General features: G+C 39.1%; 2 protein-coding genes across 2 annotated transcripts in view; both read right to left on the minus strand.

The window, feature by feature from the left end:
* Positions 1-19,233: 19,233 nt before the first annotated feature.
* Positions 19,234-48,222, minus strand: LOC145980787 (uncharacterized). The gene is made up of 3 exons (XM_083113869.1): positions 47,827-48,222; positions 22,353-24,525; positions 19,234-19,363 (listed from the first exon to the last, which is right to left on the minus strand). The coding sequence occupies exons 1-2, from the start codon at positions 47,836-47,838 to the stop codon at positions 22,360-22,362; spliced, it is 2,178 nt and encodes a 725-aa protein (XP_082969995.1). The 5' UTR covers positions 47,839-48,222; the 3' UTR covers positions 19,234-19,363; positions 22,353-22,359.
* A 22,942-nt stretch (positions 48,223-71,164) lies between these two features.
* The window catches only part of LOC145980649 (uncharacterized), a 19,851-nt gene continuing 18,926 nt past the window's right edge, over positions 71,165-72,089 (minus strand). The window contains exon 3 of the mRNA XM_083113697.1: positions 71,165-71,366. Within this exon, the coding sequence (XP_082969823.1) occupies positions 71,357-71,366 (10 nt within the window). The 3' untranslated portion in view covers positions 71,165-71,356. The remainder of the gene's footprint in view (positions 71,367-72,089) is intronic.

Consider the following 72,089-nt stretch of genomic DNA (forward strand, 5'->3'; position numbering starts at 1 on the left):
TTTCTTAGGGAACAACACTATTTTGGGGGAAAATGTGCCTTGTTTGCCCCCTGGAAAAAAATACCTTGCTTGCCCCTCCCTGGAAAAAATCCAGCGGACGTCCATGCGTATCAGTGAATATCTAACACAAGTGTTGTCCATTATTTTTCTTATATTTTGTACAGTTAGTCTACTGAAAGAAATAGTTATTGCATTTTGTATTAACTTTTACACAATCGTTCAAAAAAGGCTTTAATAGTTAGTGATAAATATTACTCAAAATTTATATTCAAAGACCTTTCACAAAGAAAACTATAAGTTTTGAAAACTGTGGATCCACTTATTCCTTGGATTAAATGGGAGAATATAAAAATGTAATCTGGTTCCTCTATTATACACTAAACTTTTTTCGATGTAATACAGTTTTACTGTGGTTATAACTTTATTTCTATTATTAATAATAAAAATAAAATTTAAATTATATATTTGTAGGATTTCTGGGGGGCTTCAGCCCCCTTAGCCCTCCCCCTGGCTACGTGCTTGGAAGCAATACAGACAAATAGAAAGAGAGAAACGAAGAGAGGTACGATATAGAAGAAAGAGACAGTCGGTAGGGAAACATTGAAATAGAAATTATGAAGAAGAGAGGAAGTAATCAAGAACGAAGGGATACTAAAATTGACAAAGAAATTCGAAATCTAGAAAAAATATTCAAGGAAAGTAACAAAGAAAGAGTTACATATGAAAAGGAGAAAGAGTCGGGAGAAGTAGGCTAATTGTTCTTACGATGTGTTTGCGAATATAATTCAGTGCACGTAATTCCCACTTTTGCTGTAGATGTCTCTGTCCGCTGTTGCCTGCTGGCGTCATCTTAAGCGATTATTTCGAACTACTTGGAGCCTGTTGCTGTTACTATAGTAGAGGAACTGAAAGAGTTGATGAAATTATGTGTTAATTTCTTCAGAAACTTAATAATTGCAACACTTGATTACAGGAGCGGATCCAGATAAAATTTCCACTCGGGCGATATGGATTATTGGCGTCCCTCTATTATTTTTGTCTGGGGGCAAGTGCCAGGATAAACGTTCCAATAATTATAGTAATAATAATGAAGTCATTATTATTATTATTATTATTGGTGGTGGTCATGGACGTCCGGAGGGGGCACGGCCCCCCATGGAAATTGAAGTAAACCAAAAAGTACATATTTCCCACATATAATTTCATTTCAGTCACAGTAGTATGTGTTAACTATTGCAATTACGGTGCAAGAACATGAAAACTTGAAATCAAATGAATGTTTTTTGATGGGACCAAACTATTATGGGGGAAAATGTGTCTTGTTCCCCCTCGCTGGAAAAATCCTGCGGACGTCAATGGTGGTAGTAGTAGTACAGTGGTAATAGTAATAATAGTATTAAATACGTCATTATCCTCGTAAGTCACGCAAAGAGTGGGTAGAAGTCGGTACTACACATTGTGTCGGATCAAAGTTTTTGAAATATTTTTTCAAAACGTTCAGTTTCACAATAGCTAATAATGGAAAACAAGCACACAAATTGTATTTTTAAAAGACAGAAAATGCATGGCGAATATAATTATTTTGTACATATGACGTATAACTTTTATGTACAACAAATGTTTTACACACATGCAACATGAGCGACGGAAAATAAAAAAATACATATGTAACATTTTAACACTAAATTGTGTACTTATTCAAAGTTTCTTTAATACATATATACAACATATTATTTAAATATATTACCTAATGAATTCATCCGTCTCATAACAAATAAACAACAAAAATGATATAAATTGTTTCTCACATATTTTGTCATACTTGTCTCTCTGGTAATTCAAAATCCATTACGCTATAGAAAACATATTGCAAGCGAAGCGAGGGAGGAAATTTTTTAGATCCAAATTTTAGTAAACTGAAAACAATATTGATTTAATAGGGCGCAAATAATATCACGAGGCGCCATGGCATTCTTTTTTACATTTTTTTTTTTTCATTTGGATTGTTCGGCTCCCAGGGCCAACTCTTGCAGCCCCCAGCTACGGCTCTGAACTTGATGAGGCTGTAAGAAATAGCAGGTATTGCGAGCGAGAAAATTTTACGAAATATAGTATTATTTGCATAACATTTGAAATCGAAGGGGGAAATTGCTCCTCTGTGTCCCCCTGTAGGTGCCGTTGGCCGTCTGGAAGGAAAAATGCAATAAATGCGTACATTAAAACCAGTGGCGTGCGGTGACATTTTCCGTTGGGGAAGCAGCAGGGTGCGAAATCATTTAAGACTGGTGGGGGGGGAAGATCTTAATCTACAAATCCCCCTCCCCCACAAACATACATATAAATTATACGGTATTTATAATGTTATTAAAAGTAAAAATAAATTACTAAATTAAATATTATTATTATTATTAATTACAAAAAAGAAATACATGTGTTATATATCAGATATTATAAAGTTTAAAAAAAAGGTAAAATGCTCCCTGTGCTTAGCACCACGACATGAAGGCGCATAGGGGGTGTGGGTGTAACGCCCCAAACTTTCTTGATCGGGTCGTGAGTGGGGTGATGTGATCAGCATCACGCCCCTGACCGACTTTACCCCCCAGGTTCCCATGTCATTTGACGCTGGGTGGGCACCCGGTCCGCTTCCAACGTTAGAAAAGTTCCCGGATTTCAACCTGCCGGGGATCGAACCCGGGACATTTAGCATGGTAGTCAGACGCGTTACCGACTTTTTTTCTATTTTAAAGGAAATACCCCCTACATGGAGGTATCCCCCACCATTCACTTTTTCTCACTTTCTTACATTTTTCAATTGTTACAGTTTCTCAGTTTCTTATCATCTGGAACAACACAAATACTCATGACTTACCCTGGACTTGAACCAGTAAACCCCTGGCGTTGTAGCGCGCTCTGCTAACCACTCTTTTTTTTTTTAAAAGGAAATACTCCCTAGACGGAGGTATCCCTCACCATTCACTCTTTTCCTCTCTTTTACACTTTTCAATTCTTAAATTTTTCTTTGTTTCTTATCAACTGGACGAACACAGATACCCATGTCTTACCCGGGACTCGAACCCAGAACCCCTGGCGTTGTAGCGCGCTCTGCTGACCACTTTTTTTTTTATTGTCTCATTCTGATATACAAGTTATGGAATTACATTGTTTTTGACATAAGTGTATTATTGCTATTACAATTTGTATTTCTATCTGGTTAACCTTTACATTTTTGTTTGACCTAAATTAAGTATAAAGCACTAATAAGAAATTTGCATACCATTTCTTCCTTGCTTGGAGAGGAATTTTTTCATATTGTTCTTGCAAGAAGATACTGAATTGTTTCTGAAAACTGCTCTCGTCATTGTGAAATATATATAATAAGTATTCTGTTATCAACCATTGTACTGCTCGTTGTTTTGTTGGTGGAAAAAAATTGAAGTCAGGAAAAACTATATCTGTATCCGTAAACTTTGTTACTGAGGTGCGGCATATACGACTGAGCATTGTTCGCAATTTGTTCCACGCCGTGGAGGAGTTGCGACACTTTGTTATCCTGTGGGCTAATGAGTCAGGCACGTTGCATGATATACAGTTAGGAGAGTCACTGATTCCATATTGGTATGTCCTATCTCTTGTCACTATAACACGATGGACCACTTTGTACCATATTGATTGGCCCGCTTTTGAAAGGTGTTTGGCGGAGACATTTTCCCATATTTGTGGCCAATTATGTGTATTGAAATCCTTGACTATTCGTGGTACTGTGTGCTTGAAACTATTAATTTCACTATATAACTTTTTAACAGATGGTGTAATTGTCTCATGTCGTAATAACTGGTAGCATACCTGTAAAGCGATGTCCTTATGAAACAAAAACCTTTTGGGAATACTTTGGACATCGATGGGAGCTTCTAATCGAATGTTTTTTATTATCGTCTGTATACATGCTTGGGTCGTTGACTCGTGCAGTGAGAACGCTGTTTGAAGGCCAGTCTGTACAAACAATGCTCTTGCCTGTGTGTTCACGTGTATTAGTGCCAACCCACCTGTCTTCTCTGATAACGTGACCTCATTTATTGCCACCCGGAAAATTGTATCGTGCCACAAAAAGCAGCCAACAGCTTTGTTGACCTTGGCTAAGTGCTGTGTTTTGAAGGGCAGGATTTTTGCTACATACCAAAGTTTAGAGAGAGCAAAAACGTTGATAAATCTTACTCGTGTTTTTAAACTCAGAGAGCGCATCTTGTTCACTCTGAGGACGTAGATTGCCCTCTCGCACGTAAGCTTACTATTGGCTTCGATCGTTTCATCGATATTTGCATAGAAGTTTATACCTAAAACTTTTATTTTCTTGTCTACAGGGATCGCCGTATTGTTTGTGAAAGGATTCTCCTTGTCAAGGGCCATCAGGAATGACTTTCGATTGTTTAGTTTTGCTCCTGATGTGAGCTCAAAAGTATGTATTTGGCTTTTATTACTGTACAGATCTCTTTCATCCTTGAGAAAAATCGTGACGTCGTCCATGAAACTGCCAACTTGTATTGTGGTGGAAGCCATAGAAATGCCCTGTAAATGATGCTGGATACTAAACAAAAAGGGGGCTATTGTGAGAACGTACAATGTGCTACTCAAGGGACTACCTTGTAGTACACCCCGTCGCATTTTAAAACTTGTTGTCAAGAAACCATTTATTTTGAGTTTTAGCAGCATATGATTATATAATGTTTTTATCCAATTAAGAAAAGTGTCTCCGAAGCCATATGCTTCTAAGACATTGTACAGATATTCGTGGCTCACTCTGTCATATGCTTGAGAAAAGTCTAAAGATAGAATTGCCTCTGATGCATTCTTATTTTGTTTGGTAATAATTACGTCTCTTATCGTTTGTAGCAAGTGATGTATACTTTGAGACGTATTACAAGCGAACTGTAAATTGCCAATAAGTTTAACCATATATTTTTTTAAACGCTGATTTATGCACCTACTTATAAGTTTGATGTCACTGCTCAATATGGAAATTGGCCTAAAATCTGTGACGAACTTTGGATTTGACTTTTTGGGAACTAACACTATAACTCCCGTGCTACTTGTCTTCCCTATGGTCCCTGTTGTCAACACTTCGTTGACCCATTCCGTTAATTCGTCTCCTATTAGATCCCAGAAACATTGATAGAATTCTGATGGTAATCCATCTTCGGCTGTAGTTTTATTCCTCGGAGCTTTGAAGACTGCATCATGAACCTCCTTTTTACTAAACGGTTGTGTGAGCTCAGTTCTTTCATTTTGTGTCAGTGCCGCAGGGAAGTAGTTCAAAAAATTGCATTGCGTTTCTGTTGGATTAAAGGCTTGACCAAGAAGATTTTTATAGTATTGCAAAAACCTGTCGTGTATACTATGAGGGCTGGTGACAACTTCACCGGAATCTAAAGTTAATTTATGAATAACGTGACTCCTGGCGTGTTTATGTTCTTGAAGAATGTGACTCAGTGTGGCTTGCTCGTCTGGGTCTATAGGAAGAATCTTGCTCTTTATTATTGCTGCAGATTTTCGTTTCCTATGTATAGCAAGTAATTGCGCTTTTATTTCATTTGCATAGGGACGATCGAAATTACCTTGCAGTGCTAAACGATGGAGATCATTCAAGACTGCATACAAAAAAATATATTTGTTTCTTTGGTCTCTACTAACGTCTGCACTGAAAAATTTACTGACTTGACGAAATTTAGGCTTAACTCGAGTTTCCCACCACTCGATTAGGGTCTTTTGCACTGGCCGAGAGGCCTTGAGTTCGTTCCACGTTTCCCTGGTTAGCTGGACATAACTGCCATTGCGTAATAATGTGCTATTTAAAAGCCAGTATCCGCTACCTTGTCGGGGTTTGATCAAATCTAAATTTATTTTGAGAATTGGAACACTATGGTCACTAAAGCATACTGGAAAATTTTGAACACTAATTATATATTCCTGAAATCTGGGTGCGACATAAAACCTATCAATCCCTGACGCACTATTGGAGGTGATATGTGTGTAACCTTGACTTTCGCCATTGGTGTGTATCCAAGCGTCATGCAGTTGTAACCCCTGCGTTAATTCATAGAGCGCACGTGAGAAGTTGTATCCTGGATTTTGATCTTGTGAACGAATTACGCAGTTAAAATCTCCCACTAGTATAGTGTCTAGTGTGTGGGATGTCAACTCGGGGCCTACAACTGTTGAAAAAAAATCTTCTCTTTCCCGTCTGTTTTGGCTTCCTGACGGAGCATACACATTACAGAGCAACACTGAGCCTAATTTGGCACTTATTTGTCTGCCCGTGGGATGGGGCACTACATTACGTAAATCCAAGTGTCTCCTACATGCTATGGCAGTCCCTTGTGCAAAAGGAGTGAAATTGTTGTATACTTTAAACATGCTCAGTACAGAAAAATCGTCTATGGCTACCTCTTGTAAGAGGTAGATAGAGGTCAATAGACGATTTAATGAGAAAGTCATTGAGAGCAATTAGTTTGGTCTTACTTCGCATTTAATTCAAATTTATAGATGCCAAGGTAAATGTTTGCATGATTATAACTGTCCACAAAAGAAACCTAAGCTTACTTACTTTCTTCAACATTACTAAACTCTAATTTCTGCCTAGAATGCATTAACTATGCTTTCCACTAAATAAATCTGGGGTAAGTTTGTTACTCGTCGAAGGTTTCTCTTTAGTTACATTTGCTGAATTACTTGTTAAACTAACCTTTGAAACATCTTGGTTTGGGGTACCAGGTTCTACTCTAAATTCACTTATGAACTATTGTGGAACTTACGCATTCATTATTTTTCTTCTTCTTTCTACGTAGCACCATGGACTCTTCCGCCACTGACCGTAACCTTGATACAAATCTTGACCGTGATTTCCTAGGAGAGGTAACTACGGGGAATTCTGCCTCCTTGAACAAAGCACTTGGGGGTGGGGGCGGGGGTATGTGATGCATCTCCTCCGAAATGGTCAATGTTGGCTGCTCCATCTCTTCCCTTCCTGTTGGTGCATTCTTCACACTAACTTCCTGACTGGTACCTGTCTCCTCGTCGGTGATTCTGGGGCTATCCGTGTTCCCTCCATTGTTGTCTCCTGACGCAGGGACTTCTGCAACTGGTGGAGCTGAATCTCTTGGTTTAGTCCGTACGGGTAGCACAGTTGGTTCATATACCATTGGGACATTGTCAGCGGGTATATTAACCGGCGCCCGGCGGGGCTGGTTTCCAGAGGATCGACGCTTAGGACACTGCGACTACGTGACCCTCTTCGGAGCACGCTATGCAGGTACGAACCTGCCCAGGGTATGTTACCCAATAGGAGTCTCCATTCATGTTTACATATGAGGGTATGGGTTTACGTAGTACCATTTTGATCAAGACACGTCCAGTTCGAGTAGGGTAAATGTGATCTGCAGAGTATGTCTCGTCTTCGATTTTCAACACTTCCCCATAAGACCTCATGACACGACTTATCACTTCTGCACTTAATTCAGTTGGGACTACATGGATTCTAACAATTACATGCCGCTGGTGGGCCCATTCTACTTCAACTTTATGATCACCATCTACGTCACTATAGATTACCTCAGCACCAAAATCATTTAGTAACCGTTCTCCTACCACTTTTGTCGCAAATTTCACGTACAAACACTTACGAAAGTAATCTATTTCAAAACTGAGCACTTGGTTCGTAGGCACTTGGTAGGCATCATGAAACCATCGATGAAAATCCAATGACGTAGGTCGCGTTTTGACCTCACGGAAAACAAATTTCAAGGTGTTTTCTCTTTGTGTATTCATCGTGAACTATTTCATCGTATCTTCACTGGCTCACGGTAATTGTAGTCAAAACCTCGCTTGCACTCCAAGGGGAAAAAAAACAACAAACTAACACAACACTAGCAAACCGTTTACGGCCCTAGCTAACTCGGACAGTTCGATCACTAAGCCTTCTCACGCGAAGAGCGGAGCTCGCTACGAACTGCTTCCTGCACGATTTGCAGGCAGACTCGCCTTCGCCACGGAGGTCGACACCGACTGAGCCACCGCGGCCATTAGATATTATAAAGTAGCAACTAATTCCTTTACTAACTGATTAAAGATGTTAATAAATTATGAAATAGTTGATGTGGTTTTATTATTATTAAGTTCTGATTTAGATTTTGCTTTATGCTAATATAAATCAACTACATTTCATAGTTATTATTGTTTTGCATTCTTGTTTTACTTTTATTGTGCGTATAGATGTAATTTGTTAATGATCCCTTGAGAGAAAAAAAGCATTGAACACTCTCAACTACACTAATTCGTGTGAGTTTTCGATATTATTCTTAGTACAGTATATTTGAAATTAAAAGTAATTGCTTATCTTTCGTTTGTTGTAACAAAAATTCTCCCCCCCCCCCTCCGAAATTTTTTGGTGGGGGGATTTTTGAGGGCAAGATTGTTGATGGGAGGAAAATCCCCCATCCTCCCCAGGATTTCGCACCCTGGGAAGCAGATCCAGAAAAATTAAGGAAACCAAGAATTGAGGACTAAAAGTGGTAAACGTTGTAAGTGCCAAAAGCGAAAGTGTTGGGAAATCGCATCGTTCAGCACATCAGCCCGCAAGAACGTTCACACTAGTGACCTCTTTACACGCTCTTTGAACTACTTAGAGGGCTACCAGCCACTTTTCACGTTTACCACATTATAAAGCATGGCACATTTCACAGTTTAACGTGGATAACTGTGTTTGAATTATTGTGGCACTTACAGCGCTTACCAATTTTAGTCTACAATTCATTGCATTTACATGGTACGTTATACTGAAAAAAATTAGCACTCTACCTGATACTGTTTCCATAACGTCTCTAAGGGGAAAGATGAATGTCTTGGCGAAGTTGTTCATTCTTTCGAATTTCAGTTGGTCTGTTGTCAAACAGACGATCGCACATTGCAATATTCACAAATTCACTTTGGCACCACGTAGTTCTTTCCATAATAAATAGTAAACAATGCCAACACTAAAGTATTTGAAGCAAACGAATAGAATTTCACCCGCCTGAAAAAAACGTAACTTTTCACCTCGCAAAGCGCTTGAAAAAGTGTGACCGCGGCCAGCGAGTTTTACCAACTCTCTTTGGCGGATGTCTCCATGGACATGTTAGCTGTCTTAATAGACCTGACTCTCGGAAACGTTTATCTTCACATAGAATATGTCATCCGTATGTCAGCAAACCTATTTTTGTGTTTCTCCTGTGTCTTGAAACTTTATAGTTTATTTATGAATATAAATTTTAACTAGCTTGGTGAATATGCTACATCGCTGACGGTATACAGCGCACTTGGGCAATTATCGTGAAGTTCGCAACACTGAGGCCATCAACCGAGTGAAACGATGGCACTCTGGCTTTTGTTCAGCGCTTGCCCATTGGGAAACCAAATTTCCCCCTACATAGCTTAAAGTTCCATTGGATCCGTCAAGGTCGCTCGTTTGTTCCTAGGGACCTTGATGGCGTTGGTTGCCTACAGGCTGGCCAGGGTGATGTTACGCAAATGTTTTGTCAACGCGCCGAGAGAGGGTGTTGATGGCCCCATATCCGAAAAAGACGAACCTTAAAGGCTTGCAGATTAAGGCAACCCGGAAGAAATAATAATAATAAAAAAAGTTAAAGAATTAATTTGTAACGGTTCCTTTCTGTACCGGAGTGCACGCGCATGATTAAAACTAATTCAATCTTGAGTATCCTTTTGTCTCGCTACTATTAGATTTTTCTAGCCTTGCTTTATTTTACTTCAATTTTGCCCCCGTTGCCCCCTCTAGAATTGATTTCTGTCCAAGGTTTGGGAGTGCAATGCCCCTGTAGTTACGCCACTAAATCAAGCCTAAGTACAATCCCATTTTCTAAACTACAATAGAATTGTTGTTAGACAAATCTTGCATGTCAATGAAAATGCGAGGAAGGACAATTATGACATTTCTACGTTCTGAGTGGGATATATAAGACTGCCCTGTTCGCGATGAGTAGCCTGACAACAGTGATGTGCCGTAGACTATAAGTTTACGTCTACATGCGTTCTCTACACGTAATCTACGTAGATTACATTGGGTTCTAGTTTACATAGACTACGTAGACAATCTAAAGTGCATCAAAATTAATTTTCAAGGGTTTCATGAAAGGAATGTGACATTTTCGACTTTATTGGTTCCTAACGAACTGAAAAGAATCCTATTACAATAAAATTGCTCTTCTCTTCTATCATCAACTATGGAAGAAGATAATAGTATGAAAAAAACAACAACAGATGGCAGTCTTGAGGCAAGAGTGGTATTTTTCGCATAAAACACTAGAATATTTTCTATATTAGGTTTCTTCCTAGGTGAGAAATTGTTCGAATTTGGAAGAAATAGTATGAAAAGTTCTTTACACACATCAGCAACTCATACGCAGTATAATGTTCTTTTAATTCCACGACGCCCTTTGCTAAGTTCTCACCTTTCGCCATGTTGTTTACATAGATTACGTAATCTACGTGTATAAAATAGTCTACGTGTAGAATGTAGACTATCGTTGTTTACGCGTAGACGCACATCACTGCCTGACAATGTTAACAGGCTGGGTAACTCCGACTTTCAAGTAGCAAGTAGTGACCTCTAACAGTAGCGGGGAGTAAACTCGCCCTTTGCGACAGTCACTTAATAAATCAATAATGTCTTAGATAGAATAGAGGGTCATAGACGGCGTCAGTGATGCGATTTTATTCAGGTCGCTACTGCTTCTGCACCCCAATTTTCATCTTAATAATAATAAGAATTATAACGGAATATACAAATATAAAAGCAAGTGTCCCATATAGCAATAGAGTAATTTTTCTCAATAGATGGCGGTGATTACCCAAAATGTAATCCAGACTAAATTAGCCTCTCTGTAGTAAAATTATTTTTTCTAATTATCACACAAAAAGCACTTTGTAACATTAAAGTGACATAATCGTTTATTTCTGGTGTCACTTAACAGACATGTTCAAATTTATTTCAGACTGCATTAGTCTCTTTGTAATACGAAAAGAGAGTATATAATTAAAGTGCAATGCTTTTTCATTTCTCGCTGCTTCTCCAAAATGCACTCCAGATCCATTAAACGTGTGTATGTAATACAAGTATTTTTGTTAACTACCATTCAAATAACGTTTATAAAAAAGCTGTAACGCGCAATTTTCTCTACTGTTTTTACATGAGTCGCTTATTACTGCCTTTTTAGTATATATATATTTAACTTATTGTTTGTTTGAATTGTTGATTTAAGTGCACTTTATGCACAGAACCGGGACTGGATGTATAGTTTATAGTGGGTTCGGAAGCACTTTTCAATGCACCTCCCCCGGACTTCGAACCCGGTGCAGGCATATATTTTTATGCAGTACATAACATGCGTTTAATGTACGTAGGGAAAAAACTGGTCCAGGGTTCGAATCCCGATATGGGAGTTCATTGTCATGTCCTATCATCAATTTCATCTGTACATAACTGCAACTGGAAACGCAAAGTATTTTTGAAGTCCACTTTATGCAGATTGGCTAATCGGGACTGAACTTACAGTTTAAAGTGGGATTCGAACCACTCTGTCTCTGCTTGGTATCTAACACGGGATATCTTGATTACGAGGAGGCTGACTTACTGCAGCGCCATTGGTGAAAAGGGGAGGGTTCCACCTAGTATCGAAGATTGGAGAACCCGATATTCCTCTTCCCTTTTCCTCGGCGTCCAGGGTTCGAATCCCGACTTGGGCATGGGTATCCTTTGTGTGTTTCCCTTCAGCATATCAGCAGGGACGTAGCTAGGTTGATCAGTTTGGGGGGGGGGCAAATGTCAGAAATTTCTCTATCAAACCATTAACAAAATGAACTACAAGCAACATTGTGTGTGTGTGTATATATATTTATGAGAGAGAGAATGAGAGACAGACAAATGTTAAAGCAAAAACAACTCTCATATACACACGCGTGCCACTCACCAGTTTATGCACAGTATTTTTCTATGTGTGGAGAGGGGCGGGGGTAGAGTTGTAAAACTGAATAATTAGCTGCACTCTAAGGGGTTAAAATTGTGCTCAGAAAAAAATGCAATCGTGGCTGATTTTCATGCGAATTTGCTTTATTGAGTTGGCGTTTTAAGTCCAGTTTATGCACAGTAAGATTAATCTGGACTGGACCTACAGTTTAAATTAGAACCCGAACCCTTGATCGGGGAGGCCAGCAATGGGGGTTTGCTTGATCGATTGATTTTACTCCGCTTTTCTGCCACTTTTGGGTTTTGGCTAGTTGCGAAGATGAGGATGAGTGATGATATGATGAAATTGATGAATGGACACTCACAAACACCCATGCTCAGACCGGGATTCGAAACCGGGACCCTGGCGTCGTTGTGCGTCGTGCTAACCACTTCGTCACGGAGGGCGGATAATGGGGGTTGGTATTTGCCACTTTTATTTCTTTCTTTGGCAACAGTTCACATTCGCTGACACCGAACAGCGGCATATTTATTTTATTTGTGAAACAAAGTTTCTACCGATTTCCCGTCATAAACTGTTTCGGGAGAAAGTATACATTCATGATTCTTTTGTTGAAGCTGACAGAGACAAATTTGAGGGTGTACCGCCCCCCACACTTCCTTAAACGTCCCCTGCAGTCACGCTGATGTTGAAACCGATCGAGATGGAAATTGTAAATTGAACAACGCATAAGTCGTGGTTTACTGTGTTGTGAGTGTAATTGGCATTACAACATTGTAATACTGTCCAATTTTTGTGTTCTTTCTCTAAAATGATATGTGGGGAAAGGTCATAGACCGAAAAATGAATTTTGACCAGGTTTTCCATGCATCTGGACCACTGTGCACTCGGTACTAGTGTTGTAAGTTAGTTACATTCATGAGTGCCACTAATTGTCATCTTCAAAATAGTAATGCTTCTATAATGTCTATTTTAACTCTTTCTTCTATTCGATGTTTTTATACGCACGGCCATGACAATAGGCGGCTGGGCAGAATTGCGCTGTTGCCACATATGGGAAAAGCAAAGCGAGTGCGGGACACAAGTCGCTGTTTCCCGCGCACATGTGGCAACGTCGACCGGGCTGCGTTGCCTAGTTCAAGCGTCAGACCGACCTCTCTCAGGGCACTTTTGTGTCATCCCTGCCCTTTCGAGCAAATACTGTCAGTTTGTATCACTTGAATTACAAAGACAAACTCTACAACGACATATTTCATTCTCTTAAACCTCTGAACACACGGGGTTGTGCTCCGACTTGGCAACAGCGCGAACTCCTGCCACCCGCCTAATTTCATGGACGTGCGTTTAATTCTCTAGTGTGGGGTGTAAGGGGTACCTTCCACGTAGGCGCCCAAAAGTCAACCTACACCCTGGACTGCATTTTGAAGACGAACGAGGCTCTGGCGATTGGCCAGTATAATTTTGTGTGTGTTGTCCTGTTTTTTGTCCTTGTGTGTGCTGAGTGTCCGTCAGCTTTTAATCAGTCAGAAGATTTTAATATTTTAATTACGACACGACATTAGTTATGTTTATTTTAGTTCTGTTAACCTGAGTCAGAATATTTTAGTCTTCCAACGTTATTACTTACATTTTAGTTGAGGTAAGGAGCTGGACCCCGTATAAAGTGAGGGGTGCAAAATAGCCTTAGTGCTGACGCACCCAAAATTTTAAATTAAAAAAAAAAATCTCTATAGAGTGTCTCAACCTTAAAAGTCAGTATGGAAGTAAATGGAGTACTTCCCTCTCTCTCTAATCCATGAGTTTTCCCAATAGCTCTGTCCTTCTCTACCACCGCTGCGTTGCCAGATGTTACAAAATTTACAAAATGTAAAAGTCATAAATTTCAAACAGTGAAATCATTATCCTGTAGGGTTTTTAGTGCTCTATTTACTGATGCATTATATAACCTGTCAAAAATTCATGTGATCTGAATTTTTTATAATTATGCAATTTTGCGAAACGCTTAATTTTTTTCTAGTAAATACTTCAAAAGCCATAAATATCAAACCGCTTAAACAACTTCGCCAGTTTTTTTTCTACGGGATCTATGATGTTTGTAGATATGATATCTTCGCCTGAGTGAATTAATTTGCTTACGAGGAGAGTTATATATATATACACATTGGATATTTTGTATAAATCATCAGACCGTAACAATAAAAAGTTGGTTAGCGAGAAACTTTTCGGTTTGTTGCGATACACATGCAGACCAAGCGAGAAAAGTGTTGACCATTGTTTGAAGTTATTTTTAGTATGCATTGTTACTCCACAGCACCGTTATTTATTCCGCAATCGTAGTTTATTTATGCGGGCTGTCTCGCGTATCAAATTCATTGCGCGCCACCTAGGTTACAATTCAGTTTCAGGCACGTGCCCCGGTTCGTAGGAAGTGTAGTGTGCTTTATTTTCCGTAAATAATGTATCTTAATGTTCGTTTTGCATTTATTTTATTCTGTTTATGTAAAGGATACAACATCCAACGAAAGAAGTAACAATCATGCAAATCTTGAAGTAACTACCGTTTTTTTTCCAAAATGCATCAAATACATAGATTTTGATGATTTCCTATACGATATTAAGGAAGTAAATTTGTCGCAATCATTAACGATTAACAGCGACTCGATGCGACTCCGTTTGTTGATCTGGCAACGCCGCGCTCCATTTAACTCATGCTGACTTTTAAGGTTGGGACGCTCTATAGTATCTTCTAATTTCATGGTCAAGTGTATTTAACAAAGCTCATTTCATGAACTATATTCAGAATGATATCCTCTCTTGTACATTACGAAGGCAATCGTAGGCAAATTGCCTATCACTATTTTGATTCTTTCTCATTCTTCACCCTGTGTTGTTTAAAGAAATGGAATTCTGTTGACGCGAAGTAGATGCTGTCCTCTCCTTATTGGCGATTTCATTTCGCTTTATAATCATCACATTGTGTAAAACGAACTGAATGAGAATGGTGAGGGACAATTCGCCTACCATTACTTTCGCCGTTGGATGTATTTTTTAAACTTTAGATGTCAGCTTTACTTGATAGGCAAATTCTTCCTCGAATACTTTTTCACAATACTTCTCTGATTGTAGCAATATTCACAAAATGTCACCTAATTTAACCTTCTTTGTATACAAAAACTTTAATGAAGAAGATGGTAGGAGTAAGCACAATCCCTGTATGCGGGCTGACTCCTGCATATGTATAAACCTGCACATTATAAGATATTGTTCTCAGGTTTGGATCTTGTCCAGATTTCCTTCATGTTTCTGCACTTTCGCTCGCAGTAAACACAGAGCATCTCTCTCTTTTTTATTGTGCATAGTATACTGTGGCTCTGTCCGAAAGGTACAAAGTACATACTTGAAGTATGGTCTTGGCGGAAGTGACGTCACCTAGTACAGTTCGAAAGCGCCAAGAACAGAAGGACGCAAGTACACAGCGTGCAGTACAGATGGTTGGTGACTAGGTCACGTGTTTTCCACACTCGTTGTTCATTTGTTTAAAATCACGGAGGTAGAAAGCGAGCAGCACAGGTAAGATATACGTTATTGCCCAGCACGTTGTTGGTTATAATTCTTGTAATGTGTGGAAATGTATGTGTACGAGCATTTGAAAATGCTATGTGATTTCTATGGTGAAACACAAGTGTTTAAATGGCGAGGAAAACAACGAGAACTCAGTTTTATCTACTGATCGTATTTGGCGCTGCAGTCGAAGTGCAATTCGAAAGACAAGTCTTCCAGTCCACGACTTGAAGACCGCACTCCAAGACCATACTCGGAGGATGCTCGCTTCAAGTACGGTCTTGCACCTTTCGGACACGGTCATGTTTGTACCCAGTGCCGGATCTACAAACCGCAAAACCCCGCAGTGCGGGGGGCCGGAGACAAATAAGCCTTTAGGGGGCCCTCAGCCAATGACATAGTAGAGGGTTCGTATATGCGTATGTAAAACATAAACTTAGTTACTCGGGGTACAGGAACGAATACAATAAATACGGGCAAAGGTAAAGTTTCGTGTGCATATAGCACCGTGTAATGAATGTAAATTTTAGGGTATGACGGGGTAAGCCCCCACTTATTTTCAATGTCGGCCATCTTGGAGATGATGTGATCAGCACCAAGCTGAGGCCGTCTTTACCCCCCAGGGTAACATTTGATTTGAGGCTGGGTGGGGCCTATAACCGCTTTATGCGGGGACAAAGCCGGAAAAATTCTAACCTTCGATCACCCACCCTGGGTCTCCCGCGTGGCAGTCAAACTAGAATCAAATGAGGGTAGAATTTCACGAGAAATGCAGAGGTGAAAGTTTCATCAACCTACCTTTAATTAGGAAAAAGTTGTGACTGCATGATCGTAACAAATAACAAATATATATCATTTTCCAGGTGTGTGAAAACAGTGTCATATATATATCGCATCACCTTCTTCCCATTTAAAAATTTTAAGTTGAATTCAATATGGCAGCTACCAACATGGCGGACGTCGCATATAACACACCAGTGTGGTTCTCCCTAAGCCTAACCTGTTTCTATAATGACCAATTGTACCCAGCCTCTTGGTGGATATATATATATATATATATATATATATATATATATATATATATATATATATACAGGGTGACTGGTAATTAGATGTATTCCCTGAAAGGGGTTAAAGTAGAGACAATTTGCAATAAATTTGACAATATGATACCCCGTCACAACTTTAAAGTATGTCACTAATATATTTATTTGAGCAAAGAAAGCGTGATTTCCGTGTTATCATATGTAATATTGCACCTTGTTTGTAATGTATATCTTTTGTTTAATGTTTATTATATTTTATGCTCTATTATGATAGGTTTAATGTATCTTCATGTTTGCGAGAGTGCACTATGTGAATTTGTATTTCTAAACATGTATAGATGTCAGTTTTGTTGATAGTATCCTTTTGTAGATAGTGAGTGATTCATCTGTACTTGAATCTGTGTTCTCGAAAATAGTATAAAAGCGAGGATATCGCGTAAAAAATAACACACCTTCTCCACGGATCGTCGAAGATTTTAAACTTAAAAAGAACTCCTCGGTGTTGTGCATACATCTTGGTATGGTACTTCGTTGCGCAAGCTAAGCCTATGTGATCATAGGTACGCCGATGGCCATGCATTGATGCTATGCACAATACTGCAACCATTCCACGTTAAGAAATAAAGCTAGCTTAACGATTAATTTGGACTAAAAGGCTAAAGAGCAAATATTGGCTCAGTTATCATTGCATATCTCTTGGTGTAGTAGTTCGGGGCGCAAGCTAGGTCTATGTGATCATAGGCATGCCGGTAGCCACGCATTGAGTTTATGCGTTTTTAGTTGAGTCAATTCATCGACAAAACTAAATCCTCGCCTTCGTTTCTAGTATATTCGCATTATAATTGCCATAAATAAAGAACAAAAACCTTTTAGTGTATCTACTGCAGCAATGTGGTTTTATTTCTCTGTGCAGTGAATATTGTCTTTGCCTAACACGATCCCTGTACCTGAGAGGAGTCTGTGTACTTCACCGAGTCTCAACGTTCACCGCTGAGTATTATTAAGTTATTAATAAATATAATAATACGTTTAATAAATAAATAATACAGGCTTTAACGTATCATGTGTGTGTGTGTGGTATAAAGGTAGATATGTAGGTATGTTGGTAATAGTTTGCAGGGAGGCCCAAGGTTTGTAGATCCGGCACTGTTTGTACATTATCGAATTTACTGGGGTATAGTGGAACGTGCCCTCCCCCCTCACATTGGCATTGACTAAACGCACGGCCATGAAATTAGGCGGGTAACAGAAGTTCGCGCTGTTGCCACGTCGGAGCACAACTCCGTGTGTTCGGAGGTTTAAGACAATGAAAGATATCGTTGTTGAGATCGTCTTTGTAATGCATGTGATACAAACTGACAGTATTTGCTCGAAATGTCAGGGATAACACAAATGTGCCCTGGAGAGATGTCTGTCTGATCCTCCAATTAGGCAACGCAGCCCGGTTGACGTTGCAACACTGTGCGCTGAAGGAAACCAGCGGCTCTCGCTTTGCTTTTCCCATTATGTGGCACCAGCAAAATTCTGCCCAGCCACCTATTGTCATGGGCGTGCGTTTAGTAAATATACTCGGGTCCCTGTGATTTCTTATGGGGTGCTTCGTGAAAGTACACTCTGTGGCGGAGTTGTTAGCAGACAACGCTACGACGCCAAGAGTCCCAGGTTCGAATCCCAGATAAGATATTGATGCTTGCAATTGTCCTGAATGTGGTTGGTTGATTTGGTGTTTTAAGTCCACTTTATGCACAGTAAGGCTAATTTGGACTTGATCTACAGTTTAAAGTTGGATCCGAACCACTATGTGCCTGCACTGGGTATCGAACCCGGGACCCCTTGATTACAAGGCGACGACGCTAGCACTGCACCATCGGGGAGGCCCTGTCCTGAATGTGTATAACCGATATAGGAAATGAAAAAAACAGTGAAATGAAATTAAAAAAAGGGTTTAATTTTTAGCCTGGGTGTTCTATGCTAGTTTTACCTCACCATCTTCATTCATCTTCATCGTTGCAATGAGCCAAAAGTGGCAGAAAAGCGACGCTAAATAACAAAAACTGCATACGTGCATACAAGCATATAGGTATGTAAATAAAAGTATATTATGCAGAAATTTCAGCGAAAAATTAAGGCTCGACCAGGACTCGAACCCGGGTCTCTGCCATTCTGTGCCAATGCGGTACCAAGTGAGATACCTAGCCAGCCCTGGTACATCTCCTGTGTGTGCCAAATCGTAAGATAAAAATATACATTTTTCACATTCCCATTTTTCATTCCATCTTAAAACTTTTACCACACATCCAAAAAAAAAATGGCGGGGGGCATAATTTTTTTAACAAAATTAAAAATTATTTTTTTTAATTTCTCAAAAATAGAAAGTTTAGTATTGAAAAAATGCAAATTTGGCTGAAAAAGCACGTTTTTATAAAGTTTTTCTTGTTTGAGATGGTTGGGAACGGGGGTTTGTTGATTTGGTAGCTTTCATGTAAAGTGCACTTCAGCGCTCAACAGAATTATGCCATAACTCCTCTCACACATACCTTATTGCTTTTATCTTACAATAATTTTGCAATAAAACGCTATTTTTTTAAAAAAAGAAACTATTTATTTAACACAGAGAACAACCAGAAGCCGTAATAGGAACAGGTGTATTCAACAAACAACTTTCTTTTAATGAACATGATGATGATGATGATGCTATTGATGACGTGCGAGGCAGTCTATGCAGAATGAAGTTTAAAACACCTGAAAGATAAACACAAATGTTCAATAATAATAATGAGTTATTACATGTCTTCGTTTTTTGTAAGTTGTACATGTAAGGACAGAACTTCGAACATATTAAATATGATATTTATTCATACGCTTGCTTTGCAACAATAGTCAATAACTAACATTAAACGCTGTTCCTTTTTTGTAAATTAAAATTAGGATTATATTACTTGTTTCTTGAGACCATATGAGCAATAGAATTATATGAAATTTCAGGGAAAGAACAATGTTATTCATAGAATGTACAACAATATGCATAATTATGTTATAAGTTTCTTTAGAAACCAATCAAGTGTATTCATTTTAACATGCATAGTACAATGCACATACAGGGTGAACCAGAAGTGATATCGCAAACTGAAATTGTGAATGGTACACAATAGTAGAAGCAATTGTACTTGAATATTTGCTAATGGTTACGAACTGCCACTGACTTGATTGTTTGTACACATCTTACGCTTATCTCCTTGCTCACTCCGAGGTTTATTTGGTTAATACTGAACACTACTGTACAGTACAATAGTCCTTGGTAATAACATCAGCAGTAATGTCTAGCGAGGTGAATCTATTAATTCTTTTAAGACCTTACTAAGCAGATCTATGGCACCTCACGCGTGAAAAAACATACGATGCGTACAAACAATTAGTGGTGGATCGTAACAATGCATTCGCAATTAGAGGGAGATTATTTTCGTAACATCTTTGGCAGTTATACATTTGAAGCTTCGGAACGAGTCACAACTCTCGAAGCAGCCAATTAACCAACGTCATCCCAACCCAGAACCTATCGCTAAGCCCCTTTCTCAGGTTCTACACGCCCACAAGGCTCGCTAGACAGACTCGCGCAGTCCGCTGGAGATGTTCCGAAAGTAATTCGACTCTATCTCTCTACCTCATGTTTACAGATACTTTTTTTGCTTCAACTATCGTGTACTTTTCACCGTTTCAGTGTGCGCTATCACTTTTGGTACACCCTGTATACGGTATAAAATCACTATACACCATAATATTATCATTTGCATACATCTTACAATTTGACGGGATGTATGTGGAAAAAGTAGCAGGCAGACTGATTAACAACAGACACAGATAGGATAAGACTAGTGTTTTAAGCATGTCTTAAACGTGATTATGGCCAGAACTTTAATAATTAAGTTTGAAAGTTTTTGTGCGATTTGAATGATTCTCTTATCCCGTATTACAATAAAAGAACAAAAGTTCTCAATATGCTATTCAATATTGACATTTTCTAACGTAGGGGAGTAAAATCTAACAATTGACAGTCACAAAAGTAATTTTCACATTTGCATCGAGAATTTCAGTGTAACGTCAAGAGATGGCACCACAGAGCTCTCTTCCATGTGAGAAAGTCATTTTCATTTACTGTAACGTTCATTATAACAGAATCATTGTGTGAATGCTGAATGGAATTGCTTTCGTCTAAAACATGCTTTGTTCTGTCCGCTCTTTGGGATTTCTCATGAATTTATGATTAAAGCTGTACCTTCCTTTGCAGAACTGAATAGTGGGTAATACAAGTTAAAATACATTCCTGCATTCACAATCTATTGTAATATCGTTTGGGTTTAAGGGGCTTGATTATATCAATATATATTTAAGTGCCGATGCATCGGCAAAGCACAACTTAAGCATCGGTTGAAATTTTTGCACCGATACCAGGAGATACCATTGTTTTTCAGTCGTTAGAAGTGCTGCGAAAGCCAACATTTGTTCCTTTACAAATATTCGTTCTCCTTTTCTAACTTATCTTTGGTTTTGCAAAAGAAGAAGGAAAAATATTTGTGCATTTCTTAAATGAACCTGTACTCAAGTTTCCGTGAACAGCAAGTACGTGACACAAAGATTCATACGCAGGTAAAACTCACAGTTAAGCGTAACGTGAAATTATCCCCTTAGAAGTTCGCTGCTTCTGTTTAGGTCTCTTCGAAGTCTATCAGGCTTTGTTCGTACAGGAGCGGTCTCGTGTAACAATAACCTCGATGAGGTCCCGAAAGCCAACGATCCACCTCTGTCTAATCCTACCAATTTCTTTGGTGTTTGTCAGACACTTCTTTCTCTAGAGACTTCCCGCAGTCAAAAAGGTTATCGCCCATCAAAGTGGTGGACGTGTCTCAGACATAGTACAAATACCTGGGCTAATTCTCTTTTCCTTTCCAACTTTAGATTTTTGCTTGTCCCGACCTGGATAACCAGGTTTCAGCAGGTGTGCTGCGGCACAGGGAACGCGGCAAGGGAATAATTTTCTTTGCACGAGAGTTGGCAGTTACTTTCTGGAAAGTGTAGTGATGAGTTTGGATTTTCTTCCACGCCAAGGGATAGAACTATGCATTTTCTTATAGAAATAATTTGCCTAAAGTATACATGTCGAAAGCAAAGACACGTTGGTAATCACTGTACTGAAGTCAATCGCCTGGTAAGTTTTCATTCTCCTTACATTTCGTTTACTAATTTTTATGCTCTATGTTGAAGGACAAACAAGAGACGAGATTGGTTTTACATTACAGCTTTACTGTTTTAGACGTTGTGTCCGGGGCTGGTAAATCGCCAATTATTCTGGTGTTCACGGATGATTTAATGTAAGTTTGGGAAGCGTGATCCCTTAGATTTAGAGGAGGTTGAAGACGTGTAATCTCATTTTTTAACATTGGAGGGGGAGGGGACGACGACACGATCGCCTCGCTCTTAGCTTCTCTTAATATTTCTCTCATATTTGAAACATCTGATCGATTGTGACTGATATAAAAAATACTGTAAAGTTGAGATGCGTCGTTGCAACAGAGCATTCTTTGGTGGGTTAATTTATTCATCGCTCCCCGTCAGAAATGCATACGTATAAAATGTAATAATAATCATTACACACACATGTGAGTATCGGTAAGAGTATCGGTATCGGTTCAAACTGGTATCGGCTCAGCCGTAATTACAACACCATAGTACTTACGTGTGACTCACAGGCCATCCCCCGTTATTGTACGATAACTTCCGCCACCCGTTGGTGCATGTTGATTAACTACGTGAGGAACATTTTGTACAGCAACGGAAATGTCTGAGTTGATGGACAGCTCCTCCGGTGGTGAAGCTAAACCCTTTCCTAGAACAAAACCTCCGTTGTCACGTGGTCCTTTGCTCTGGGTGTATCTTCCTTCGGTAGCTGATCCTCTGATTGGCTGGTAGTTGCTGTACTGGAGCCTCTGAGGCCCTGAATGACTAACAATGGAGTTAGATTGAACCGGAACCAGTTTCTGAGATCCACCATTGGTGTAAATTGGCACCCGAACAACATTTGGGTTCACTTGCACAAGGACATTGCCCTGGTTTCCGCTTTGGGATGGAGTCAGGGCGAAGATAGGTATTTTACCAGATGCGCCACTGTCTCTGAATGCTTGCAGCAGTACAGGCCTCGAACCAGCACCTTGACCTTCGTCACCAGAACCATCGGCATAGTTATATTGTACGATTCCCGCCTCTTGTCCAGTTGAGGCAACAGGATACGAGAATTGCCGCCCCTGTTGCAAAGCCTCGGCTCTTACCCTTAAGGGAACGGACTGGGGAGACTCATTAGTCTCTCTCTGTGCACTGGCGCTGTATATATTAACAGTTCTTCCTGACTTTGAGTTGCCTTGCCTTCCGGTGTAAGCGACTGGCTGTACGTTTTGTCCTGCAGTGTATAGCACTGGCTGCGTTCCTTCATTCTCATACGACCCCTGGTTCCTTGTCAAACCGAGTGGACTGTTGGATACACTCCCAACTCTGTATGCGCTGCTAACTGTAAAGCTCTGTCCATTACTTCTTCCATAATTAGAGTTTCCTGTATACTCTTGTCCATCATTGTTATCACTAAAGTCCGAGTTGCCACTTGTTATTATGTATCCTGCTTCCTGCTTACCACCATTCAGATGTCCAGGGGATGTATAATAGACCTTAACTGGACCAGCACCGTGATGACTACCACCGAAGTCTGCCGTTGAAGGTGCGAGGGAGTTAAGATTCTGGTTTCCAAAAGTGTACCCGACAGCATGTGTGCCTGATCCGCTGAACTCCTCCCTTCTACTCTGGGGTGCGGTTGAGAATATATTTCCAGACATACGATCAGATTTTATCTGGTTGAAGTTAGATTTTTGAGTTATGTCAACCGTATAGCCCAAATTGTTGGATTTGTCGGGGATATGATTTGGAGGAATCCTTTGGTTAGGTCGAATGTAAGTAGGTTGTTGGTTGGCAGCCACTATGTAGTTGGTTCTTGTCCCGCCAGATGGCTCGTTGTGGTCTTGGTTCGAAACCTGTTGGCTAACCTTGTTGATCAGGGGTTGTATGGCAGCACCGCTGTATCCCCTTTGCTGGAATATGTTGTAAACCAGTTGTCGGATGTCCTTGTGAGGTACCTTCTGGACATTGGTTATTTGAATCGCTGCGTTCTGATTACTACCGCTTCTACCTTGATGCCCGTCACTGGAGTGCTGCACTGGTTGTACTTGAGGGACATTGTGTGTCTCCTGCTCAGAGCTTTCAAAGCTCCCCTGAACTCTTGGAGAGTAATTACTTCTTTGACCTGCACCTTGCGATGTTTGTGACGTAAACGTGTTACTTGCTCCGAAGTCTAGAGTCGAATAACTGATTGGGGAAGGAATTATCCTCTTGTGCCCGCTGTGTTGGACTTGAGATCTTGTTTCACTCTTACGAAGCTCTACACCATCATTATGAAACTTGTGCGGTCCTCTGTACCCCAGTACTCCTTGTTGATTACTCAGTTCCCTAGCAACCTTAGAGCCCCCGGTTCCTATCTCGGACACGCCCAGAAGCAGCGGCCTGTATGTAGAGGCTGGTACAAGAGCTGTTGCGTGCTCCTTGTCTGAGTGTAATTTATGAGTGTTCTTGCTATATTCTTTGTGAAGATCAGTGGAAATGTGTTCCTTTGAGGTGTCTTTGGATCCCGGCAGTGCGACGCGGAAGTTCTGGCCATTCTCGCTCGCCACAGAGTCATCTTCTATTGTGCGCCTTTGGCCAGCCAATCCGCTGTCAGCATTGCTGGCTATTGGGTGTTGTTCCTTGGCTTTTCCCTCTGCATTGTCTGCAAAGATGGCGATCGCAGAAAGGGTGAATACGACGACGGAAAACTGAAACGATAAAACATAATATGGAATTCAGTATACTTCACCCAAATATATATATACCAAAGTATGTACCGGGTTCAATCAAAGTTGACGTACTCGGAGCCTCTGGTGACTGTTCAAGGCGGGATTGCGGTTAAACATGGTACAGAGGCTATGGAGACCATGGGGAAGCGAATGACGACAAGAATAGTTTAAATTTTCACCACCAGGTGGAAATGTGGCGCTAAAATCTGGTGCACAGTGAACAACATCCTGGGGAGAACATATTGAATACTGCTGTACTGTCAAATACTAAAAATAACGTTTTGCATATCAGACTTCTGGGTGTTAGTACAGTGCCACATTTCCACCTGGTGATGAAAATCTGAACTACTTTTTTTCATCAGCATTCGCTTTTCCCTGGTCTCCATACCAAGTTTCACCGCAATCCGATGCTTTGAATGGGCTCCTGAGGGCTGTGAGTGGGGCAAATTTCATTTCACCACCCCATATACAAAAGCATATTTGGCAAAGTCAATTAAAGACCAATTGTCAATGTTCCAAATTTGAAGTTTACCAATATCTGGGGCTTGAGTTGTCTATCAGGAGACGATCTGGGTTATATACTCGCTTCCCGCCCAGATTGATTTGGTGTTTTAAGTCCACTTTATGCACAGTAAGGCTAATCGGGACTGGACCTACAGTTTAATGTGGGATCCGAACCACTATGTACTTCCACCGGGTATCGAACCCGGGGCCCCTTGATTACAAGGCGAGGACGCTACCACTACGCCATCGGGGAGGTCCGCGAATTTTCGAGGTTGAGACATGTGATATATTTGCTGATTTCTTACAACTTGCAGTTTTTAATTACAGATATGGGTAACCAAGCCATGAAAACACCGATGTCTTTTGGGGAAGAAGATCAATGAACCCTCCTCAATCTTTCTTTAATCATCATATCCTCCCGGCCTGCATTTCGGCTTTATTTTACAGTTCATATCTGGTACATCCAGAACAGTATAATAAGCCATGCATGGTACTGTATACATTCATGGGTACTTTCGAGAGATTACGAGCGTTACGTCTTTCCGTACATAAACATAGAATTTCTTTTGTTCTCTATTGTTTAAATTGTAACAATGCGTGATAGTTGAGAGCCCAAACACAGTCGCTGAAAAGTTGGTTTCCCATAATGAAACCCGAGAAATAATAAGAGAAAGAATATAACAGTAAATTAATGTTTGTCAACAATTACAGGTAATCTGCAAAATTATAGTGGTCTAATACAGTTACAATAATAGTTTAAATATATAGAGATTCTAGAGTAATACAAGAAGTTAAAACTAACGGCGAAAAAACAGGGGTAAACGGGAATTATCAAATGCAGAGTCTTCTGGACAAATCAAACTACTTAGCAGTAACGTATTAACTAACTAACTAACTCTCTAGCCTTCTTAAACCCGAAGGTTCATGGCTCCAGCAACACAGGCCTTCCATCTTTCCCTATCTTGAGCAAGATCTATATACTCTTTTCCATCCCTACCGATTTCCCTTAGGTCCATCTCAACGTTGTCCCTCCATCTTCGTCTTGGCCTTCCTACAGGTCTCTTACCATCAGGTTTCTCAACAAGAATCCTGTAAACTCCTCTTTCCTCTCCCATTCGTGCCACGTGGACTGCCCACCTAAGTCTTCTTGATTTAATCATTCTAATAATATCTGGACATGAATACAAATTATGTAGTTCTAAATTATGCAACCTTCTCCACTCACCTGTCTCCTCATCTCTTTAGGTCCAAATATTTTCCTAAGGATCTTATTTTCAAATACACTCAATTTGTGTTCCTCTTTCAATGTAAGGGACCAAGTTTCACACCCATATAATACTACAGGCAAAATTACTGTTTTGTATATTTTAACTTTTAGTTTCTTAGATATTAAACGAGAGGACAAAAGTTTATGAAGAGAGAAGTAACATGCATTTCCTGAATTGAGCCTACTTTTTATTTCCTCTTTAATATAATTTTCATTTATTAATATTACTCCTAAGCATTTGAATTTGGAAACTGGTTCAAACGAGTTGTTATCAATAATTAGATTTTGATTATTACCTAACACTTGGTTTCGACCTGTAAGCATATATTTAGTTTTCTCCTTGTTAACTTCCTAACCTATCTCTTTAGCAGTAACGTATTAAGATCTTTAAATTTAATTTGATTCAAAAATACTTTTGGTGTTCGAATCAGTTAAAAGATGTCATTCACCCCCACCATCAGTTATGCTAAATTCTTTAGACAAATATTTTAGAAGGGTTAATCTCTCTTTCACCTTGGACTACATTGCTGCAAACTAACGAGGCTGTGGCGTCTGGATTCACAGCCAGTATAATACTCTGTGGGACTCGTGTTGTGTTCTGTCCATGTATGTCTGTGATTGTCCTTTCATACATTTCATCTTATCACCTTCCATCCCCATTGTCACAATTATCGAAAGGTGGCAGAAAAGCGAAACAAAATAAAACACATGAATCAACTAATTTAGGATAGATTTTAAACAAATAATGGCATATTTTACATATTATACAACAGCACACCAAACCATGGACGTTGCAAGAATATTTTGTGTGGGGGGGAGGTCAGGTGGGCTGTAACCTAAAAAATATATATTTTCATATTCGCTTTGTTATTATGCAATCCAAAGAAGATTTTATTATTCAATAATTAATAGGAAACTTAAATATTATTGCACAATTCAAATATTATATTGAATAATGTGTAAACGTTATGTTAGACAGGCCTCCATGATACGCAGATTTGTATTGTTCCAAGTTTTCCAAAGATTTTAATTATTTTCTGTAGCTTAATATATTTTTTTGAGAAGGATGGTCAGCGTCATTCGGGTGGGTTAGAGCCCACTTTGGTCCCCCTTGACACCGCCGACAAGTGCGCAAGCTACATCCGCTAAGTACATACAAAACAAATTTATTGTATGAGGTATTGTGGGAAATTTAAGATGTGCTGTTACGTGTTTCTTGGAACAATGGCATATTCCGTCTTGTAATGAGCAGTTCAACATTACACCAACTCCATAAAGGCATAGAAATGAAAGTTCAACACTTTCCTCCCCGAGGAAGACAGATCTTGTCATCTCAGCGGCTTTTTCTTTGTGAAACCGGTACATGCATGCAGTATCTACCACCTCACTTTCACAAACCATGCTCAATTGTGAGTCTCGTGTACATGTGTGTACCTCTCACGTGCTTCTATAGACAATCAATGTTCAGCTTGTTTCAAAGTTCTTATCCTGGTGGCTTGTGCAGCAAGAAACCTGGCTCTTTTTTCGCTGTTGTTTTCACAGTGATCAGCCACTTGAGACTAGCAATTGTGTTGCTGCACTTGTATGAATCTCGCGAGATCCGAAGCGAGAAATTAAAGACGTACAAACACCAACCGGATCTCTCTTCATGTCGTGGTGTAGGATTACTGTGCGCAAGCGTGACGCTTCGCTTGAAAAAGATTGCTCGTATCTACCACGAAAACATGCAGGAACATGGCACGGATTATGGCGTGTATTTCCGTCAACACAATGCACCAGGAACGGCATTTGAAGTCGTGCAGATCGAATGACGTGTGTTACAGTGCACTTCATGCTTTCGCAGCTGTAGATGGTATATTTAGTTAGTGCTTCGTATGTGTACGTACAGTGGAATCCACTAGTAATTGCTCGGCAAATTGTCCATGACTAGTTTCATTAATTTTTCTCACACATCCTATGTGTTTTTAATGTATGCTGGTACAGAAGTTGTCAACAGCTTGTTTTGGGTTTTCTTCTAATTCTTGAAGCTCTTAGTGGGTGATATAAAGTGCACGAACATGGTGATGGACTATTTGCACGGTAATACTCATGGATCCCACTGTCAATAGAGTAGCCACAACGAGGATAACTTCTTGTGACTATGAGAATGAATGCTGATGCCGTTGATGAAATACACTGTTAGAATTTACCGTATAATTACAGTACTCTACCGTTAAAAATTTAACACTGTACCTGTTAATTTACAAAACCGGAAAGTAACAGTTTTTATTTAAATTTGAATGTTTCAACATGTATAATGTGAGATAATGATTATACATAGCAGTTTCGTGAACCATAAATATATTTTAAAAACTGAATCACCGGTAAATGTAATCTTACAGGCGAAGGAGGCTTTGGCGACTGGACTCACTACCAGTAGGGTTTCTGTTGTGTACTGAGTGACCATATGTTTCTGACTATTCCTTCATCCTTCATCAACATCTATTCTCATCTTCGCGATTAGCCAAAAGTGGCGTAAAGGGAAGTAAAATCAATAGGGCTGAGCAAATACCGATATCAATATATTTTACTTACAAATACTGGCTGATATTTTTCTGGCGTTTTAATGGTTCGCGCTGTCCGGAAATAGCCACATGTCACTTCCGCGTAGTCTAATCATCCTGGAAGTTATGCAACATTCGAAGTTCCCATGATATTCTTTTAGCAATATTATTTTAAAAACTGTATTTTGTGATTACAGGTCTTCTTATATTCTGACGTGATTTTCTTAATACTTTGGAGCAAAACTCAGGAAAAATTTATGCTTATAATTTGAATGGAATGCACTCACACACTAATATTAATCAGTATTTTCAACAAGGGCGCTCGCAAGATTTTTTCTCAGGGTGCAAAGTAAGATATCATGTCTTGACCCTCAGTCATAGAACTGTATTTTATTATTCTTGTTATTTATTAATTATATTATTACTAGCTGAATACCCGGCGTTGCCCTGGTATTTATTTATCCCAATCTTCTATTAGACAGGAAAATAATGAATTCTAACTATAGTGTAAAATGTAACTAATTTTATTTACAGGTATTTAAAAGTATAAGTACAGTATAGAAATTATAAAGTAAAATCTTTTACAAATTCACTAAAATATTAATTCAACTCAAAACTTGATTATAAACATTTTCAGTGTCACCTCCAGGAGCAAGAATTAATAAATTGAACGGCATTGGGAGTGTCACTATTCATCTTAGAGACCCCGAAAGCTATGGATATCGGTCGTTTTCGATGTTACCCCCTTCCCACCCCCACTTCTAGTGGTGTCAGGGGTGTCTTACCCCATAGTATTTCTTTCCAGATTATAAGTCATATGTGTAGCAAGTTTGGTTGAAATTGCCCGAGGGGTTCGAGAGTTATGCCGGAACAAACATACATACACTATTTTTATATACTGTAATAATAATATACAAGGTTTCCATAAATTATCTTTACAACTTTAGACGAATAACTTGAAAACCATACTAGATAATGACAAACTGTTTTCAACATGTGACTAGAAAACTCATAAAGTTATTTTTTATTTTCCAAGTGACGCAGATTTGACGAAACATGTCTAAAGTTGTAAAGATATTTTATGGACACCCTGTACTATATAGATATATATTTAAAGTGTTTTCGTCACAAACATCATTCCAACGGATGAGTTAATTATACAACAACATAAGAGATGGCACCACATAATTTAACAAGTTAGAACATAACAGCACAAGCAAACTGAGACCAATGTTCTAGAATCTGCATTTTTTATATTGGAAATAAAATTTAGAAATATTAGTGTAGTTGACTTTGATATAAATTATTCGTTGTTATTAAAATATTGATATAAGTAAGCCGTAATATTATTGATGGGTAACGCTCTCTTTATTTCTCCTGCTTTGTGTGGCCTGTTCAGTGTTCACTCCTGTTTTGGAAAGTGCTTAGAATGAATCTGTAGTGTATTTGCTTAGATTATGATTTCAATAATTTCCGATAATTATGAACGTACCAAAGTAGTTCGTTCGTCTTCTTAGACCTTCACTGAACTGATGTTACTAGTGTATAGAAATGTGAATAATTTTTCAAACTTTGACTAGTGTAGTATCTCTTGCTCAATCACACCCCCAATCGCACCCCCCAAAAGTCGTTCATAAAAATCTCCCCCAAATGAATTTTTCATCATAACCTCCCCTCCCCCACCACACACAAACAAATCTGACATATTTTACAATTTATCCAGTCAGTCGTAGCACAGGAAAACTTACAAGAAACAAATAGTGCCTGAAATCATTCAACAACTGACTCGGTACAACCCCAAAGAAAACACCAGATATCGTTTAACACTGGCCGAGATGCCAACAATCAAAAGGCGCATGACATTCGTAACCTTTCATTGCAGTTGAAATTAAAATACTAAAGAAAGGAAAAGCACGGCTCACTTTCTTGTTTGCTAACATAAAACGTACAGAACTGCTCAGGCTCACTGTCACTGCCATTATTAGTGTAGTGAACGTTATTCTTAACACCCCCGCCCCACACACACACAACTTCCAAACTGATTCTAAAGTCATAAGAGGTGGTGTCCAGTGATGTGCCGTAGACTATAAGTTTACGTCTACAAGTAATCTACGCGTAGATTCCATTGGGTTGTAGTTTACATAGACTACGTAGACAATCTAAAGTGCATTAAAATTAATTTTCAAGGGTTTCATGAAATGAAAGTGACATTTTCAACTATATTGGTCCCTAACGAAATGAAGAGAACCCTAATTACAACAAAATTTCTCTTCTCTTCTATTATTAACTATGGAAGAAGATAAATAGTATGCAAAAAACAACAACAGATGGCAGTCGTGAGGCAAGAGTGGTCTTTTCCCCATAAAGCACTAGAATATTTCCTATATTAGGTTTCTTCCTAGGTGAGAATTGTTCGAATTTGAAAGAAAGGGTATGAAAGGTTCTCCACACATATCAGCAACTGATACGCAGTATAATTTTCTTTTAATTCCACGGCGCTCTTTGCTACGTTATCACCTTTCGCCATGTTGTTTACATAGATTATGTAATCTACGTGTATAACATAGTCTACGTGTAGAATGTAGACTATCGTTGTTTACGCGTAGACGCACATCACTGGTGGTGTCTCATTTAAACCCCATCGCCCACAGATAGGTAGAAAAACTGCACATAATAACCATAACTAAACATCAATAACAAGTCAAACAAGACGACACCCACCCAATTTTTGTGTGATGGAATTAGTATCTAAACTATAAAATTTTGTTCCCCCCCAAAAAAATCCCGTCACGCAGACGCGTCATGAATCCCCCTTGTGGCCACCTCTGACACCAATATGCTTATCTCTTCCTTTGGCGAGCAATGCTGTACCCCTGATCTGTCCACCTTCTTTACCGGCCCTTTAACCTCTTGCTGTTACCTCTACTAGGCAATGTCTCTCCTTCCACACATCTTCCACGGTACCTTGAGAGCAGATATACAATCACCGGAACTTTACAACAGGTCAAATATACGACACCCTACCCTTCAACAATACAAAATTACAGAATATGTTAATCGGCAGTACCTTGCTTAAGGAGTGTATCGTCATTTCATAACATTATCTCTGTAGATGATTATCTTAGGGTTTATTATATCCTATTTCTATTTACAATCGTTTCACAGGTGCATTGTTCAAAACAATCAAATCTCTAAATCAATAAATGTGTACCTGTAGCTTGCGCCATTGACACTTCCATTATTACAGAATTAACATAACTATTTCTTCGAGCCTACCCTCAACCAATCAGCAACGCAGCCTTCTATAGCTGAATTTGTGGGGTGTTGTAGTGCGTTTTCCTTACGTAGCACCATTCTTCTCCTTAGCCTGCTAGGCATTATGATGAGCCCTTATATGCAAAGCTTTTCTACCCGGTGGGTAGCCATTGCTCTCAGCCACAAAAGTTATTTATCGCCCTCCTAATAACTGGTCAGATCTGATCTCCCTGTGGTGCAAAACTGATGCCTTTATAGGAAGGAGCCTGATTGGCAATAGAAAGTCCCTCTTGCAGAATTGTCCTTTGAGACGTTTTTTTTTTATGAGAGCCCTCTTCTGCGATAGCTTAGGGAAATCTAATCTTCAACAAATACATAATAGAATTCTTAAACACGAAAGTTTATGGCTGCAGCAACACAAGCTTTCCATGTCCCTATCCTGGGCAAGACCAATCCAATCTATTCCATCCTTACCGATTTCCTTTAGGTCCATCTCAACGTTATCACTCCATCTTCGTCTTTGCCTTCCTACAAGTCTTCTACAATTCGGTATATGAACACTCATAAACAAGTAAAGTGCTCCCCTGTGCTTTACACCACGCCATGAAGGCATATGCGGGTGTGAAGTTAGTTTCTTGATCACGGACGAAGATGGGGGTGATGTGATTAGCACCACGCCTCTGGCCGCCTTTATTCCCCAGAGTTTCCTCCAGGTACCCACTTTATACGACATACGACGCTGGGTTGGCGAAGGAGCCCCTTGAACAGGTGGAAAAACTCCCGGTTCTCCCCCGCCGGGGATCAAACCCGGGTCTTTCGCATGGAAGTCAGACGCCCTAACAACTAAGAACACACATACAAGAACATATTAATTAACCATTATACCTAATTGCTGGTCAGCTGTTAATTACATATAATAAAAAACAATAAAGATTAACCCAGATCTTTAGAACCCTCCCTGCCTGTTCTGTTAAAAAAATATATAATAATCCAAAAATGATGAAATCACACGTGTGAAATGTGGCTTGATGAAAGCTTACTGCTATCAATCAAGAAAAATACTTTAAAATAACTGCGTCCATAGTCATCTACATGATAATGGTAAACATTTATTGCCAAAATCAACGGTTCATGAAGAACGTTTGAGATAGAAAGTGTTGAGGATGAAGAAACGGAATAGAAAGTTGCTTAAACGTAGCGTCTTATAAACTTGCTATGGTTTATAGTTCCTTTGCATGGCTCGTGCATTATATTTCACGAGAGAGTAAGCATTACTCGGAATTTTCTCTGTTGAGAGACTCACCCGCGCAAAGCAATCAAATAATGGGCCATGGCATTAAGTTATTTTCAAGTGTAAACTCATGCCTGTATCAAGCTTTAACATGACTAAATGGCTAGAGCGGGACAGAGTCTCTCGTTTAAGGACGGCAATATAATTTTCATTGTTCCTTCTCCAGATCCTTTATTGTTTTCAGCTTTGTTATTCAAAACGGACCGACTGAAGCAATTTTCTGGATATAGGTCTCCTTATGGTACGTCATAGAGGTGTTTAGATACGGTATCTGCTTTCTAAACTTTCGTGCTAGATCTGTAATTGGCCAAAGTGTGTGTTTTGTTCAAGTGCGAACAATACTTTGGATGATACGTGAGGTTTATCTATGTACCTTGGTACTACTAACAAAATCCTAGGCCTTTCCAACCATCTACTTCCGATCCTTCTTGATTAGTATTTTGGTTCATCAACATGTAATCTACTTTTTTCTCTCCGCTCTCTTTGGCAATCATTTTCCAATCTTTCTTATTTTTAGTGCTCTTTCTCCAGTCTCCAAGCTTACTCTCTCTCTCTTGCCAAGGAACTCTCAATCTCCTTAACATTTGCTCCACAGTGCGCCCAATCTTATCTCTTCCTCAACCGCAATCCCCAATATCCTTATCTCCTCTTCCACCACACTCCCAATCTCCTTATCCCTTCTCCATCGCAATGCTAATTTCCGTATTTCTTCTTCCGCAGCACCCCAATCTCATTATCTCAACCACCACAGCACCCTAATCTTCTTAGTTCAACCTCCACAGCACCCCATTCTCCTTATCTCAACCTCCACAGCATCCCAATCTTGTTATCTCAACCACCACAGCACCCTAATCTTCTTAGTTCAACCTCCACAGAACCCCAATCTCCTTATCTCAAACTCCACAGCACCCTAATATTGTTATCTCAACCTCCTCAGCACCCCAATCTCCTTATCTCAACCTCTACAGCATCTCAATCTCCTTATCTCAACCTCCACAACATCTCAATCTCCTTATCTCAACCTCCACAACATCCCAATCTCCTTATCTCAACCTCCACAACATCCCAATCTCCTTATCTCTACCTCTACAGCACTCCAATCTCCTTATCTCTACCTCCACAGAACCCCAATCTTCTTATCTCTACCTCCACAGCACCCCAATCTTATTATCTCAACCTCCACAGCATCCTAATCTCCTTATCTCAACCTCCACAGCCCCACAATCACCTCAACTCTTCTTCCACCACATCCCCAATCTCATCATGATGCTGCACACAGATTGCATGAAATATGTCTGATGCACCAGAAACGTATTGATTGATGTATTAATGTGTGTTCCTTATGCATTTTTGTTTACCATTTGTAAAGATAAAGCCATATTTTTCTTCGCCGTTTCTGTTCCACTTTCTTTCTTATTTCGTTTCTTTGTTTGTCTCAATTCTCTTTCTCTCCATCTCTGTCTCCCTCCCTGTTTCGTTTCATGCTTCTTTATATCTCTTCTTTTCTCTTTATCCTTCTGTCTAGATCTCGCTACCTTCTTTCCTTTGTGTCGTTACTTATTTTCATTTCTCTTTCCTTTCTCTTTATTCCCATACAATAGGTTTTGGATAGAAATAACATTTTACTGATTTTTATGTACTTAAAAAATGCTTATTTACAAAACACTGAATTTTCAAATGCTTGTATCTCGGAAATAAGCTAGGATGATCAAACTTTGTCAACACTACTTATTATTCGGCATAATTGGTATTTCGGAACTTTTAAACCAAATGTTCAACATGTTCAATATTCAATACCAGGAATTCTCTCACCCAATCAGATATTTTGATTATCCCTATTAAAATTTGGTGATGGAGTTTTACCATATAAGATACATGGGTTATTCATTCCACGTCAAATCATCAGCAATTTTGTGAAAATGTCACCCCATTTTGACGAAATACAGTATACTTACAGAACTTTGATGCTTATTCCAAAAATGACAGCTTTTTCGGGATTGGTCAACAGGTTCAGAAGTTACGCGCTCCTTAAAATCTCCGTGTACGCCACATCCGGCTCCACTTTAAACTGTAGGTCCAGTCCCTATTAGCCTTACTGTGCATAAAGTGGACTTAAAACACAAACTCAATCAATTTATCAATCAATCTATAACAGTGGAGTAATATTCTTGACGTACGTATATTTTTGTTATACCCTTCCAGCTATTTTAACCTATACAGGGTGTTTCTAAAGGTCGTTTACAACGCTTGGGAGGTGATTCCTCACACGAAAACAAGCAAAAAGTCTAAGTTCCATTTTTACGACTGAGGCTTCGTTTCCGAGATAGGAGCCTCGCAAAAGGTGACAAAGTGAACGTCACACCTGACTGGGACGAATACTATAACAGATAGAGAGGCGGTTCCAAGGGAATCATAAAGGAATCGTATGTGCTCAGTCCGGAAGTCACTATGAAAAGTTCACTGTACGCATGCGCAATGGAGTCCTCAAAGGAATTGGGGATTTCCAGCAAGAACAATACATGGAAAGGGTATGTAACGCAGCAAGAAGGACCGTGACAATGGGAAATGATTTCAAGACAACACATCCCGACCTCAAACATCAAAACATGAGCACCGAACACAAAATCCGAAAAGTTGAGCACGGTTGCATACCCCAGTTACACGCGAGGAATGAACGAATCATGTCATGTGGCATACGAGAGACACATTACTCCACCAGGAGGAGGGAAAGGAAAACAAAATATCAGATGATTGCGACAACGTGTATTTTTACACGCGACAACTACGTAATATCCCCCCCCACACACACAACAAACAACAAATGCTACAATGTCTTATGCACAGACAGTGCGTGTCACTGTACACCAACTGAAGATGTCACTTTCACCACACAAAGGCAGTGGTGAGCAATACCAAAAGTGTTCGCACCCTGTCATTGTGACGTAAAAGAGACCAGTTTTGGAAACGCTGCACAGGCAAGTCTGGCTCTCGTAGTCTACGTTTGACCTTCATGACTGCTGTTCCCGCGAGAGGAGCTCGAAGGGTTGGTTCTCTCCGGCAGTCGTTCCAGTCGTGTTGCAGGTGCTTGGATATGATCAGCAGTTCGCTCTAGGTTATCATAAGCATTGAAGAGTACTAGTATGTTGTATTGAAATAAGTTGACGTGGTGGAGTGGGCAAGTCAAGTATTGCAACAATTGGTCTGTGGTGTTCGTACGGTGATACGGCCAATTTGTGCAGTGTGCCAGTGTAAGAAAAACAACAATACTTTGCAGTTCCAGCTCCCTATTACACAGATGGCTGCGTATACGACCCAGCAGCTAGCAGACATGCATCTCATGTATGGGGAGGCACGTGGTAATAGCCGTGAGGCAAGGCGTCTTTATGGAGAACGCTTTCCACATAGACGTTTACCGTCTCACACCTTCTTTCAGGTAGTGGACAGTCGACTGCGTGAAACAGGGTCAGTGTTACCACCGCGGCAAGAAGTTGGAAGACACCGAAGTGTACGCACACATCAGTTTGCAGAAGATGTGTTAACAGCGGTCGCAGAACATCCTGGCACCAGTACGCGAGTGCTCGCTCGGGCACGAAACACGTCTCATGTGAATGTTTGGCGAGTGTTGTCAGAGGAACGAATGCACCCTTTTAAACTGCAGAAAGTACAAGAACTGTTACCTCGTGACTTTCGCCCTCGTATGGAGTTTTGCCAATGGTTGTTGCATCAGCTGGACACAAACTTTCACTTCGGGGCAAACGAATTGTGGACAGATGAAGCCATTTTCACCAGGATGGATGTCTTCAATAGTAGAAACAGTCATGTATGGGACTTTGACAACCCACATGCACTTTTTGTGGCCCATCACCAGCACAGGTTTTCAGTGAATGTGTGGTGCGGGATAGTACATGATCATTTAATTGGACCATACATTCTCCCTGTTCGCCTGAATGGTCGCACGTATCATGCATTTGTTAGTGAGGTTCTGCCTGAACTGTTGGAGACCGTACCTTTGGCACTGCGACAAGAAATGTGGTACCAACACGATGGTGCACCAGCTCATTTCGATTGTAATGTACGACATTTCCTGCATGACGTGTTTCGCAATAGGTGCATTGGTAGGGATGAGCCTGTGCCTTGGCCACCGAGGTCGCCAGATCTCAACCCTCTCGATTTTTTCTTCTGGGGAGAAATGAAAACCCTCGTATACGACACACCTGTCACATCAGCTGAGGACCTCGTTGCTCGCATCAACGTCGCCGCCGCGACGGTAGCAGATACACCTGGCTTGTTTGCTCGTACTCGACAATCCTTGATTCGTCGCTGTCATCTCTGCGTAGAAGTAAACGGCAGACATTTTGAAAACCGTCTGTGATTATTGCCCTCGGCAAATCTCAGTGAGAACACTCTTGGTATTGCTCCCACCCCCTTTGTGTGGTGAAAGTGACATCTTCAGTTGGTGTACAGTGACACGCACTGTCTGTGCATAAGACATTGTAGCATTTGTTGTTTGTTGTGTGTGTGTGGGGGGGGATATTACGTAGTTGTCGCGTGTAAAAATACACGTTGTCGCAATCATCTGATATTTTGTTTTCCTTTCCCTCCTCCTGGTGGAGTAATGTGTCTCTCGTATGCCACATGACATGATTCGTTCATTCCTCGCGTGTAACTGGGGTATGCAACCGTGCTCAACTTTTCGGATTTTGTGTTCGGTGCTCATGTTTTGATGTTTGAGGTCGGGATGTGTTGTCTTGAAATCATTTCCCATTGTCACGGTCCTTCTTGCTGCGTTACATACCCTTTCCATGTATTGTTCTTGCTGGAAATCCCCAATTCCTTTGAGGACTCCATTGCGCATGCGTACAGTGAACTTTTCATAGTGACTTCCGGACTGAGCACATACGATTCCTTTATGATTCCCTTGGAACCGCCTCTCTATCTGTTATAGTATTCGTCCCAGTCAGGTGTGACGTTCACTTTGTCACCTTTTGCGAGGCTCCTATCTCGGAAACGAAGCCTCAGTCGTAAAAATGGAACTTAGACTTTTTGCTTGTTTTCGTGTGAGGAATCACCTCCCAAGCGTTGTAAACGACCTTTAGAAACACCCTGTATATTATGGTAAAGTAGATGTTTAGGTAAACCAAAGATACATGTATTAGACACACACATAATATTACTTTACTAATCTACCGAAGTTCAATCTTATGAACCATTAGTAATAATAGTCAGTCATGAGATATTTTGGAGCTGACGTTAGTCAACCAACTATTAAATAAGTCACAATTTAGATTTTAACTTTTGAGTAAAGAACATTATTTTGCAATAAAATGTATTGTCAGAGAGTGAATTATCATTCCTATTTCTTAAGATAATACGTTATCTATTATTTTAATAACTGCATGCCATCTATGGTTATTTTGTGTAAGAAAATATGGCTTAATAGCTACATCATCATGCTATTCCACGTTTTTATTGTTCATTAATTTCATTAAGTTGCTGACCAATATATCTGTGCTTTTTATGCATGAAGAGGTACAAATTAAAAATAGTAACAAAAACAATATTATCATTTATCCATACTAATGATGTTTCATAATATTTACATTTGAAAGAGGAAGTTTACTTTTCTATGTTTAAATTTACAAGGGCAATATGCTTAATAAAATCATTCTCATCTCATTGCAGGCCCTTCACCTAAGATTTTTTGAGGGAGGCAGTGATGTGCCGTAGACTATAAGTTTACGTCTACATGCGTTGTCTACACGTAATCTACGCGTATATTACATTGGGTTGTAGTTTACATAGACTACGTAGACAATCTAAAGTGCATTAAAATTAATTTTCAAGGTAAAAAAGGTAAAGTGCTCCCCTGTGCATAGCACCACGCCATGAAGGCGTATAGGGGGTGTGGGGATTTTTAAGGCTTTCATCAATGGAAAGTGACATTTTCGACTATATTGGTTCATAACGAAATTAAAAGAATCCTATTTACAACAAAATTTCTCTTCTCTTATATCATCAACTATGGAAGAAGATAAATGATATGCAATAACAACAACAGATGGCAGTCGTGAGGCAAGAGTAGTCTTTTTCCCATACAACACTAGAATATTTCCTATATTAGGTTTCTTCCTAGATGAGAAATTGTTCGAATTTGGAGGAAATAATATGAAAAGTTCTCTTCACACATCAGCAACAGATACGCAGTATAATTTTCTTTTAATTCCACGGCGCCCTTTGTTAAGTTATCACCTTTCGTCCTGTTGTTTACATAGATTACCTAATCTACGTGTATGAAATAGTCTACGTGTAGAATGTAGACTATCGTTGTTTACGCGTAGACGCACATCACTGGGGAGGGGGCAGGTATGTATTTAGAAATATATTTAGGCGCTCCGAACAAAGTGTATCAGAAATAATAATAATAATACTAATAATAATATGAAAATAATAATATAATAAATTAATATTGTATTGTTATTATTACGTGAATAGGTAAAAAGAAGATATAAGGAAGAGTACGTATTCATTATCTAGCTTACGTGTAGTTAAAACCGGCAAAATCGAAAATGTGAAACAAAGAGAAGATCCTGAATGCTGTTGGGTTGATTGAATTAGCATATTATTTGCATTATTTATGTCACTGTTCTGCCAAGTCTAATCGCAACGATGAGGATGAGACGTAATATGATCAAATTTATTTAGTAATAATAATCAATTCATTTATATAGATAACATGTCTAAACGTGAGTTAACAAAAAAAAAGCGAGACATTTAAGCATGACGGCTACTTCGAAAAAAGTCGGGACAGGGATCAATGGACTGTCCTAACGAAATCGGGACGTCTGCTAGCCTTGCATGAATGGTTATAAAACTACTCAATATTGCAGACTGAAGAATTCTGGAGTATGCCAACAAACCCATTCATTTATTCAATGACAAAATCGAAATTTTACAAATTAGAAAAATCGTCCATGTTATTTTCGAACCATTTTACAGGTTCACATTAAAATATTTCATAGCTCGACGGAGAAAGGGGGCATAGCCCCAATGGACTCTCCCCTGAGTGCGGGCCTGGGACCGGGGGTACGGTTGGAGAAAGGTGGCATTTGTACGGGCGAATTAACAGGGAGACTGCCCCTCCTAAATGTCCAAAACTAATAATAAAAATAGCCTTTCTGTGAAAATTTCTGCTAAAAAGCCAGGCTCGACCGGAACTCGAACCCGGGCTCTGACGCACCGTCCCATTTCTCTATCAACTAATCTATCGAGCCAGCTCTGCCTTTTGGCTCTCGCTGTTTTACCTTTGTAAAACTGACCCTAAGAGGCATCCTGCATTTTTGCTGAAGTTTCTACATAGTACAGTGGGATTCAAATGCAACATTATCAAGTGTCGAGTAGTGTCAATAACAAACCCAATATCACACATACACACACACACACAATCACACATATCACTTCAGGGGTGTGTTAGGTCCATGGAGACATTGCACAATGGTTTGCTTTCCATTTCGAACTGAAGGTTCAGTCCCGATTAGCCTATTTGAGCATAAAGTGGGAAAGAAATTTCCCATTCTTCTCTTGCATGCAAATTTTGGAATGTATACTCGTGTGAGTATATATGAGAGAGAGATAAATGTTATTTCCATGTTGTTACTTATTTTAATCTCGTTAGGTCTACAATTTTTTGGTCAATAGTTGTTGCTGACCGTCGACCAGACTAGAAGCCCTTTCCTCCCTATGAAATTTGTTCGAAAAAAAAACTGAAATAAGTTGAGGAAAACATTAATATTTTTAACGGATCCTTTAAATTTCAGGCCATGAAATATTTGATCATTCGTCATATGTTAAAGTGCAACTCAACAGTGGGAAACGTTAAAAAATGCACCTTATACTCAGTGATGTGCGTCTACGCGTAAACAACGATAGTCTGTCTACATTCCACACGTAGACTATTTTATACATGTAGATTACGTAATCTATGTAAACTACATGGCGGAAGTTGATAACTTAGCAAAGGGCGCCGTGGAATTAAAAATATATACTGCGTATCAGTTGCTGATGTGTAAGGAGAACTTTTCATACTCTTTCTTCCAAATCCGAACAATTTCTCACCTAGGAAGAAATCTAATATAGAAATATTCCAGTGTTTTATGGGGAAAAGACCACTCTTGCCGCACGACTGCCATCTGTTGTTGTTTTTTGCATACTATTTATCTTCTTCCATAGTTGATGATAGAAGAGAATAGAAATTTTGTTGTAAATAGGATTCTTTTCAGTTCGTTAGGAACCAATATAGTTGAAAATGTCACTTTCCTTTCATGAAAGTGTATGTAAACTACAACGCTATGTAATCTACGCGTAGATAAGTTTACGCATGTAGACGTAAACTTATAGTCTACGGCACATCACTGCGAAGAAACTTTTAAAATGGTGTTCATGAATTCCGTTAAGACAGTGGGAGGTTTTGTTTATCCCCACCCACTTCCTCGTCCATGAAAATCACCTTGGAAAATTTGTCATGTATTGATACGCTCGAGTTCGAGTTTTATTTTGTTTAAGTCCACTTTATACACAGAAAGTTTAATCGGGGCTGTACCCCCAGTTTAAAGTGAGATATGGCCCACTATGTGCCTCCACCGAGTATTGAACGCGGCACTTTTTGATTGCAAGCCCATTACGTGGATTAGGACGTTCCTGTAGGCGGAGTGGCAACGCTATCGCCTTGTAATCAAGGGATTACATCACGGACTGTAGGTCCAGTCCCGTTTAGCCTACCCGCGCGTAAAATGGTCTAAAAGCAAACTTTAGGTTCGGATCTTGTTTTGGTCTGTGAAAGTTCAAAGGGGGCCAAAATATCACGGAGTGGGGCCCAAGGGTACAAGCAGGGTTGTTAAAGGTCCAGGAATTATAAATAAATTCAATTCCGGTCCAGGAGAGAATATCAGAAGCGTAAATGGGTTCTGGACCGTAAAGAACCTTTTTATCTGTGAAGTATTTAAATACGGTCCTCCAGGAACCTTTTTTCCGGCTCAATTTAAATACGGTCCAGGAACCTTTTTTTTCAGACTGAATTTAAATTCGGTCCAGGAACCTTTTTTTTCAGACTGAATTTAAATTCGGTCCAGGGACCTTTTTTTTCAGACTGAATTTAAATTCGGTCCAGGAACCTTTTTTTCAGACTGAATTTAAATTCGGTCCAGGAACCTTTTTTTTCAGACTGAATTTAAATTCGGTCCAGGGACCTTTTTTTTCAGACTGAATTTAAATACGGTCCAGGAACCTTTTTTTTCAGACTGAATTTAAATTCGGTCCAGGGACCTTTTTTCAGACTGAATTTAAATTCGGTCCAGGAACCTTTTTTCAGACTGAATTTAAATTCGGTCCAGGGACCTTTTTTTTTCAGACTGAATTTAAATACGGTCCAGGAACCTTTTTTTTCAGACTGAATTTAAATTCGGTCCAGGAACCTTTTTTCAGACTGAATTTAAATTCGGTCCAGGGACCTTTTTTCAGACTGAATTTAAATTCGGTCCAGGAACCTTTTTTCAGACTGAATTTAAATTCGGTCCATTAACGTTTTTCAGACTGAATTTAAATTCGGTCCATTAACTTTTTTCAGACTGAATTTAAATTCGGTCCAGGAACCTTTTTTTCAGACTGAATTTAAATTCGGTCCAGGAACCTTTTTTCAGACTGAATTTAAATTCGGTCCATTAACGTTTTTCAGACTGAATTTAAATTCGGTCCATTAACTTTTTTCAGACTGAATTTAAATTCGGTCCAGGGACCTTTTTTCAGACTGAATTTAAATTCGGTCCAGGAACCTTTTTTCAGACTGAATTTAAATTCGGTCCATTAACGTTTTTCAGACTGAATTTAAATTCGGTCCATTAACTTTTTTCAGACTGAATTTAAATTCGGTCCAGGGACCTTTTTTCAGACTGAATTTAAATTCGGTCCAGGAACCTTTTTTCAGACTGAATTTAAATTCGGTCCATTAACGTTTTTCAGACTGAATTTAAATTCGGTCCATTAACTTTTTTCAGACTGAATTTAAATTCGGTCCAGGGACCTTTTTACCGGTTCAGTTAAATACGGTCCAGGAACCTTTTTTCAATGAAACAATACGCAACTTGGACCGAATCTAAATTGTACGAGAAAAAAGATTCCCGTCCCGTTACGGTACCAAATGGAACCCATTACTTAAGGATTCCTGCACCTTTAACAACCCTGGGTAAAAGCCCAGTAGGCTCCTGTATCACTTCAGTGCACATCTGCCTGCTTTTGACCCCCCCCCCCCCCGCCGGCCTTTTTGAAAATTCTCTCATGACTCTTATGCAAGAAGAACACTGCATTCTCACAATTAGGTTGTTTTTCTACATGTTGCATTGTTCCCGCCTTTTACCATGTCATGCGTTGTTATTGTGTCAGACATAAAACATTGAATTATTCTCTTCCCTGCGATTAACATAATTAGCATGCTGCTTCCTTATACATGTCTAACGACCACATGCATCATCGTCCACAAGATAAATTAAATTAATACGGTATATGTGGATGTACAGTGGGATCTACTAGTATTGCCGTGCAAATTGTCCATCACCATGTTCGTGTACTTTATTTGACCCAATAAGAGCTTCAAGAATTATAAGAAAACTCAAAACAAGCTGTTGACAACTTCTGCAGCAGCATACATAAAAATCCATCGCTTAAAAACGCACAGGATGTAAGAGAAAAATTAATGAAAATAGTCATGGACAATTTGCACGGTAATACTAGTGGATCCCACTGTACAGTCAGCGGCAATATAAGTGGGCGCCTAGTGCCTGAAATACTCGATATCCTGCAAGGCGTTGTGTGTGTGTGGCCTAACTCTAAGGCGAAAAGTGGATTTTAATAGCAAATCGCTAATGGTAACTTCTAGCAGTCCCGTAAGGTTATGAAACACACAACGCCTTACAGGGAAGCGAGGATTTCAGGATCTATGTGTCCCATTTTTTTTTTTTTTACGGTGACTGTACTTTCGCTCATTATAAACAAATATTGGAGTTTGTATATATTTCTTTACCAAAATGGTAAAAAAATCATTTCTGTGTATCCTTCTTTGGAACTTCAAATTTTCATCTACTGTTCTTTCTTCGTTATTTCTTTTCCTATCTTTCCTCTCTCATATTCTGTATTGTTTTCTCCTCTACTCTCCTTCTCTTTCGTTCTTTATCTCTCTCTCTCTCTCTCTCTCTCTGCCTTATTTATGTTATATCTCTCATTATGCTTTATCATTCACTCTTTCTCTCTTTTTATCGCATATTTCATTGCATTCAATTCTCTCCTTCATTCTCTCAGTCTCTCTCTTCTATCTCTATTGTGTCTTTTCTATTATTTGCGGTCTCTCTTTCTCCCTCTGTGTCCCTTTCTCGCTGTCTTGCTTCTTTTATTTCTCTCTATCTCTCACTATCTCTCTCTCTCTGTCTCACGTGTTTAGTTCAGTTCTCTCATTTTCTCTTTTTCTCTCCCAGCGCCTTGTACCTCTGTCTCTCACGCTTTGTCTTACTTTTATTTCTCTAACATTTTCTTATTTCTTCCTCTTTAAAAAACTTTCTTCTCCCCCTCTTAAAACAAATCTCCTTTATGACAACCCGATAACATGACACTAACACATGTCTCTTCCGAACACAATAATTCCATTTTGATATCCCTTCATATATATCTTCATCTCTTATTTTTCACTGCTGATAATAGTAATCAGCTTCTCCCTGTATCAGATGAGAGAGCAAATGGACTAAATGCTGACGCACCCAATTAATCAATCGAACAAGGAAGTTACATCCGTATACAGATCACAAATTTTGCACATGTTCTGGGTTCAAATATCTGCCAAAAAAGATTGTACTTTATGGCTATCCGCTCATTCATTTTATCATTCATCTCCATCGATATGATTAACCTAAGAAGAGATAAAACAGAAAATGCAATACAATAAGACCTAAGATATCAATGGAACATTTCAGAATTTTACTACATCAATCTAGTCAAAATTAACCGAGAGACGTCATGAATATTTCTGCTCTCCCGAACTATTTATCGGAGGTTCGAATTTCCGATCGTTAGATACGTTGGCGAGTACGCGTCTGCCGTTAACGGTGCTTTTAGCATAAAGCTGAGTTCACTTATTTTTCGTACGATTTAGGGTGGCCACTATGTGCTTCCACCGGGTATCGAATCAGGGACCCCTTATCTCTACAGAAGAAGTAGTCTATATAATAATAAACCATGGCTAGAAGCATGCATATTTCGTTTTTGACGAAAACAAGAAATGTGAAATAAAAAATTGTAATGTTATTTTCTCATGTTTGTGAAATGTGTGATGTGCATTTTACTACCCTGTTTTGTCACGAAATAATGCGAAATAGACTCTTAAACACGAAATTTAGAGTTTGTTTACCGGCGCGACACTTTCTGAAGTGTGAATTATCCTGTGGGGTATGCAATACACGGATAATGTATAAATTCTGCTGTAAATTTTTGAGAAGGAAAAATGGACCCCTTTGTACAGGAATTAACTTAATATTTTGGTAACGACATAAATGTGCTATTAGAAGGGATATGTTTATTTTGTGTAATAAGTGCAGTTTCTAAATCAAATTTGGGATTATATTCACAATTTTAAAACTAAAATGTCATTTTATATACTGCTACAACAGCGAAATTTTATTTTATTTACCGCTTTTGACTGTTTTTGTACCGAAATTTTGCTTTTTTATTTACCACAAATATGTGCCTCTAACCATTGGTAGTTTCCACGATGAGAATTTGCTCGGTAAATGTAGCGTGTGTAGTTCCTACAGGAACGGACTACATAAAATCAGCATTACACTATGATTTAATGACTAAACTTTGTCAATAGTCTGTCTTCCTACTGTTATGAGTAATTGAATATAATTTGGTTATACAAAACAGATATTTTCTTGTGTTCTGTAGCCTTGAATACACACACTGTCAAATATATCACATCTCATTGTATCTTTATGTAGTTATATATCTTTCTATGAACCTTCTCGTATTAACTGTGTATATGTCACACTGCAAAATGCATGATCAATAACATCAACACTAAATATTATTTCTCTCATTTACAGAGACACGGTGTGTCAGACTTTTCAATTAAAATATATTAACAAATAAAGAAGTCTTCTTCTTTATTATTCGAAATTACTCAGAAGAACCAAGTGCCTTTTTAATAAATGAATGATATGACTTACTTTACTTGACTGTTCTGCCAATTGGTTATAGCAAAGATGAGGATAAAATGATGATAAAGACATGTTATGCAGACACAACACAAACCCAACAAGGTTCGATACACGGTGGAGGCACATAGTTCTTCGGATTCAACTTTAAACTGTAGGCCCAGTCCATATTTGTCTTTCAATGCATAAATTCACTGAAAAACGCACTCGACAATAACGACCCCCACAACGGTTATACTGGCTGTGGGTCCATGCGCCAGAACCTTGTTAGTTTGCAAGGATGCAGTTCAGGGTGTAATACGTGGAAGAGACTGGTATTTGGGTACCTTCCGAAAGGGTCGCGCCTTACCATGGACGTCCGGAAGGGCCCACACCCCCCTCTGTAAAATGAACGTCCACCTAAAAGTTCTATATTTCACATATAACTTCATTTCAGCCATAGTAATGTATGTTAATTATTATAAAGACGTTGAAGGAACATGGTAATTTTAGACTGAAGCAATGGGGGAAAATATGCTTCTTTTGGCCCTCTCTGGAAAAAAATTACCTTGCTTGCCGCTTCCTGGAAAAAAAACCCGTTCACATCCATGCCCTTTACATCCCGTTTTTCTTTTTACAAGTTTTTACAAAAATTCAACTCCATAACGAAATTTAAATTGCGATTCTAGTAGCGGATTTACTTGCACTGAAAATATGGTTGGATATTCTTTTCATAAACATTATTGGTCCGGGTTCCAATCCCGGCTTGGGCATGGATGTTTGTGAGTGTCCATTCATCAATTTCATCATGTCATCACTCATGCCCATCTTCGCAAATTAGCCAAAAGTGGCACAAAAGGCGAAGTAAAATAATGCAAATTATTCAATAAATCAATCATAAACCTTATTCTAAAAACGTTTACAAAAGAATTGAGTTCGTATTATTACAAGTACAATAACCAATTATCATAAAGATGTTCAAAATTATAATCTGAACCATGTTTGTAAACAAACGAAAAGAGGCAACGAATTACTATTTTTTTTTTAAAGAAAATAAATATGTTGAATTTATAGTGAGGTGTCTTACTGTAGTTACCTGTCGACAAGAGTGAACACGTGTTGTCTTGTAATGAGTGCAAGGAAATGATGTTTTGCCGTAACCACGTGAAAAAGGCGAGAAAGAGGAAAACTTACCAAAGACTTCATCGTCACCGTCTTGTTATGTGAATACCACTGGAAAAGCTGGGTCTAGACTAAGTGCCAGCAGCTGACCTTGTTATACTTTTTATACTTGTCACTTCAGTGCGTTACTTTCGCCACTAGAAAAACAGAATTTCTCCGCATCGGGGGCTAAGCACGTACCACTCCCGACACGCTAGAGGACCCACGACCATTGCCTTCCAACACACACTTGCACACGGTAGCACGCACCGATCCACAATGGGAGATTCTGAAGGAATGTGAATGCCCCGACGATTCTTATTCTCCTCAACAGATGGAAGCATTGACGCTGATGCCGTAATGGGTACCGTTTCGTAACACCATCAGCATTGTCTTTCGAGGGATTCAGATGACAATGGCAACGCCTTGGTGCATCCAATCCTCAGGTTTAATTGCTTGCTTCCTTCTTTCACCTTCACGTATAGATGGCGCGCGTGTGACTCTCGCGATGACAATGGAAGTATCCGATTCAATATCTGCGAAGGTCTGCAACTTTCAGTCAACGCATGCACTTCAGGATTTTCCGATATCACTTTCTACGACCGTAATAAGGTTAGGATACTTGAATTGTATGCTGGCAGGGACGGGAGATGCTTGTCAAAACAACACAACTTGCCAACAGTATAAAAGAAATCACTATTCAACAACTGTTGTTGTTTTACCAAATTACTTTCTCCTGATTCCATTCTCTGAGTTTTGCCCTCGGGGGCTTGTTGAGAGGAAGATGCTGCACCGTTTTGTCACAGAGAGTGGTTCTCAAAGATATGTCGTCACGGTGTGCTTAATTCGCAAGGAAAATTAACCTAACGGAGAATGGCAGTTTTACGGTTCTGTGGATCGAATTGTCACGCCTTTTTTCTGTTCCTTGTTTTTGTCTTGTCCGTCCGAGCAAATTTAAAAATATTTTTGTACCTGTACTGCAGTTCTCTTCTGAGGTGTAAGGGGTGTCACTTTCACAAGACACCCAAATTGTCAAACTCCCTTACATGTAGAATGTAGTACACCTTGGACTGCCTTTTGCAGACCAAGTAACTCTGTCTGGCGCAGTGGTAGCGTCGTCGTCTTGTAATCAAGGGGTCCCAGGTTCGATACCCGGTGTAGGCACATAGTGGTTCGGATCCCACTTTAAGCTGTAGGTCCAGTCCCAATTAGCCTTACTGTGCATAAAGTGAGGGCCGTGTTGTATCCTGTCCTTGTGTGTCCCTTAATCCATTTCATCTTGTCACTAGATACACACCTTGAACAGGAAAATTCCAACGAATTATATAACTGACATGATTTCGCATAAGTTTTATGTTACATATTTGTACATGTTTGCCAGGATTTTACATATTTGCTATTTACTTAAGATAAAGCAACATATTTCTGTAATTTTTTCCTTACATTGATCATTTTTCCTATGTTTTCGACTTTTGAAACATGCTGATGAAAATTTGTAGCACATGTGATGTCATATTTTCTAATGCATGAGATGCTTAGTGGTTACTGTCACCTAAAATTGACTGCCAAGTCGAAAGATAGGCTGAGGACAATAAAACAAAATAAAATACAATAATAAATACGGGAACTGTTATTTATCGAGAGAGGCTGGATTTTGCCCCCCCCCCCTTTCTGGTTGTACATTTTGTCTCACTTTTAGGTTTAGGCAAAGCACCTATACACTTGGCATCGGTGGACAAGAAAGCTACTTTCCTGTGCATAGCGAGTTACACAATATGTTCCCTTGTACAAAAAGTACATAAGTAGCTATGTATTTTCATTCGATTGTTATTTCTGGGGTTGCCTCTTTTTACAATTTGTTTCGTAAGTTGCAAGGAGCTCTCTTACATATTTGCATATTACATATTGCGATGTGAAAAGCAATTAATAGTTGACAAAATTGGTTTCTTAAATATGTACACGTTGCTGTGCAGTTTTGTGTTTATAAATGTGATACAAATTTTAGTTTGAACAACTTATGTCCTTAAAATTACGTTGAATATGTTCAAGTAAAATAAATCTCTAACAGAATTCTTGAAATTGCTTCGATACTCGATTGTTATTACATATTATTTGATACAACCCTACTTATTTAGCTACATATTTTATCAATTATTGTTACATATTTATGTACTTTCATATTACATAAATATCCGGGGTTTATAGTTAACAGCATTCATCCTCATCTTCGCGAATAGCCAAAAGTGGCACAAAAGCGAGATAATGCAACGGAATCGTGCTTCTAGGATAATCGCATTTCATTGCGTTGGATCTGTAGTGTTCATAAAATCATTTATCTCATTTCCTTCTGTCTCCCTATTCATCTCTAACTCTGTCAGCATTTCTCTCTGTCTCTGGTTTTCTATCTCGCTTTTCGCCTCTGTCTCTCTTTCTCTCTCTCTCTCTCTCTCTCTTTAGTTCTCTTTGGGTCTTTCCTTCTCTGTCACACTGGCTTTTACCTACTTCCTTTATGCTTTCTAAGATATAAATGAAAGCAACGAACATTAGATATCTAAAGTGTCCATCAGTTTTACCCGGTTGACGTCCAGTCCCGATTAGCCTTACTGTGCATAAAGTGGACTTATAACACCAACTCAATAAATCAATGTATGTTCCTATATTCCATCTTTACATTGAAAGAGCGGCCCTCGAGGTTGAAACACGTCGGCTTTAATAAAGACGATATTATTATTATCCCCCCGATCTGTAAAAATTTATCTTTTTCAGACTTTGCTTCTATCTTCTATTCTCTTTTTCCAATTCCCCCTTTTCTATCTCTCTTGCGCCCTCTGTTTCTATTACTTGTTTTCTCCTCTTCTCTGTCACGTTCTGACCTTTACTCTTTATGCTACACTCTCTTCTCTTTCAGACCTTTACCATCCTGCCAGCCATTATATACATTCACAGACTCGCCCTTCCTTTTTCAAAACAGCGAAGAAAGAAGTGTTGTAAAGTTTTGAAAATATTTCGAGAAATTTAGGAAAGTCACATAACACTACCGCATTGTACTTTTTTTGTATTTCGATTTGATCTGATTTTTGTCATTTAGTTTCTGTATAACCAGATAGGTTATACTCAGTGATGTGCCGTAGACTATAAGTTTACGTCTACATGCGTTGTCTACACGTAATCTACGCGTAGATTACATTGGGTTGTAGTTTACATAGACTACGTAGACAATCTAAAGTGCATTAAAATTAATTTTCAAGTGTTTCATGAAAAGAAAGTGGCATTTTCAACTATGTTGGTTCCTAACGAAATCAAAAGAATCCTATTTGCAACAAAATTTCTCTTCTCTTCTATCATCAACTATGGAAGAAGATAAATAGTATGCAAGAAAAGCAACAGATGGCAGTCGTGAAGCAAGAGTGGTCTTTTCCCCATAAAACACTAGAATATTTCCTATATTAGGTTTCTTCCTAGTTGAGAAATTGTTCAAATTTAGAAGAAAGAGTATAAAAAGTTATCGTTACACATCAGCAACTAATACGTAGTATACTTTTCTTTTAATTTCACGGCGCCCTGTGCTAAGTTATCACTTTTCGCCATGTTGTTTACATAGATTACGTAATCTACGTGTATAAAATTGTCTACGTGTAGAATGTAGACTATCGTTGTTTACGCGTAGACGCACATCACTGGTTATACTACTTCTTAGCGTTAGTAATATTATAGATGTAAAACTGAAAATAATTTCGAATAGGGCCTGGCAACACTCGAGAGCAGTGATGCCAACCGTAGGAACATGTCCCTACGCATAGGGACTTTTCACTATATTTTTGCCCGCTTAGGGACATATTTTGCCAAATGAGGGAAAACGTAAGGACTTTTTTCAATGTTGGAAAATAACATTTTATTGTGAAAAGCTTACTCGCCGGTCAGTTGCACTTTCTTCGCGTTCAGTTTCCCTTTGTGTATGATCATTGCGCAATAGGGGTGTGCGGGATCCCGAAAAGTCGGGACCGGGTTCGAAAAAAAAAATCCCGACCTTTCTGGTTCCCGAGCAGTCGGGAAATACCGAATGGTCATTTAAAAAAAGTCGTTATTTCTCGGAGTTTTCTGCATTGTAAGTTTCTAGAACTTATCGGAAATTGTTACGTAATTCTTATTCCATAAATGCAAAAAAATCACTTGAGGTGAAAATGACGTGTACAATTCGAGATTTCCAGAGCTTTGGGAAATTTCGAAAATTTCCCGTCCCGAATGTCGGGATTTAAAAAAAAATTCTCGTCCCGACCCAAAAAATTATGTCCCGCACACCCCTCTTTTGCGCAACGTTGACACATCTTGCATTGCAGTTGCAGATTACAGAATTGTTAAATTCTTTGCTAGTGATAAATTCTTTCCTTAAGGCACGTGAAGAAGACTGCAGGTGTTGTTTTTTTTTAGTCGCTTTACTTGGCGTAGGGACATTTGGTCAATTGTAGGGACATTTTGACTACCTCTGCAGGGACATTCCCGAAAAGTGGTTGGCAACAGTGCTCGAAAGTGCCAATGGAGGACGGAGAAGAGAAATGTTTCGTGTTGGGGATTTTTTCATAAGTAGTTATTTCACCATGTGTAATCTTATGTGTAAGTTAACTGTTTTCTCTATATGTGTTCACTGCATCAATACATTAATCTTCTGTAACACAGGCTGTTATTTCTTGTGACATTAGTGTTTTGCCTGTCCATGTGTGTGCTAGTGTACTTTCGTCATTCATCTCCTACTCGCTGTTCCGAGGCGAGATTATCCGGAACGATTTGGTTGAATCTCACATACGTTTGTACCCATGGGCGCCGTCACCATGGGGCTTGGAGGGGCTCGAGCCCCCCCCCCCCGAATGCTAGCGATGTGGGGCAGAGCCCCCTTAATAATTTTGCTTAAGAGGATCTAATGTATTATTTTGCTTCTCTTGTAAAGTTTACTCTGAATTGTGCCACAGGAACTTACTTAACTTTAAATACACATTTGAAATGTTTTAGATCATCAATTTGGGGGGCTGAGACCACTAAACCATCAACTTTTGGGTGGGGTGACTATGACCAGAGACATCAAAACACATGACTTTTACTATAGGCTATACTAAGTATGTAATTATGAGTATTGTTAACATTTTTACTGAAATGGGTTTCAAAAGACGATGTGCAAATGGCTCTCACATGACATTCACAACCAGATCATTGATATATTAGGGAGATCTGTTTCGCGCTCCGTGGTAGCAGATATTCAAAGTCGGGAATATTTTGCTATTATGGTTGACGAAACTTATGACATATCCATCTGTGAACAATTAATATTCTGCATTAGAACTGTGAATAAAAGTTTTGATATTTTTGAGGAATTCATGAGCTTTTACGAGATTCCGTACACTGAGGCCAAAACTTAGAAAAGGGAGAGAGTGAGTCATTCATTAATTTACTTCAGTGATCAGAGCACCCCCTCCCTACCCCAACAAATTTTGACAAGTCGGCGCCCCTGTTTGTACGTACCTATATCTGGTCACATCTCATTCTTTTCAATTCTTAGCTAATCGCAAAGATGAAGATGAGTGATGATAATGATGAAAGTGATGAAGGGACAGTCGCAAGGAACTCATGCCCGAGCCGGGATTTGAGAAAACCCCTGTCGTAGCACGCCATGCAAACCACTCCGCAACGGAAATCGTCATTTTGTTTGTATTTATTATACGGTAAGGTCAGTTCACTTTTAATCTAATTTTACTGGATTGTTTTGACCTAATTTGTACTTTTCAGTGTATTTTTTTCCACTTATTCCAGCGTGTTGAGCAATGCTCTTTATTTTCTTAATAAGTGCCACAAGTTCCCCATCCATTGTTGAAGTGTGATGTATTCCAAAGTGACTTCCATTGTTAATCACATGTTCGGATTTCTTTCGAAGTAATTTGTTGTGTGAAAGATAACTGTTCAGAAGTCATTATCAACTCATGGCATTGTTATGTCTTTGTTTTTCAGTAAACTCTTAATAATGACTATTTTCTCTCCTTGTGATTGATATTGGGTGGGTTTATTAGACTCCGCAGCCAATCGCATTCTTTGTCTTTACTTTTCACACACGCAATCCGTTGGGAGAATTTCCGTGAATTGAATTTTATATTTTTGAGGCACTGAACGTTCACACTGATTCTTAGTGCTGTTGTAGCATTTGTAAACAAGTTAGCACTGCGTTTACAACATGGCTCGCGTGTGATAATCCGTAACCCATTTCGGTTATGTCAAAATTTTACGGAACTGTCGATTCATTCATTGCTTGTGATTCTTTCTGATTTTGTGCTACGTATCGGATTCATGCATAAAGCAGGAGAAAGGACCTCAATAACCAACAAATATTTACAAATTATTTACATTATAATAATACATTTCATTTCCAACAAAACACTGTAACACAAAATAGAATACTATTCATCATCATGTAAGTTTAGTGGAATAACAGCTCTACAGTGGGTATGTTACGGTTTATGCCAAGCATATATTTTGAATATAGCTATATAGAGATACTTTTGGCATAAATTTCTGCACGTAAAGTTGAAATACATTCTCAAATAGCTTGTTTGTGCACTCACCTCACTTAGTAAGCTGCAGTTTGTTTCTTTATACAGCATATTTGCAGATGATACAATTAAATCTATAAGTGTATCAATATACGCTGTATAAAACACACCATATTACTAACTGCATTCTAAATTAACTAACTATATTTACTTAATCTCTAGCCTTCTTAAACCCGAAGGTTTATGGCTGCAGCAACACAATCCTTCCACCTGTCCCTGGGCAAGATCAATCCAATCTTTCCATCCTTACTGATTTCCTTTAGGTCCATCTCAACGTTTTCCCTCCATCTTCGTCTTGGCCTTTCTACTGGTCTCCTACCATCAGGTTTCCCAACAAGAATCCTGTAAACTCTTATTTCCTCTCCCATTCGTGCCACATGGCCTGCCCACCTAAGTCGATTTCATTATTCTAATAATAACAGCATTCACTAATTAATTACATAAAAAAATGATATTAGCTTGTGTCAAGAAAGCAAGTATGATAATTCAATACGAATATAATTTTTATTCATTCATTTTTAACAATGCTTTGAATAAAATCTTTCGTTTCTTATGAGTATGACATTCCGAAATAATATGATGCAAATCATCTCTTGAATTACCCACAATTTGGAGATTTTAAAATGTGTGTTTTAAATAAGTGATGATAATTTATCGCATTAAGAAATAGGATAAAACCAATTTCTTCTTACATTTAACTAGATTGCCACATAAAGGCGACTTCTAGATAGTTTTAAACGTGCATGTAGTACTCAATTCTATCCACAAAAAAACTCTTGGGATTATATTACTAGTATTGCTTCAATGTTTTTGCTTTAGATTTTACAAAATTAAACACGTCGGAAAACTTAGAGGAACAAATGTTCAAAATTTTGAAGAGTTTTCGTTGAGAGTCACCGTTGATAATCAAGACCCTCATATGTCTACCAAGGGTCGGTTCCCATTAGAAACAAGCCTAACTTCGTAGCGAAGTGGTTAGCACGGCCTCTGAGGTCGCAGGTTCGAATTCCGGCCTGGGCATGGGTATTCTTTGTGAGTGTCCCTTGATAAATTTCATCATATCATCACTCATCCTCATCGTCCCGATTAGCCAAGAGTGAGAGAAAGGAGACCTTATCTAAGAAAAATCAATCGATCAAGCTATAGTCATTCTAAAGAGGTTTTCTCGGGGTATCAACCAGGTGATTTCCGGATAGGCTTCCGAGAGCTGACGTCACTCTCATCTTCAGGGATTGGAGTAAAGATGAGAGTGACGTTACTTCTCGAAAGCTCGGCAGCCTATCCGGAAATCACCTGGTAGATAAGGTAAAGTTTCCCGTGCTTAGAGCAACGTGACATGAAGGCACATTTAGAGCACGTGGATATAGGGCCTCACAAATTCTCGATCTAGGCCATTTTGGAGGTGATGTGATCAGCACCACGCTCCGGCCGCCTTTACCCCAGGGTTGTCCCCAGTGATGTGCAGTAGACTATAAGTTTACGTCTACATGCGTTATCTACACGTAATTTACGCGTAGATTACATTAGGTTGTAGTTTACATAGACTACGTAGACAATCTAAAGTGCATTAAAATTAATTTTCAAGGGTTTCATGAAGGGAAAGTGACATTTTCAACTATATTGGTTCCTAACAAAATTAAAAGAATACTATTTACAACAAAGTTTCTCTTCTCTTCTATTATCAACTATGGAAGAAGATAAATAGTATGCAAAAAACAACAACAGATGGCAGTCGTGAGGCAAGTGTGGTCTTTTTCCCATAAAACACTAGAATATTTTTTTATATTAGGTTTCTTCCTAGATGAGATACTGTTCGAATTTGGAAGAAAGAGTATTAAAAGTTCTCTTTACACATCAGTAACTCATACGCAGTACAATTTTCTTTTAATTCCACGGCGCCCTTTGCTAAGTCATCACCTTTCGCCATGTAGTTTACATAATTACATAATATACGTGTATGAAATAGTCTACGTGTAGAATGTAGACTATCGTTGTTTACGCGTAGACGCACATCACTGGTTGTTCCCCACGTACCCAATAATTTGAGGCTGGGTGAGCCCCGGAGCCGCTTTATGAGAGGCAAGGCCTGAAAAATTCCGAGCTTAGATTACCCACCCCTGGACTCGAACCAAGGTTCGACCGACCTGGTCGATATTCCAAGAATACCTCTTCATCATTCGTTGCCATGAAAGCCTCAAGAAATATTTTAGTTATTCTGTTCGAATACTAAATGAATATTATTTATATTATTAACAATGGAAATAATAATTTTCTGCTCTATTGTATCTTGAAATGAATGATGCCAATTTCCAGGGAAGGGGATGGAGGTCGACGGACGCCCATGCATACTACTGAAATCCTATCTCTTATCTTGTTCAACGTATTTTTTCTCCAAAAGATGCTTGTTTATCAGGAGAGAGAGTGGGGCAGGCTGTTGTCATTCGTGGAAAATACATCCTTGGCTTATGAGAACCGAAAGCAGTCAAGTCTCCTGAAATTTGAGGAAACATCCTTGAATTGGGGAAACCATCGCGAGGGCGTTTTTCACGCGAAGGAACAAGAAGAGAAAAGCGATGTGTGAACAGAAACAAGCCGCCTGTCGTTTCTTTCACATTGTCTAACAATCCACTCACAGTGGGGGGCAAGAACCTCTAGACGGCAATATTCGCAGGCAGTGTTGCCACATGCAGGGAAATTTTCCTTTTGTAGGGATGAAAAATACCAAACTTTCATGAAAATTTGAAGAGACCATACTCAATGCTAGTACAGATTATGTAAGAGATTATATTGCTTTCAGTTTCACACCCATAATTCTCTGATGCTTCTTATTTCTGACAATATAGGCATACATGTCTATTAATATTTTGTTTATTTTTATGTTACTCCTCCACATCTTCGGTACCAGTGACGGCGATTGGGTACCAAAACTAGGGGGGAGGGGCAAGGCCAGTTTACATCCCCTTGATGTATAAGGTTTAGCATTGTGCGGGGACAAAGGTGGCAAAAAGTGTGGGGCAACTGCTCTCTACGCTCCCCCTCCCATCGCGACGTTGATGTTGAATCACGAATTTATGAAATTCCTGATGGGAAGAACATGTCTGACCAGGATTCGAACACTGTGGCAATGAAGCGTTATTGTTTTGTTTTATTTTTCTTCGCTTTTCTGACACTTTTGGCGAAGATGAAGATGAGTGATGATGTGATGAAATTGGTGAAGGGACACTCGCGAAGTACCAGGTTGGGATTCGAAACTGAGACCCCTGGTGTCGTAGCGTTTCGCACTAACCATTACGTTACGGGGGTCGGCAGAAGCTTACTGTAAGCATATATGTGTTTAATTTGTTTAACATTGTTCATATATATATATAGTATTACTTCTGCTACTACTACTGCTACTTAATAATAATAATAATAATAATAATGTTTTTTCAGACGAAGGGAAAAATTGGACTAAAAGGGAAATTTTGCCACTTACGCAGGGAAATTGTGTATGGCAACACTGCTCGCAGGTTTTCATCTGAGAGTAGAACATACTGAGAGGCTTGTAAAGCATTTCTCACTCTCATGGGTTCTTCCGAAAAGAAGGAAGAGCTTAAATGAAAGTAAAGGATGATTATCCTGGAACTTCCTCGAGAATTTGTGGAGGAAACTACCGCATTCAATGTTTGCGACACGCTTATTAAGTTGTTAACGTGATGCAAGAGTCTGAAAGCTCACATTTTGGTTGTTACTAGGCAGTTAACAGAGGTGCTACCAAAAGCTAGTAGCTACTGGGTGTAACAAGGCACCAAAGATGGTATTGGTGTAACGTCATGTCAAAAGCCTCTACACTTGGTGGTGTTTTACAGACAGTGGTGCAACAAGACACCAAAGATGGTGCTGGTGTAACATGACACATAATTGAGTATCAAAGGCCTCTGTACTTGGTGATATTTGTGAGCCAATTCTGTAACAAGACACCAAAGATGGTGTTGGTGTAACGGCATGCCCAAGACCTTTCCACTTGGTGGTGTTTTACATACAATGGTGCAACAAGACACCGAAGATGGTGCTGGTGTAACATGACACATAATCGAGTATCAATGCCTTTGTACTTGGTTATGTCTGTGAGCCAGTACTGTAAAAAGACAACATAGATGATGTTGGTGTAATGGCATGTCCAAGGCCTCTACCCTTGGTGATGCTTTACAGACAATGGTGCTACAAGACACGAAATATGGTGCTGGTGTAACTTGACACCTAATTGAGTATCAAAGGCCTCTAAACTTGGTGTTGTTTGTGAGCCAATGCTGTAACAAGACACCAAAGATGATGTTGGTGTAATAATGCAGTTAAATTTACTGATTGTACTTAAACCTATCATATTTTGTTTATGGTAAAGAATCTACCAAACGTTTTCAGTCAATTCTAACTAAAGCATACGTGTCGTTTCGTATTCATAATTCTAAATCGTCTATCATATCTGTGTACGTATCCGAGACATATATAATATGATTCTTAGTAGCTCTTCTCTCACCCATATAAAAATTTCATCATTATCCAGAAAAGCCCCGTAAACTAAGAAAAATTAATTCTTTGTAGCTGATCAGTGGTGATTCATTCATTCTTAGTTTTGGACTTTCAACCACTGTGTTAAAACACAGTGATAAAAGTCCAAAACTAATAATAAGTATAATTAAATTTACGTATTCATGTTCTTCTGAAAATTTATGCAATCTCGATACACACAAGAGTAACACATGTACTGTCATGGACACTTCTGGGTTGTAATAATCCTATTGAAAGAAAATGGAGTTGTTACAACCCAGAAGTGTTCATGGCCGTACACTGCTTGTGTAATAACAACACAATGCTAAAAATAACATAGATAAATGGTTGTAACCAGTGGTGGCGATTGGATTCCAAAACTGGGGGAGGGGGGCATTTTACTTTCTCTTGATACAAGTTCAGCATAGTGCGGGAGTAAAAGTGGCAAAAAGTTGGGGGGGGGGACAACTGCCCCCTCGCTTCCTCCCTAATCGCCACCACTGGTTGTAATCAACATCACTCACAATAAAGCTTCACCAAAATGTGGTGTGGACACTGTCTGTGTAGTTTTAACATGTATTTTTTCAGAGCATGTAACGATACCGGGAAATAGACCTAGGAAATAATTTATATATTCTCAGCAAATGTTATTTTCACTTTATGTAAATGTCTGTAAGGACCTGCATTGGAACATAATTCTAACATGTTAGGAACATTGTGGTTCGGATTCCACTTTAAACTGTAGACCCAGTCTTGATTGAGCATAAAGTGGATTCAAGCATATATAGGATAATATAATTTACAAATATGCGACACGATACATGAAAGTAAAGAAAAAGTTAACAAATTTGAATCAACGGTATTTGTAAACTGTGCCATGGAATGCGAAGATGGTACAACATTGCAGTTACATATTTATTCCGAGACCAATTTACATTGTGGTTTTCCCCATTGTTCTTAAGGGCAACAATTGTTGTCATGACGTTAATGATGACAAATCGTTAGCAATTTTTCATATGCAAATCACCGTGTGAGCGAATGTGAATTTTAAAAAAAATCTTGCTTTCTGACCATTCCTAACACTCATACACATGTGTACAAGTCATTTTAATGAAAGTGAAAGTCAATTTCACTTCCTGTTAATATAATTTCTCCAATAAAAGATGCTATAATTTCCGGCCACTCGTCCACACACTCGGTTTTTTATTGAGATAAATGTTCTTTTGCGGCAGTCATTGCATCAGTGAAAAGTTAGCGTTGATGACATCAAAAACATGTTCATTAAGATTCCTCGTTTTCACACGTGGACTGCTGATACATTTTATGTATACATGAAGAGTTTTCCGATTTCAGATCTACCATTTATATGCAAATTATGACAAGCTAACTGAAAACTTGTGCAGTAAATATTTGCTTTTCATCATGAATTCAGCACCACAGTTTTCTGATAACCACTCATCTTCTTTCAGTTTATCTTCTGAATTGACACGGTTTGTGCAACTCTACGACAACTTTCATAAGCTATAAAGGCTTCACGAAAGTAAACTTTCCAACGAAAAGCTGTTAAATGTAACGCAAACTGGTAATTCTGCATGTCTTTGCCATATTGAGGGCGTGGTTGAGTTTATACACAAGGTCATCCTCGGAAAAGCTGTTGTGCATAAGTACGGACACACACACACACAAACCGAGGAATAGGTGTGTTTTAGGCTCATGTAAACTTAATAGTATTAAATACAAGACTGCATTGATGTAGTGTAATCCTTTTACCGGTAAATATCGAATACAGCACTTTACGCCTCAAAATAATGGTTAATTTTGATAATTAGATTGAACAAAAACTTTTAATTACATGATGCTTTGATTGAATTGGTGTTTTAAGTCCGCTTTATGCACAGTAAGGCTAATCGGGACTTAACCTATATTTTAAAGTGGTATCCGAACCACTATGTGACTCCACCGGGTATCGAACCCGGGGGCCCCTAAATTACAAGGCGACACGCTACCACTGCACCATCGGGGAGGCAAATTACATGATGCACTTTGTTTCTTATGAAGAGCTTCTTATATCAGTAATGATTTGTTTGTGTATTAAAAATTATTATGGGTACGCACAAGACTATTTATACACTTTTCGTAACATGGGAGTTCCTTAATACACCAGTTCCATAAATTAAAAGACATTGAATTAAGGAATAATTATATTTGACATCGTCTTCTTATTAAGGACCTCCCCGATGGCGTAGTGGTAACGTCATGGCCTTGTAATAAAGGGGTCCCAGGTCGATACTCGTTGGAGGCACATAGTAGTTCTGACCCTACTAAAGTAGATCCAGTCCCGCTTAGGCTTTCTGTGCATAAAGTGGACTCAAGACGAAACTCAACATCTTATTAAGAACAAATTCGATGACAGTGAAATGCTAAATGATAAAAATTAAAATCCATGTGAAGATTAAAACACACGTCAAAAAGTGGTACTCAGAGCACGGAGGGACAAGAAACAGGACAACCACCAACCCACAAACTATATTGGCTGCGAGTCTAGAACCTCAAGCATCCTGTTCCCTTGTATATTACTTGGTACTTTGCAAGAAGTTTGCCCCTTGCACTCTGGATAACAAAACAAGAATAAAGAAACGTTAAAACTGTAGAACGAACGAACGAAGATGATAAGGGTGAGGGAAAGAACAAGAGGTTGAAACACTGCTGTAGCTCTTGCTCGGTCTTACGGCGGGCGGCCTACATGCTGGCAAAGGAAGTGGGGAGCGGGGCAGAGCAACAAGACAACAGCGGTAGCGGTGGGAGTTACGACGTCGCGGGAGGAGGTGCTGCGCGCACCTCGTTTTGCAGGCTGCTGTGTTTCTTATCGCGCTGGATTGGTCGCTTCGCCACTTCCCTTGCCAGCATGTAGGCTGCCCGCTGTAAGACTAGACACGTGCTACAGTGCTGCTGAATCCCTCACCCCGGCAAGGTGGACCTACACGGTGGGCAGAAAAAAACGCTCGCTGGTTATAACCGAAGCTGAAGTTAATGAAAAGTCATTTTGTTCTTTTTTGAGATCTTCAAAACGATACTGAACATAACAGTAGACCCATAAAGCAATATATTTATTTGGAAGTTATGTTTATTAGGTTCATTAGTCATTTTCTCAGTCTTTATTAAATGTTTTAAACTTATTTGTTAGGTTTCGTTACTACATTTCAAGATCATATAGGTATAGTGTTTTCATCTACAAAATTTCTGAAATCTAAAATCCATCTTTACGTCGCAAATAACGAAAAAGGATGGAAAGAATCGAAGTCTTAATCTTGTAGGCAAGCTGTAAGGTTAAAGTACAGGGTGAGGCAAAAGTGTGGAATCGTTTCTACTACAGGGTGTCCCACTAGCTTTCGTACCCGAAAAAAACGTTATAATTTCCGAACGAACATACATAGGAAAATGAAATTCACAATATTTATACCTTGTTTCATGCTGAATACATGATCATCACAGCAGGTGCTGCAAGTGTGTTTCCTGGACGTCTAGACATGTTTATACACAGCACTCCATATTGGGAAAAGTCCGATGTAGTCTCTCCGGTGTGATCTCGTGAATCGCATTTTCGATGTTGTTTCGCAACTCTTGCAGTGATCGTGGTTTTTTTCTGTAGACACAACCTTTACGGAAACCCCATAAAAAGAAATCCTGAGGTGGCAAATCTGGGGATCTGGGCGGCCACAATCCTTTGGAGATGATTCCGTCACCAAAAAAGGACTCAATTTCTGGCACGGACACGTTGTAAGTACGGCATGTCGCTCCGTCTTGTTGGAAATAACCGCGACGCAGTTATTCATCATCCAGCTGATTCACAAATGCACTGAAGATGTGTAAGTAAACTTGTGTGTTTACTGTATCTTCAAATAAGATGGGTCCAACGATACGCTGTCGGGAAATTGCACACCAAACTCCCACCTTCAATGGTCCTTTACGGCGTCCAAATTCACGTTGAACGGTCCAATATTTCTTTACAATGAACACGCGTTCTGGTACGGTGTACCGACCCATCCTCGCGATGCAGGGACTCACGCATCACACTAACCCACACGCACCACTCCCCTGGCGCCACCTATCGTCTTTGTTTTGCGCGTGCGTTTATTTTCAACCCTGCCTCATGTTCAGCATGAAACAAGGTACGTGTATTGTGAATTTCATTTTCCTATGTATGTTTGTTCGGGAATTATAACGTTTTTTTCGGGTTCGAAAGCTAGTGGGACACCCATTATAAACGGCAAAAGGACTGAAACACACCAATCCAATATCCCTAACGTGAATAAGGAAGAAAGCTATCTGGACCAGTGTTTCTCGAGCACTACAACGTGAGATCTCTGCTATTAGTCATATCAGTTTGCAAACGAACGAGCCTCTGGCGCCTAGACCTGCGGACAGTATAATCCTCCGTAGGGCTGTATTGTCCTGTATTTGCCCATCTGTGTGTTGAGTGCCCCTGTACAGCCTCAGCTTTTAGCCTAGGTAAGAGGATATCAGTTCTCACAGACATTATAGTTTTGATTCTTGTCATCACAGTGGTTTTAGTTCTTGCTTAGTGGTGAATCAATGAACTAGTTTTAAATTTAAAGAAGTTTTCAAAATACAGGGTGGCCCAATAAAGGTAACCGAAATGTACCGGTTACCTTTTATGGGCCACAATGTAAATTTTCTTTTCTTGTGAATGGCTTGTCCTCAATTTTGTTTTAGTTAAAGGACATCTGCTCGAGTTGTGTGACGGGTCAAATAGCCTCCGTGCTGAAGTGCCCATAACATATAAAATCAATCAATCAATTAATCAACCCAGTCCTCTGGATATTGCGGTCAACAGGTTGACACGTTCTTTCCCCTTGTACAAATATTTATTGTAAGTTTTTAATTTCTTTAACTTGATGTGTGTGTTCATTCAATATTTAAATCTATCACTGATGATGTCACAGGATAGTGGCTGACCTGTATGTACATATCTTGTTGCCATGGGAATTATGACAGTGTTTTGTCTTTAGTTTTTCTTGGCTTAAAGTTTTTGGTTGGGGTTTTAAAAGAGTTGTTAAGCTGAATTGTAAGACGCTGTTATTTCTTTGACTGCGATGGATTTATGCACTACAGTAAAACCTCGTTAATCCGGACTAATGGGAAGATGAGTTGACCCTTTTAACGAAAGTCCGGATTAACTTAAATATCCTAAAATAACAGTAGAAAGTGCATTAAAGCTCCGTTTATAGCAACAAAACACGTTGATTATGGTGTATTTAAGGGCATAGGCCTAAATACACTATACGGTACAGTAAAATGTAAAGTAATACTCTAGATACGACAATGCAGTACGTACGACGAATGCGATTGTTGACTTCTAACCACATTTAAAACCTTAAATACTGATTTTTTTCCTTCTGCCTGTCCGGATTAAGCGAAGTCCGGCTTATCGACTTACGGATTAACGAGGTTTTACTGTATTTATTTTGCTAAGAAGTTTCTTAGAGAGAACTTGACTTTGATATTATTTCAGAAACGAATGGACAGATATTACCTGCATATTATGAATGCTGAGAGTCTTCATGTGATCATTTATTTTTGTTTGATTTAAATAATATTGTTTGGATAAAAGAACGTGTCAAGGTGGAGTCTACGGAATATATTTTTTGTTCAGAAAATTTTTACAATTATTTATGTATTTTTCTAACAATTTCGAGTACTAGTACCCGAAAACATAAATATGCTGACCAAGGCAGTAATTTATTTTATTAAAAACATAAACTAAACGTAACGTTTCAACCTTCTAGCAAGGTCTTCCTCAGACTCTGTATCAAGTACAAAAGTAACAAGATACAAAAACAGGGCATTATATATACACAAGCATTACTCCCTACAGACTATTAGAAAGTTGTTATGGAACTTTCTAGCAGGTGGCTTCCCTTGTCAACTGTACTTTCACCTAAAAGGCTAAATATATTTACTTCCATATAGAAATTTAATGCCCTGTTTTTGTATCTTGTTACTTTTGTACTTGATACAGAGTCTGAAGAAGACCTTGCTAGAAGGTTGAAACGTTACGTTTATTTTATGTTTTTAATAAAATAAATTACTGCCTTGGTCAGCATATTTATTTTTTCATAATCATGGAAACAAGGCTTAATGGTGTTATAGTATCCGCAGGTATGCGTACCAGTATTGGTACGCATACCATAATTTGAGAAACTTTGCTTTAAGATACATAACAACTGAGTCAATCCATTTGTCACCGGTGTAATATTTTCCTCAATTTTTGAACTTTAAAGTTCCATTTCTTTCCTTATCTGGCTCTACAGCTCTTCTTCCTTCACTATCAGCCTCCAGTCCTCTCTATTCCCTACTCTTCGTTTCCAGTTCAAGTAACAGTAAAGTACTTTCATTACCCAGTTGCAACAGAAACGGAAGTAGTACATCAATAACATCCTGCAGCCAAACTCGCATGAATATGATAGAACCTTGTTGGGGAAAATAAAGGAACTATGATGTCACTGGAGTTAACCAAAATTTTGAACTGCCTTTGCAGGTAGAAAGCTTGGAATAAAAATGCTATGATCTGAAATGTATACTGTGTTGTGTATAAACGTAAACGTTTTTGATTTTTGAAAATATTCTTAAATTTAATATTAAAAAGCAAAATATCACAGGTGTTACTAATGATCTACAATTTCACGTTCAGTGCCTAATAGACAATCTAAAAGCAAAAGTGAAATAATAAACTCGTTGGATCCATTCAATTAGTTACATTTTAGAGGTGTTAAACTAAAACATGTAATTAATTAAGAAATAAATGTTTTACCAATATTCTTACTTGTTCATGGATTTGCTCAACTATAAAAATTACAACTCAAAAGCTTTAAATGTACAGAGTTGCCAAAAAAAGGTAAACCGAAATTTCCAAAACGGTTCTAAATTTCGGTTATTTTTTTGGGCCACCCTGTATGCCAGTTGTCGTTTCAATGTTTGCAATGTTGTTACCACTACTGTCCTAAACGGAGTATTATATTTAAAAATATATATTGCAAAATAGTGGCCAATAAATCCTCTAAAATTGTATTGAATTTCGTACATAATATTTTGAAAATACATTTATTTCTAGTTATAACACAGTATAGGGCGTGCCACATAACAAAACTATCTCGAAATAATTTCATCTAAAATACACTAATTTTACGGTATTGATCGTCGACAAAAAATTTATGATAAGCACATTGGCCCCCTTCCTCGTATATCACGCAACTACATTTCAAATATTTTATTGTCAAGTTGTAGCCACAACTTGAGCTTTGTTTCATTATGTACTGAAAATGCTGCCTGCACAGTTTTGTAAATGTCAAACCATGCAAATATATACATTTATACGTGCCTTGCCATGAAGGCAAGTAGGCGGGATGTTCGGAAGCGATGCGATCAGCGCCACACTCCTGCCGCCTTTACCGCAAATTATCTCGAGCAACTTTTATGCAGCGACAAGGCCGGATAAAATACCTCCTGAAATCCCTTAACCCGGGAATCGAACCGGATCTCGCTCGTGGCAGTCAAACGCCCTAGCGACTTGACCATCGCGGCTTCTCTATGTAGTAAACACCCACACAAACACCCACACAAACACCCACACACACACACCTGCATATTTTCCCCATAAAAATACAGATCCTAGCTACTTTAATTATTGCCGATAGATGGCAGTAGGTGTTCTTAAATAAACTTACCTGTCATTTAATATAGAATTTATATCATTTTTCGTACAACAAGTAGAGTTTTACATCAAAAAATCCTACGAAAGTTTATTTTATCATCAGTTTGTTAGACACTGACAATGTAGTTCTTTTGTTTAAAAATATATGTATCACAATGTGAAGAAGTAGATTTATTATCACATATTCGAGGTTTACGGGACGGCCGTATTGTGCATATACAGTAACACACAATTTATATAGTACATCTCCGATGTGTGGTAAAGTCACCGCCTTGCAATCAAGTATGACAAAACATAATCTGGTTCCTGTACTTTACACTCAAGTTTTTTCGATGTATCGCAGTTTTGATTTAGATTATTCTGTTCTAATATTAACTGGTGTTAACAATACAAATAAGCTATCTTCTTTCTTGTACCCGTATGCCATTGTGACAATTACTTTTGTCACCAGTCTTTTTTAACTTTCTGTAGCCAGTTGTGCTTTTTGGCTTTTCTTGGATTTTCGGTTCTAGACGGCGAGGGTAGGAAAACAATAACGAGTTGTGGAAATTTTGACACTAAGGGTGACTTTTACTTGTTCAGCGAAAGGAAGAACGTCGTAGTTGCCGACCGAGGGGGAGTTCTTTCGCAACACGTGTGAGGACTGCTCTGTTTTTTTTCTTCACCCCCCCCCCCCCCCCCAGTGGACAACGAGCCTGGAAGAAAGACCACCGTCCAGCATTTTTTCTAAGCTAACGAACTTCGAGGCGGTTGATTTTTGAAGTTTCAAGTTTTCCTTAAATACCCCTGGACTCCAGAGGACCGACACAGTTTAGCGCCATAACCAGACCGAACACCATCTCCGCGTCACTTTGCGCGGGATACAGAACTTTGCTTTGTTTTAACTTTTCGACGGCGTCGTGTTAATTGCCGTGAGTGTGTGATCACAGTGACAGTGCCAGGAATTGAGGCCGTGTTAGTTACGTGTTTCACGTGCTCCAGTTGTGTTTTTCCCTTTTTTGTAAGGAGGGACATTGAATAAATATGGGCGGTTGAAAACTACGAGACGGACGGGACCTTCGGGTTTCCGATTACTGCTGCCATGAAGCCAAGAGAAGAAGCCACGACCCTTGCCTAACTATACGACGCCTTAAGTCAAGAGAACCGCACCACGACGCTTGCATAACGGCGTCTGAGATGAAAGCCACGCCGCAGCGACAACTCGCATTGCCAACCCAGGTGAGAGACGACAGTACCACATCGGTGAGACGGATGTTGCGCCGAGAAAAGGAGAAGAGACGGAGAGAAAAGAGAGAGATGAAACGACGTCAGCCCTTAGACGACCCGACGCCCTGCGTATCCCCGAACGGCCATTGAAGCCATGATCGGATGCAACGCCCCGAGCAGACAGATGGAAGCGAGGTGCTCTTTCCGCCCATCTTCGTCGCCGCGATGGAAAAAGGGAAGAAAAATGAAGGTTACGTCGAAGTCGAAGAGACGGTTTTCGTCCGCCAGGAGGACAGACTGGCATAGCCAGGAGTGTCGTCGGGACGCCGCAACGAGGACCGTTGACATCAGCGAGGACCACGCCGCCATTGAGTCGGTATAGTATCCTCCAGTTATCTCTTTATGTGTGAGAGTGAACATTTGTCCACCTACGTCGCCACTGGTTCGTCCTAACACAAAGCGAGATGAAATCGAACAATGTTGCCTGCAATTACTAATTATTTTGGCCAATCAAATCGAAAGTACTATAAATCTTAAAAAATTAAGAACCTATTTCGCTCACCCTTCGAAATTCTATAAATGTAAAAGACCTACTATTTGTTATTGTTTTCCTATTCTCGCGCCGAGTATTTATATAATTAATTATTTGACTTTTACCGTGCTCTTTGATATATATAGGTATTAGAAAAACTAGGTACTAAATAGTATAACCGACTTAATCATTTGTAATATATCCTAGTTTATATTACAGTCGTTTGTATTATCAGCACTCGTGTACCTGTAATCAAGTTAATTTCCTCTTGTCACTCATTTAGTGTATGCTTATTCTTTTTGCATAGTAGTGCCTCAACAGATGTAATGTCAATTATTATCTACTTTTGATAACTATGACGCCTAGCTAATCGCGTCTCATACGTGACAGAGTGCTGGCCGCGCTTCTTTACATTGAAAGCAAGCCTAAGGGGCTAATAGAAATCTGAAATATTCGAAGGTACTCGGGAAATAAACCAAAGAGGCGGTTAGATATTTTATCATGTAATGGTATATTGTGTTCACCCCTGCAGCGTGTGTGTGTGAGTGCATGATGGAATGAGAGCGAGGGGATATGTACAAGTAATGTGTTATATTATCATTGTTGTGTTTATTTTTGCCGAATACACGTATATATTCGTTATCCTACAGGTGTTCTTGATTCATTTATATATATATATGTATTGATGTATATCCTCGTATGGTCGATATTTTTGGTTTTAGTCGTGAGTTTGAAGTTGTATAGCTTGTCTCCATTGACCAGAAGGGTTATAGTTTTCTATTATTACAACAGTTATTATTATTATTATTATTGCTATAAATGAATAACAGCACCACTTTATGCACGACGTGGCTTACCACCGGAGGTGTAAATAACCGACCCGGTGACATGAACCTGGAATTAAACCGTTAGCTGGTGGTAGGAATCGTGTTTCCTTAACCGGAGACGCGAACCAAGGACCGACGACCGTCCAATCGGGCGGCCGCGGAACCCTGAACCTACGGACCAGCGGTAGAGTAGTTTGGCACCTCGAACTGGGGACTTCGGTCTCTCCGGACGAGTGGTCAAACCCTTTACACCATTTTCCAGGACGAGGTCCGACAGACCGCTACGGACTCTCTCAGCGTCCATGCTGTGCAGTAATCTTGCGTGTAAGAATATAGTGCGTGTTATATAACCACGCCAATCAACATATTTGCTACATTGAAGTTCTAGCAGCTTATATTACGAGCTGTGCAGCCATGACCTATATATTCATGGGCAAAATAACACCGGAACTAACATACGAAAGGGAATATTTTCCAGAAATCACTTGGTTTTGTTAACATTAAGTTCAGTTGATGGAGAATAGTATACAGTAAAACCTCGTTAATCCAGACCAATGGGGGGATAAGTTGACCGGTTTAACGAAAGTCCGGATTAACTGAAATAACCTAAACGAACAGTAGAGAGTGCATTAAAACTCCGTTTATAGCAACAAAACACGTTGATTATGGTGTATTTAAAGGGCATAGGCCTATACTGTACTATACAGTACAGTAGAAAGTCTGCGGGAAACAGAATTTCATCAGTGGTTGACTGCCTTTTCTTTGGGAAGTTCTCTTGTTGACTTCTAGTCACATTTAATTTTTTCTTTTTGCCTGTCCGGTTTAAGCGAAGTCCGGCTTAACGAGGTTTTACTGTAGCTTGAAAATGATCATTTAGGCATTGGAAAAACAAAATCGAGAAACAGATTAACCAAATAGTAATTTTGTAGTGCATATCCTTGCATAAAGAGGTTCTATGGTTGACCCAGGCTCTCGGCAACGGACATCTGGGCCGTTGGAGTAAACACGGCTGGAGCGTGGTGCCTATCACACCATGTTCAATATGACCGATGCAATAGGTATGGGACTTCAACTCGTCCTCTTATGCATCACCCTTGATTGGATGAAGTACCCCTCTTTACTCCACATCTCCTTCATCTACTATTTACCAAACGATATTGTGTTTAAAATATTTGTTGTAAGGCTATGTGTGCGTATGTCTCAACTGCTTTCCAATGAATGAAATATAACTTTGGTGTACTTTCAATTTGGTAGAGGAAACTGTACAGTAAATACAAATAATAGCGAACGTGAAAGGCAAGTAAGGCTCTAGTCTTATGGTAGCTAACGTTTGTAGCAATAAAACAATTTTCCATTTATTTGCTGCACGGTTGATCAGTCAACGGTACCTCAGAGCATCAAGGCAGAGTATCAATTTTTCGAGAAGATTGAGCAGGTTATTTGAAGGGTATACTGTGGATTTCAACATCTACTGAAAAACTACCACCACGCAGTTTTATTGAACATTCCTCAACGATCCAACAATTTGCTCAAAGCAGAGAAAACGACAACATACTGTTTGTTGCCTTCATGACAACGCACGTTCCCCCACAGCGCTGAATTAACGTTTGCAGCTCATGAAAATTGCAGTGGAGTCTCCTGATCCATCCTATAGTCCCGACTTGGCTCCTTCGCACTGCGTGGACTAATGAAAAACTTAAAGAGTGATCAGAGATTCAAGATTAATGCTGACGTTAGAGCTGTGCACGGCATGCCAGGGATCCAGGTTCGAGTCCGGTCGAGAATGCGTTTTTCACATCACCTGCTTCTGCCAAATTATAAAATAGTGTATTTCATGTTTCCAATGCAATATTATAAAGCGTTCTGCACAAATTCTCGTTTATATTTGAACTGCCCTCGTAGATTCATCAGGAGGTAAAGAGAAAGACACATAAATTTATTATTTTTATTATCGTAATATATAAATATATATAATATACAAAAATACAATAAATACATATTTAATCAATGGCCAAAGATCTGCAAAAAGTGCAATAAATAATCAGAAGAAACTGCCATGGAAAAATATCTTGGCTCACAGTGATGATGATGATGATGGCTTTGTGATGACTAGAGCAATTCATTCAACCTTGCAACCACTCCGTTCGTCTCAAAAGAAACTGAAAATATAACAAAACCATTTGTTAAGTGAATAACAGGAACGAAATTTTCTAGTATAGAATACGAAATTTTTCATAGGTACAGTTGGATCCATGACTATTACCGTGCAAATTGTCCATCGCCATGTCGTGCACTTTATTTGACCCAATAAGAGTTTCAAGAATTAAAAGAAAACTCAAACCAAGCTTCTGCACTAACATACATAAAAATCCATCGCTTGAAAACACACAGGATGTAAGAGAAAATTAATGAAAATAGTCATGGACAATTTGCTCGGTAATACTCATGGATCACACTGTACAAATGTCAAACCATTTATTTTTAACAAACTAAATTTCGTTTTTGTATTAATATGCTCTCCTTGGTGTATTTATGAAGGGTAATATTCAATTGTTAAAAATTGAATGTCAATGGATATTTTGGGGTATACATGATATTAGAATGGCAATTGAGACATAGCTTATATAAAGGATGTACATTTTAGATAATATCATTGCTGTAATGGAAACAATAAAACTTTCCCTAAAATCCTTATAATTTATACACTAAGATTAGGGTAAGAAATAAGAGGCAACACACGATACGAGATTGTTATTTTAGAATACGGAGTAAGTTACAGGAACTTTTCAGTGTATATCTTAAACTAGACCCTAACAACAGCAATTTTTTTTGACTGAATATCTATTCATATACACGGTAAAAAGTTGACACTGCCATCAGTG

The sequence above is a fragment of the Lepisma saccharinum genome, chromosome 28 (assembly GCF_977018435.1).
Source record: "Lepisma saccharinum chromosome 28, izLepSacc3.1, whole genome shotgun sequence".
Lineage (NCBI taxonomy): Eukaryota > Metazoa > Arthropoda > Insecta > Zygentoma > Lepismatidae > Lepisma > Lepisma saccharinum.